Raw genomic sequence first — 72,089 nt, 5'->3', positions numbered from 1 at the left:
CCCGCTTCGTCTCGTATAGTTTCATTGACTTCCGACAGGTGGCAGCGCTGTACGGAGCTGTTAAAATGGCGTCTGTAACGGATGTGCGTTGCAAACAACGGGCAGTGATCGAGTTTCTTTTGGCGGAAAACCAGGGCATCTCAGATATTCGTAGGCGCTTGCAGAATGTCTACAGTGATCTGGCAGTGGACAAAAGCACGGTGAGTCTTTGGGCAAAGCGTGTGTCATCATCGCCGCAAGGTCAAGCAAGACTGTCTGATCTCCTGCGTGCGGGCCGGCCGTGCACAGCTGTGACTCCTGCAATGGCGGAGCGTGCGAACACACTCGTTCGAGATGATTGACGGCTCACCATCAAACAACTCAGTGCTCAACTTGACATCTCTGTTGGTAGTGCTGTCACAATTGTTCACCAGTTGGGATATTCAAAGGTTTGTTCCCGCTGGGTCCCTCGTTGTCTAACCGAACACCATAAAGAGCAAAGGAGAACCATCTGTGCGGAATTGCTTGCTCGTCATGTGGCTGAGGGTGACAATTTCTTGTCAAAGATTGTTACAGGCGATGAAACATGGGTTCATCACTTCGAACCTGAAACAAAACGGCAATGAACGGAGTGGCGCCACACCGACTCCCCTACCAAGAAAAAGTTTAAAGCCATACCCTCAGCCGGTAAAGTCATGGTTACAGTCTTCTGGGACGCTGAAGGGGTTATTCTGTTCGATGTCCTTCCCCATGGTCAAACGATCAACTCTGAAGTGTATTGTGCTACTCTTCAGAAATTGAAGAAACGACTTCAGCGTGTTCGTAGGCACAAAAATCTGAACGAACTTCTCCTTCTTCATGACAACGCAAGACCTCACACAAGTCTTCGCACCCGACAGGAGCTCACAAAACGTCAGTGGACTGTTCTTCCTCATGCACCCTACAGCCCCGATCTCGCACCGTCGGATTTCCATATGTTTGGCCCAATGAAGGACGCAATCCGTGGGAGGCACTACGCGGATGATGAAGAAGTTATTGATGCAGTACGACGTTGGCTCCGACATCGACCAGTGGCATGGTACCGTGCAGGCATACAGGCCCTCATTTCAAGGTGGCGTAAGGCCGTAGCATTGAATGGAGATTACGTTGAAAAATAGTGTTGTGTAGCTAAAAGATTGGGGAATAACCTGGTGTATTTCAATGCTGAATAAAACAACCCCTGTTTCAGAAAAAAAATGTGTTGCGTTACTTATTGAACTGCCCTCGTACATCTACTATAACTGTGTCAACAAGTGTATGCTACCAAACGAGAACAAATCGTTGGAAATAAGCTCCCCATAAAATACACTGCGCAGCCTCCTTCCCGTCAAGTTTTACTGATTCTTAATAGCAACCGATTCCTTTTTAAGGCGATGAGACACGTGTAACGGATGGATAACTGAGAGGACACACTTCAAACGAATGTTGGTCTCGTTATCTCAAACGAAAAGGGCCTCTTTCCTTAACGAATATTAGCTAAATATCTTCAATTTTAAGTGGAAAACTGGAGCTGTGAACGGATAACATTTCGTAAGACTTATTTCGCTTATTCAGTTCATAAGTAACACATTTCCTCACAATGGCTAGACGCAACATAGTTTAGACTAATATTTAAATTCAGTTCATCTTGCAACGGTACATCCTCGTCTAGCATTATTTCTCGCGCAAACAAAGCTGACACTCGCAGTAGTTGTCGATACCACTATTATTTCTCGAATTTTGGACATGTCAGTATTATCTTAGTTGCTTTTCAGAAAACTTACATATAATTTTATACACAGGAAACTTCAAAGCAAAAACTTATCAAAATGACTTACTTTATGAAATGTATTAATTTTGATGTTAGCCGCCCAGGATGGCCTAGCGGTTCTAGGCACTACAGTCTGGAACCGCACGACCGCTACGGTCGCAGGTTCGAATCCTGCCTCGCACATGGATGTTTGACCGGTCCTTAGGTTAGTTAGGTTTAAGTAGTTCTACGTTCTAGGGGACTGATGACCTTAGAAGTTAAGTCCCATAGTGCTCAGAGCCATTTAAATCATTTGAGTCTTGATGCTATGATTGAAAAGAACTATACTCCGTTCATCATAAGAATAAACCTGATACAACAAACACAAATACGACGATTGGTCAGAAGCCGTAGCACAGGTACACTGGTGTTATTACGCTCTTGGAAGTAGGTCCTACTTATGTATCAGATATATTGTTACTAAGATACGTTAAATGACACTTCAAGATTACGCTTGGGTTATGTACTTTTTTAAAAAGAAATCGTGTACAGTCACGCCTATGCACTGTTGTGCTCTGATTGTCACGCTGTTAATACGCGGTATGAAAATGGCTGTGACTGCTTCCTGTTCTGTTGTGAAACACACGTGTTGGACATGGTTAGAAAGCTCCATCAAATAGATTGTTCTTAATGTTTGTCATAAATTTACAGAGATAACTGGCTTTGAAGTTTTTCGAGGGACTCTGTTAGATACAGTTGCAACACAAGCGCAAGGTAATGTACAGCGGAATTGCTTCTTGCATTTTTGCAGCACGTAGTTCGGTTGTTCAAGTCTCGCTTGACCCAGTTTTTCTTCTCATTCAATTTTAATTGCCTATATCTCGTAATTGTAAAATTCATAAGCAGTTTTTAAGAATTATGCTGATATTCTTGTTTTTAGTTACATATTGCACGTGAAATTCCCGTTTTCATTTCAAATTCATCAGTTATCGATATTTAATGAAATCCTGTTAACAGAGGTTGCTTAAATTAAGAAAACTTAACAATTTAATTTTTAAGGTAAAAATGAAAAACTAAATACTTTTTGTTTGGACTACGTCCACTGTTTATACCACAGATGTGTCGTAGATACGAGAAAAGCAATCATTTTCACAACATCGAGCACACTATACAAATGCTGCATTTTTACATTGGCACTGTACCATTACAATACGAACCCAACAGTACTGATTTGGAGCCAAGTTAGGGATTTAGCCCGAGAAACAAAAAGACAGTTATACTGCCAGACGTACTGGTTCTAACGCACGCAGCTTTTTCGTGTCACTGCCGAACGCTGGCCGGATGTAGAATGACACGTCATAAAAGAGGAGGAGAAAATGCGGCGCCTGGGTGGCTCCGTGCATTCTGTAGTTGATCAACGCGCTATCAACGTAGCAAATGACAGTTCCAGTACTGAAATGTATTTCTCGCATTCGGATAAGGAAGGAGCTAAGAGATTACCTGACGTCTGACTGTAATTAATACTTTCAGTGGCTACAGTATTCAACAGTTCGGTGATATCCCTGCAGTATACTTCTGCATCGTCCATGGCGCGCTCCTATGTCGAAGATTGCTGCGGAAACACTGTCTCCACGAACGCGTACACCATAATTACTATACCACGCAGATATTTGGGGTTGTGCTCGTCTGGTATGAGACGTTCGCGGCGGGAGTCCATTGGGGGCCGAACCGCACAATAATCCGAGGTTCGGTTTGGGGCGGCGGTGGGGCGGGTGGACTGCTGTGGTCTGTTGTGGGGTTGTGAACCACTGAGGGCTACAGCGGGACGAAGCCGCTCCGTCGTCTCTAGGTGCCCGGTTTAAATACGCAATACAATGTTTCGGTCAGAAAAATCACCCTGTGCTTAAGTTAGGAATTTTCATCACTCTTGTTTGTGATTCTAATACACTACTGGCCATTAAAATTGCTACACCACGAAGATGACGTGCTACAGACGAGAAATTCAACCGACAGGAAGTAGATGCTGTTATATGGAAATGATTAGCTTTCCAGAGCATTCACACAAGGTTGGCGCCGTTGGCGACACCTACAACGTGCTGACATGAGGAAAGTTTCCAACCCATTTCTCATATACAAACAGCAGTTGACCGGCGTTGCCTGGTGAAACGTTGTTGTAATGCCTCGTGTAAGGAGGAGAAACGCGTACCATCACGTTTCCGACTTTGGTCGGATTGTAGCCTATCGCGATTGCGGGTCATCGTATCGCGACATTGCTGCTCGCGTTGGTCGAGATCCAATGACTGTTAGCAGAATATGGCCTCGTATCGATAGCAGTCAAGATGAAAGGCGTCTTATCCGCATGGCTGTAACGGATCGTGCAGCCAAGTATCGATCCCCGAATCAACAAATGGGGACGTTTGCAAGACAACAACCATCTGCACGAACAGTTCGACGACGTTTGCAGCAGGATGGACTATGAACTCGGAGACCATGGCGGCGGTTATCCTTGACGCTGCTTCACAGACAGGAGCGCTTGCGATTGTGTACTCAACGATGAACCTGGGTGCACGAATGGCAAAACGTCATTTTTTCGGATGAATAAAGGTTCTGTTTACAGCATCATGATGGTCGCATCCGTGTTTGGCGACATCGCAGTGAACACACATTGGAAGCGTGTATTCGTCATCGCCATACTGGCGTATTACCCGGCGCGATGGTGTGGGGTGCCATTGGTTACTCGTCTCAGTCACCTCTTGTTCGCATTGACGGCACTTTGAACACTGGACGTTACATTTCAGATGTCATACGACCGCATGTTGCAGGTCATGTACGGGCCTTTCTGGATATAGGAAGTGTTCGACTGCTGCCCTGGCCAACACATTCTCCAGAGCTCTCACCAATTGAAAACATCTGGTCAATGGAGGCCGAGCAACTGGCTCGTCACAATACGTCAGTCACTACCCTTGATGAAATGTGGTGTCGTGATGAAGCTGCATGGGCAGCTATACCTGCACACGCCATCCAAGTTCTGTTTGACTCAATGCCCAGGCGTATCAAGGCCGTTATTACGGCCAGAGGTGGTTGTTCTTGGTACTGATTTCTCATGATCTATGCACCCAAATTGCGTGAAAATGTAATCACATGTCATTTCTAGTGTAATATATGTGTCCAATGAATACCCGTTTATCATCTGCATTTCTTCTTGGTGTAGCAATTTTAATGGCCAGTAGTGTACGATGTCAAGTAGGAACCAGAGCATTTTATGCTTTCCGTCTGGTCACCTAAGAAGCGCGCATTACTGCTGTAGTTTCTCCCAATTTTATTTCATTCTCTTTAAGAATTTTAATGAGATTCGAAGCTATATTGTTTCTCCGCTAGTCTTTTTTTACGTCTGAACTGCACCTGATCACATAATTGTGGCTGTCCAGTGCTGTTGTACAACTTAAATGCGCCTGTAAAGCTGTTGTCCCGCGCATTATCGCTCTATCTATGTGCGTGCATCCTTATGATAGTACTTGACTGTACCGGTCACAACTTCGCTTCCGCTCCATGTGAAACGGTATCCAATGAGATTGAGGTAAACTCCGAAGAATACATGGCGTAATGTTTACATCAGGTTCATTCTTATGATGAACAGAGTATAATTCTGAGTGTACAGTTAACATTATTTTTTTCGGAAACATTTGAAATTACGAACTATTGGCAAACTTAAAATTTCTTTTATTAATTACGCAATACTGTACTTGTTATTACGTTTATTCCTGGATTAATTTATGAAATAACAATCGAAATTTATAATGTAACAGAAACTAGTAGAAATTCATTTGTTAAGAGGAACTGTAAATCCTTTGGAATATGGTTATTTCCGCAGAATGTGGGAGTCGTAAGCATGCCTGTAAATCGATCGGACGTTTTCATGTATTTTGTGTGAGCAACGTAATTTCAGCTTTGATAATATGAAAAATCTAAAGACTGTATGACATACTAAAATGTGAGGAAATGTTCTAACGTAAAAACAAAATTCTGCAATAAAAATCTTCAAACTTATTTAGGTCAATCCAACCGCGAGGACCTAAAAAGTGACATTTTCAGCTTCAAGAATCAGACCGCTAGACAAGAAGAACTGGAGCCAACTCTACATGACGAGCTAAGTAAATTAGAAAGTTTATTGTAATCTTCGCTCCTCTCAAATCTTCATAAAAGACTAATGCTGACAATAGATGGAATTAGGAAGGAGGGGGGGAGACTACACACTTCCTTATCGAAGTCTTCCATTGCTATATTGCTGTTTTAGAATGAAGTCTCGCGCAATAACTATTACTGTACCCTTACTTTTCAGATAATTTTTCAGATAATACACTGATGTGAAAAGCTCAAGGGCGAAGCAGATAAAGTAATATAACATACTTGCAGCTATGTCGAAATGAACGAAAATGCGGCATATTGTTGTAAGATGTCTCTCAGTCGTGCACAGAATGCTGGACGTCACAAGGGGACAGGTGAGCGTGACTATAACGTGAAGCGGGGCTGGTACAGCACGACACAGGGAAGCTGAGTAGCTGAAGGAATGAGAAAAAGACAGCGTGTGACAGTCAAACAGCAGTTACGGTGCTCTGAGGTGGGGTTCTTCATTGCAATAGCAACCGCATGCATCTCGATGATGACGCCACGCGGGAAAAACCGTAGCAAAATTGGAAGAAGGACGAAGTGTGACAAGTAAAGCCCAGGAGAATGGTATTGCTCACATTTTAGTTTGACGTTTAGAACGAGCATTCCGAACCACAGGCAAGGGAAGGAAGTGGCCGATCAAATTCAACTACAGCTTCACGAACGTAGATGATCGCTGTGTTGTGCCGCAGTAAAGAAGGATCCATGTCAAAGAGCGGTGCAAATGGAACCTCTTTAAATAGGCCTGCAAGGCATGCAGTCTCACGCTGCAAAGTGGCACGGCGCCCGAAGATCAACGTTCTGGTACCGTTTGGCATTTTGGGAAGAGCATAGGATCTGGACCAAGGTGAGGAGTAGGTTGCGTGCTCTTATCGCATAAGAGCAGGTTCCGGCTCAGTAGTTCCCTTATATGACATGTGGTAGGAGCACATAATGTATCCAGGAACATACAGGGGTTAGGCAAAATAATGTGAATACCTGTACGTACTTGCGGCATTCGTCTTTGGTACCAAATATCTCAAATAGTTCCTGACCGATTTACTTCAAATAAAACACGACTCCCTAGTAAACTTTCAGATGGGTATGGCATCCACATTTTAAACATACGTATATGGTATATAAATGTGTATATACAACATAAAGCGGAAAATGTGTTTCCACAGGTCTGTAATTCAAAAAGAGTCACGATGATCGGTCCATTGGCAAAAGATCCCGAAATCGTCCCCCATTCGGGTCTCTAAGAGGAGACTGCCAAGGGGGAGGTGACCATGCAAAAAGGACTGAGTAACTAACGAAAGGATAACATTCTATGAGCGAGGCCATAACTGTCAGAAGTTCGAACATGGTAAGGAACTTAGAAATCCCGGAAATGGGGGTGCAAAGCGTCAATAATACTGGAAGACCAAGAACGATGTGCTCAGATTAAAAAAAAAAAAGTCTAACACAGCAATGTAGTCTTTCACCCCTACTGGTCAATGTGTACATAGAAGATGCAATGTTCGAAATAAAAGAAAGATTCAGGAGTGGAATTAAAATTCAAGGTTAAAGGATACCAATGATAAGATTCGCTGATGATATTACCATCCTCAGTGAAAGCGAAGAAGAATTACATGATTTGCTGAATGGCATGACGACTTTAATGAGAACAGAAAATGATTGAAAGTAAATCTAAGAAAGACGAAGTAATGAGAAGTAGCAGAAATGAGTACAGCCAGAAATCTAACACAAGGATTGATGGTTACGAAGTAGAAGAAATTAAGGAACACTACTACCCACACAGAAAAAAAAGAAAAAAAAAAGGAGGAGATCAAAAGCAGACTAGCATTGGCGAAAAGGGCATTCCTGGTCAAGTCTGCTAGAATGATATATAGGAGTTAATTTGGGGAAGAAATTTGTGTGAATCTACGTTTGGAGCCCAGCATTGTATGGTAGTGAAACATGGATGCTGGGAAATCGGAACAGAAGGGATCGAAGCAATGTGGTGCTACAGACGAATGTTAATAATTACGTGGACTGGTAAGGTAAGATACGAAAAGGTTGTGTGCAGAATCGGTGAAGAAAGCAATATGTGGAAAATGTTGACAGGAAGAAAAGACAGGATGAATAGGACATCTGTTAAGACATCGGAGAACAACCGTCATGGTTCTAGATGGCGCTGTAGAGATAGAAACTCTAGAGGACGCCAGAGATTCGAATACGTCCAGCAAAGAACTGCGGAAGTAAATTGCTAGTGCTACTCTGAGAGGAAGAGATTGTCACAGAAGAGAAATTCGTGGAGGGCCTCGTAAAACCAATTAGTTGACTGATGGCTCTACCCTGGGTATGTGGAGAGAATCGCAGAGATATCCACAAAATCTGTGTGCTCTGTCGTCTGATCGGCGAATGCAGTAACTCCTGTCACTCAGCATCAATACTCATAGCTGAATAGTGTAGTACAAACACTTGGTACTTTAAGGCAAAGATCCGTTTTGCTTCGCTTCCTGGTGTGAGTAGCTTTCTCTAAAACATTATAGGTAGCCGGAATACGTCCTTTAAATAATTTTCTTCAGAACCTCAGAGAACTAAATCACATTCCTGGTTTTAAAAGACACGTGTTGATCTATCTTCTAAATCAACAATGTCTTCTACATCTACATCTACATCCATACTCCGCAAGCCACCTGACGGTGTGTGGCGGAGGGTACCTTGAGTACCTCTATCGGTTCTCCCTTCTATTCCAGTCTCGTATTGTTCGTGGAAAAAAAGATTGTCGGTATGCCTCTGTGTGGGCTCTAATTTCTCTGATTTTATCCTCATGGTCTCTTCACGAGATATACGTAGGAGGGAGCAGTATACTGCTTGAGTCCTCGATGAAGGTATGTTCCCGAAACTTCAACAAAATCCCGTACGAGCTACTCAGCGACTCTCTTGCAGAGCCTTCCACTGGAGTCTATCTATCGTCTCCGTAACGCTTTCGCGATTACTAAATGATCCTGTAACGAAGCGCGGTGCTCTCCGCTGGATCTTCTCTATCTCTTCTATGAATCCTATCTGGTACGGATCCCATACCTGTGAGCAGTATTCAAGCAGTGAGCGAACAAGCGTGCTGTAACCTACTTCCTTTGTTTTAGGACTGCATTTCCTTAGGATTCTTCCAATGAATCTCAGTATGGCATCTGCTTTACCGACGATTAATTTTATATGCTCATTCCATTTTAAATAAAGCCTACTCCTACATAATTTATGGAATTAACTGCTTCCTATTGCTGACCTGCTATATTGTAGCTAAATGATACAGGATCTTTCTTTCTATGTATTCGCAGCACTTTACACTTGTCTACATTGAGATTCAATTGTCATTCCCTACACCATGCGTCAATTCGTTGCAGATCCTCCTGCATTTCAGTACACTTTTCCATTGTTACAACCTCTCGGTACGCTACAGCATCATTTGCAAAAATCCTCAGTGAACTTCCGATGTTATTCACAAGGTCATTTATATATACCGTGAATAGCAACAATCCTACGTCACTCCCTTCAGGCACACCTGAAATCACTCTTACTTCGAAGACTTCTCTACATTGAGAATGATATGCTGCGTTCTGTTATCTAGGAACTCTTCAATCCAATCGCACAGTTGGTTTGATAGTCCATATGCTCTTACTTTGTTCATTAAACGACTATGGGGAACTGTATCAAACTCCTTCCGGAAGTCAAGAAACACGGTCTTCTGCTGTTTTGCACCCACCTTCTATCACTTAGTATTATCTTCGGCCTCCGTTTCACATTAAGTTTCTGCCTATTTTAGAATGTTCGTACGGGCATTCGATGTAAATTTCTTACTCTTATAAGCTCCTGCGTAATAATATCACAGTTCCTATTATTACATTAGCACGTCATACTGTCTTGCCAATTTCATTGTTTGTAATGCTTTCATTAGCAGTAGTAACTGTTGTTGTAATATCTCTATTACTAATAATACGTAGCTAAAACTACTATTACAAGTCGTCTAAGCTATTTGCAAGCCATCCTTTAATCTCTCTTATTACCATTACTGTTTTTAGCTGCAGTATTGTGATTATTATCATTACTTAATTAATTATAGTTCAGGAAAACGACTGGATGAATAATAAATTAAAACTGCAAAACAAAAATAAATTAAAAATAAAAGGAAGACCGATATCATAGCGTCTCTTTAAAATAAAATCATTTCGAAGCTTATATTTGCGATCAGTGTGTACTATCAGTCATGAACTTCAGCAGTGAGACATGAACTTTTAATGCAAATACCCGTTGAACTGTCTACTTTCGAAAATCTGTGAGCGTTTTATAAGTATATATGTAACTCTTCGAAACTAAAATGATATTTATTGCTGTAGTTACAAACTTAACATGAGTTATCGATGAACTATACCCCAAAACATTATCGAGCACGTTTAACAGCTCTTCTACTTATACACTATTATGAACTTGTATATACGGTCACTATCCGCTTCCAAAGACCGTGGTTGATGTCTCGTAAGTGAAGTACCACGAAAAAATACGCCTCATTGATTAGTGTCCTGACGATAAAATTACTATATCTCGACTATACGGTCCAAGCAGTGAGAGTAACAAATACTGTTCACCCATAATTATGTACTCTTTCCCACGTATTTAAGTAATCTAAACAACCTAACGCAATCTACTTTCCATAATGAAATCTCCAACAATAATGCTACAATTTTATAATGGGGTTATGTCCTCATCTGACAGATTATAACAAAAATCTATAGTGGTTCTGCAGAGGGTCAAACAGGCAGTTTCACATATCTTTGGTGAATTGCCTAATAACGTAAAAGTCGAACCGACAGCGAAGGATATTTTGGAAGTAAAATTGAAATCATATTCTCTCTTCTAATACTTCTGCGCTATAGAGAAATTCTCCCTTAAAAGCAGTAAATAGAAAACGAATATGTGTACATTTGTTATTAAACGGTAGGAAATTACATCGTTCACAATGTCGTACACCAAAACGTACACATTTATTAAAATTAAGCCAATGTGGTATGTAGTAATGTGTCATTGGTAAGCATGTACAGACAAGCAAGTCATTTACACGTATAGGTAACAACCCGTTCTATATCATTTTCACGGAAATCGTAGCAATGGCTGGGGCTGATTTTAACTGGCAAATCAGCTAACAGTGAAACTCACTCATTCTCAGCAAAGAGCGCGCTCGCGGTCCTGTGACGTGAGCGCCCTTGTAAGAGACGTTACAGTTTATCGCACACCTCCATTACACATAAACTCGTGCCCTGGAAATCTGTATCGAGATATAGGCTCTTATCGCTAGGAACATAAAAACAGCATGTGACCGTAAATGACATTAGAGTCGTCCTTTGACAGTAAATCGCGACGTAAGATGACATTTACAAAATATAGTAGGTGACTGAAAGCCAACAGTGTGAAGTAAAACATGTACTCGCTGTATTCCACTGTAAATACTCTTGATAAGGCTTCTCTCTCTATACCTCGTGTGAATCGTTGCATCGATTAACAAAACTGTTGTTTGATGTTGTGAAAAACATCTGCATTCGAAAATTTCCTTGTGAAAGCGTGTATTTTCCACAGATGTAATCGACAAACACTCGATTTGAGAAGTATAGTCAAAATTGCAGGTGTATGTAAGGTGAAAAGCTGAAATTTCGCATCACTTATGCAATTGATGCACGTTGAATGTAGGTGATTAAGTCTTTTTTTATGTAATCAGTTCAAGAAACGATTTTTTGTTTTGACTTTTGGCACAGAAAATTTGTTTAATAGAAACACTCAATTTTCACCAAACGGCAGTAACAATGGAGCTGGAAATTGTACCTATCTTTACACTAAGAGTAACGAAGATCCAAATTCGCAGTACGTGACTCGAAGTAAGAAAATTTTTATTTACTAAGAAAAAGTTTCGATGTGATATCCAAGGTCTACCACTTGTTGCCACAGAGAGAAAAACTATAGTCGACTGTGGCCATCTCCATATGCTGTGACTCAGTAAGTAATAGCTGATCTACTGCGATACATAGTTCGATTTCACCATAGTCCGTAATTTTAAGGTATTTCGCTAGGATCTAACAGACATCTGATCGGTTTTCTTGAAACCATTTGAGTATTTTATTATTATTAAGAGGCATGTTTTATAGTACTGACAATTCGTTTAGTTTCGTTTATCTGCATTTTGTTGTAGTTTTGTAATCCAAGTGTGCTATTTTTCAGAATATTGCTCTACTGTAGAATATTTATGGATTGTTGAAAACATTTATGTCTGTTAAATAGGGATGTATACGAATCTAGTGCGGTCTAACGCACGGCTTCCCGAGCGGGAAGGCGTGCCGGTCCCAGCACGAATACGCCCGGCGGATTAGTGTCGATGTCCGGTGTGCCGGCCAGTCTGTGGATGGCTCTTAAGGCAGTTTTCCATCTGCCTCATCAAACGCGGGCTGGTTCCCCTTATTCCGCCACAATTACACTATGTCGGTGATTGCTGCACAAACACTGTCTCCACGTATGCCTACACCATGATTATTCTACCACGCAACCATTGGGGGCCAAACCGCACAACAACCCTGGGTTTGGTGTGGGACGGCGGTGGGGTGAGTGGACTGTTGTTGCCTGTTGTGGGGTTGAGTACCACTGAGGTTATGGCGGAGACGAAGCCCTATTTTTAAATTTTGCTGCATTATATTTTGCATTAAATCTGTTTTAATGGTAGTATATGTGGCATATGTACATAATGTGTAATAGCTATGTCGAAAACCCATACATGATCCTTCGACTCTTCCGATACTTTGTATGATAAAGTCACTGTATCATATGTTACGCCGTCTGTTATGAGCACATTCCTAGATTTGATACAGTCCTTTGTTTCTCGTCTTAAGTAAACAGTAAGCAGGCAGTACACCTACTTGCAAAAGTGTAAGAATGAGAGCAAGTTTCGCATAAAACTTAAACGGTAGAAAGAAAGAACAGGTGAGGCGCAGTATACAAAGTGCATTGACATACACAAGTATTAAGTGATGTCCGAATGAACTACCGGAAATGAGCATATGGGGCAGAGGATAGTCACAATAGCATTGACCAGTAAGTGTAACGAGTTAAAGTTCAAAGATGTGGAGGTCAATATGCCAACGAAAAATTGTGTCTTCCCCTGACACATAATACGTATAACAACAAAATGATGATATTCAGCGATGCTGGACGCAGCTTATCTGGCTAAAGGGGAGAACACATTATACACCGAGGAACATAGTCTAGCATGTTCGGTTTGGTGGCCACGTGGTACACTGTGTGTGTGTGTGTGTGTGTGTGTGTGTGTGTGTGTGTGTGTGTGTATGAGGGAGGCGGGGGGTAAGGGGGAGGTAGGGACACACTGTTGCAGGAGCTTACTGACCTCTATTCTTTAGCCGGCCATAGGGGCCGAGCGGTTCTAGGGGCTTCAGTCTGGAACCACGTGGCTGCTACGGTCACAGGTTCGAATCCAGCCTCGGGCATGGATGTATGTGATGTCCCTAGGTTACTTAGGTTTAAGTAGTTCTATGTTCTAGGGGACTGATGACCTCAGATGTTAAGTCCCATAGTGCTCATAGCCGTTTGAACCTCTCTTATTTGAACACGGCAAACACACCGGTCAGTTTTATTGTCACATTGTACTCCAGCACCTATATGCGTTCTTCTCTGAGAGCATTCGTCCGTGGTCTCATTTTTATGAATGACGATGCGTGATCCCATCTAACAGTGCTGTTGGAAGCTCTTTGAACTTGTGGATATTTGGCGATTGGACTGGTCTACCTGTTTTCCAAGTTAAAATCCATCTTGCACGAGTGGGAAGCGTTGGGAAGACGTATTGAAGGACGTCCACGCTGATCAGCAACCCTGTAGCAGTTTATAACCGCGCTGGTGGAGGACTGGAACACCGCACCACAGGAAGTCCTCACTAACCTGGCGGTCAGGATGGACGCACGTTGTAGAGCATACATTGCCGTCTGTGGTGATACCATACTCTATTAAAAACTGTATCCTACCTTTCGTAATGTTAAAGAAACCATCATTGTTCGCGGTGACTTCAGCGTAATTAGTGCTTTTGAATAAGACAGTAATTTAGAATATTACCTCTCCTCAGCACCTGTAGTCGTTTACAACGAAATAATAAGCAACCAGTTACATAAATTAAATTTCTTTACCGGTTTCGATCACTTAGTGGCCTTCTTCAGATAGCTCTCCAGGAAAAGACACAACAAATAAGTAATCAGATAACAATATTAAAATTAGGGACGAAAAGTTTAAAAATTTATAAATTTAAAGATAAAAAAATATTACATGCTTTTACGTATCGCATCATTTGCGAGCGGCAACAGAGATATACACAGATGTAATAAAATAAAAGGTCTTAGACGCTTACATGTGCTACGTAGTGTCTGTACAAAATTAGTATAAAGAAGCGAAACAATTTCAGACATCATTCCAGAACAGGAGCTAATCAGCTAATGACATGCATATCTTGAAGTTGGTCTCAGAGTGGGAGTAAAGTTCGGTAAAATAAAAAAAAGAAACAAAGATCTACAGTTGTCATAAGGCATAAACAAAATTGTAAGTGAATATAAACAGCGTAATAAGCAACATAAAATCCTAGTGATAAATCAAATAAGTTAATATCGACGAAAAGTGGCGCTGTGGATGGGACATTTGAGATTTAGTCTCCATACAACTGTAGCGAGGTCAGTAGCATGCTTATAGGTAAGTGGAGACGTTATTATCTGACATTGGTTGATATTAAGCAACCTTAGAGGGAAAGAAGCGTGGGCACAGTCGAATATATGCAGGTCGCAAGTACGCTTCGTGAAAGAATTTTATCTACAGCCTTTACCAGCAGTTGTATGGTACTGCAAGTTTTAGAACACGTCGGTGAATTCGCGTAGGGACGTCAATAGTGTGGCAGCAGGAAGTATGCTCGAGAGAACAGCGCTCGACATGCATCAAGGTTCGAGAAGCAATAACTGGAGTATACGCAGAAACAATTTTTAGTCAGTAGTCGAATCTAAGAGTCAAAATTTAACTATAGGAGAAAGGGAACGTACCGTTGTATACTTTTGAAGCAGCGGAATAGCTGGTTCAGAAATGTATACAAAAACAAATACGCTTCTTGGAGTTAATATAACTAGCGACATTGACATAAGATATTTGAAATAACCCCTCTTGACACTTAGTGAATTAAAGTGCTTATTAGCCGTACACATTACATCTAACTAGAGTAAATCATATGTAATTTTATGAATAGATGGTCTGTAGGTCCTTGTTTACATATCTTTTCACCTGTCGGTTGTAGATTGCATCGTACCCGCGGTAATAAATGGTTAACAGGGTCGTACAATCACAATCTCGTATGTAATTGAGTTACTTAGGTATAGATAGTTAATTACATTAATCTTCATACGTAAAATTGTCGTTAGTCACGGTACAGTATCTACTACAGCTACTTGTTTATAGTTATATTCAGTAAGATGCAGTCAGTAGGTCTCGACCTGTATCCTAGATTGATAATTCTCAAGTCCGCCCCCGTAACTGAGTGGACACCGCGCCGGCTTGTCATTCCCGGGAGCCCGGGTTTGATTCCCGGCTTGGTGTTTGTGTCGTCTTCATCATCACCATTTCATCCTCATCGAAGCGCAAGTCACCGAAGTGGCGTCACCTCAAAAGACTTGCCCCAGGCGATCAGGTCTACCCGCCGGAAGGCCCTTGCCACACGAAAAAAAAAACAACCTCAGAATTGCTATATGCAGATAGTAAATAATTATTTATTTATAACCAGTAAATTTTTAGTGTTTGTTGCATTTAGTTGCTGTTAGTCAGGTACACACTGTCACATTTAGACAGACGCTAACAGCTACATTTAGTCCCCATCTTTTATTATTGGTATATTTGTTACAGGTAGTTCGTTTTTTATCTTTATTAACTAGATTTTTGGTGAGATGATCACCTGTAGCTACAACTATAAATAAGGATATCCAGTTCTAAGCAGTTAACCACTTACATTGCCACATAGTTAACCGTTCGTTATTGCAGGCACCTAACCACCTACAGCCCACTGCTGGTGATTTAGTTTATTACAGATGCTTACCTCTGTGTAAACATTGATCTTTGAAGGTCAGGTAGTCATTTCGCTCATTTCATACGCCTTACGTGAATGTCGCTAGTTATATTAACTTAAAGAAGGGTATTTAGGATGTTGTATACATTACTGAAGTTGTTATTCCGCTGTATCAATAGTATAGAACGAAGCCCACGTTTCCAGTCTTTTGTAGTTAATTCTGAGTCTTAGTTTTAGCTACTGACTAGGAATTGTTTCTCCATGTACTCCAGTTACTGCTTCTCGCGGGTTGATGCATTTCGCGAGCTGCTTGCGCTGGTGTATTTCCTGCTGCCACACTATTGACATCCCTACACCAATTCACTGACATGTTATAAAACTTACACTACCATACAATCGGTATTAAAGCCACTACATAAAATTCATTCACGAAACGTACTTGTGACCTGTACATATTCGGGTACTAGCTGTTTCATTATTATGTAATAGTGCCCACGCTTCTTACCCTCTACAGTCACTTTCCGATGCTCAGTATTGGCTAATAATTGAGACTACTCTCTCCACTTACTAGAGTCACAAGTGTCAGCCCCATGATGCGCTTCGCTCTTTGTTTATGGTGACAGGTTACCTACAAGGGCGTTACTAAGTTCGCTACAGCTCTATGGAGATTAGTTCCCAAATTTCCCATCCATAGCTCCACTCTTCGTCTATATTAACTTATTTTATTTATCATTACGTTTTTATGTTACTTACTAAGCTGCTTATATTCATTTACAATTTTGTTTATGCCTTGTCACGACTGTAGTTACAATCCTTTATTTTTTAGCGTACTTTCAGTCCTACTCTGAGACCAACTTCGAGATATGCATGTAATTGGCTGCACTTGTTGTTTCACTTCTTTATACTAACTTTTTACAGACACTATGAACCACATGTAAGGATGTAAGAGCTGTTACATCTTTGTTGACATTCACAAATAATGTAGATACCATTTTTTACTTTAAATTTATAAACTTTTTAAAATTTTCGTCCCTACTTTTAACATTATGGAAATGAAGTAACATGCTTCTAGACAGAGCGTAGGGTAACGATGCGGGGCCGGCCGGTGTGGCCAAGCGGTTCTAGGCGCTACAGTCTGGAACCGGGCGACCACTACGGTCGCAGGTTCGAATCCTGCCTCGGTCATGGATGTGTGTGATGTCCTTAGGTTAGTTAGATTTAAGTATTTCTAAGTTCTAGGGGACTGATGACCTCAGATGTTAAGTCCCATAGTGCTCAGAACCATCTGAACCATTTTTTTATAACGATGCGGGAGGCTAAGCACTGCCGTACTAAGCAAGGTGGTTTGCCGTTGCCTTTCTCCAACTGTAATGGGGATGAATGATGATGATGATGAAGACGACACAACACCGCCCAGTCATCTCGGGGCAGGTGAAAATCCCTAACCCTGCCTGGAATCGAATCCGGGACCCCGTGCTCGAGAAGCGAGAATGCCACCGCGATACCACGAGCTACGGACTAACATTCTTACCTAACTGCTACTTATTTGTGGTGTATTTTCCTGTATGTCCTTCTGAAGAACCCGCAAAGAAATTAAATTTATTTTATACAACAGGTTACTTATTATTCCGCTACAAAAGGATAAGGGCTTTTCATGTCATTGCCTATTTCTTTTGCATGCTTTCAGTACTAAACTGGAGTAGTTCTCCCTATATATGGTCCAAGTTTCATTCAGCTGTGTTACTTAGCAGAGAAACAGCAAGAGAAATTTTCTTTCGCCCCTATGTTTTGCACACCGGAATATTTCCTTACCTCATATTTTGAGTATTTTGCTTTTGTGTCACCTACAACTGTCATGTTGCAGTAGGTTATCATTTTGTAATAATATTCATCAATTTCCATGGCTACAATTAGTTCCCATTATCTCCCGTGAAATTAAGACATGTCATTTTTTCTGATACTATTTGCGGCACAATATACAGAAATCTGTGAGGTAAGAAAAAATGAATGCAAAGCTAAAATTTTATAAAGTAATGTCTGCCCTTGTTAATGTGTGTGGAAGATAATCTAGGAGATAAACTGAGGAACACAAAGGACTAATAAAGTGGGTTGGCGTGAAATTCTTAAGGAAAGGTAAAGGACGCACCCTTAGAGATGGAATATAAAATGGCATTATACACTGCGTTAATGTGAAGACAATGCAACTATACATAACCTGGAAACCAAATGACAAAAGAATGGTTGAAGCTAGAATAGTTAAACAAGTAATCAATCACAAATCAATAGGTAAGATAGGTGTAGGAGCGAGAACCAGATGAAATCACTTAAGATGGAACAGGCTGTAAGCCTAGTCAGTTAAATATAGACGATGGAGAAAAGAAAAAGATTTGTGGAGTATTCCCTCCGTACTTGAAGGAACATAGACATATCAAAAATTTAAGTACACAGCATCAATGAGCCGTGCTGCGCCTCCGTTGGTGCTGTTTGTAAGTTTCCACCCTCTGTTGCTGGCCAGAGGGTATCTTTTAGTTGGCATGGTTGCGGTTGTTTCGCTACTTCTCGTGTTGACTGGCGCCACTCGGTTTCGCTAGCATTGCCTGTCCGCTAGTGGCAGCAGCGGTTGTTATCGATATGTAGTAACTGTTGACCTATCTTTTGGGCTACGTCGTATTTCCGGGCCGTGTGAGTGTGCCAGTTCGGTTGGGGACTCAGGTCCGCGCAGTGACTTAACACGCCAGGACTGCTGGTGGCACACATGGATTGCCTGATGGAAGGGCTGTGATCACAAGGGTGCACGACCTCGTCGTGAACCGGATCCAGCAAGCCTTAAGACAGGTGCATTTCAATTCAAGTAGAGAAATCTCCATCATGGTCATATCTCGCGATTCTCGAATGACTTTGCTCGTAGTGTCGCCGAGGCGAAGAGCAGCGAGTGGAGTGCTATCTACTGTGGTGGTGGTGGTTCCTTCCTCGTTCCAGGTGCTCTAAACGCAGTATTCTGGGGACGTAGTGGAGACCGCCTGTTCCGTCTTTTGCGTATTGTTCCATCGTTGCATTTGGTTTATCGGACGTCAGTTAGCTTCAGCAATATTGTCATTAGTCATTCGTTAGACTGCCGCTAGTGTGATTTACCATCTTGTAAAGTGAATGCAACAGCCTATCTCATCGCTCGCGAAACGGTTTGTTGCTGGACCTGCTCAGAGGTCGATTCCTGGAGAACCGTCAATGGCCTCTTGTGTTACAAAGTTTACCATGACCTTTTGTCACCCCTTTGGTGATCAGTTGCTTGTTTTCTAATTAATCTTTTGCTATTGTATTTGCTGTTTTACAGCAGGTTTCCAATTATTTTATATTGTCTCCATTCTTAGTGTGTAAGGCTTTCAGCCGTGATTGTGGTCACTCGCCTAAAAATTCTAATTTTCTATTTGTATTTACGCAGAAAGCCTTTAAAATCTTATTTACTGCCATTCCTGGCGTCTGATGCCTTCTGCTGTGTTTGTCGCTACTCGCCTTTAATATTTCATTACCTGTAATTTGTAAGTTGCAGCGAGTTTTAAACAATTCTTAATTTATTGCCATTCATGGCGTGTAAGGCCTTCTGCCCAGACCACAACATTATCTGTTGTATCTGTACTTAATGGCGATTTGGTAAATTGTAGATGGCTGAAAACACTATTATTTGCACAGTTGTTTATTCCTTCATTAATAACGTGTGGTATTTTATTTATTGTTGAGTCTGCTATTACTAGTTTAAAAGAAATTGTGTTTATCTTTAAAAGGCAACCAATAGTAACTGATTACGGCCCCGTCCACAATCGTAACCGAATCCTGCCTTCCCTTGACTACCAGGTTTCAATCAATATTCCATAGTAAGATTTTGTAATTTGTTGTGAAGCGGCGTTTGGTTTTCTGCACTTACTCAGACACATTAAGACTAAAGACGTACTTAAATAAACAGTGTTTAGAACTGTGTAAATATTGTTTTTCCAAAGAAATGTGATTTTCTGATTTATATTTCTATACGGGAAACACAAGTATAATGAAATACACAAATAAGGTAAGAAAGAATGAACTTTAAATTACATTATACTCAACGATGAAAAGTATAATATTGTACAGGCCAGAGAGTACAAAAATGTGTACAGGCATAGACTAAAATGTTATTAGGCAAAATAAGTGGTGAATTTTAGGTTCAGGCAAAACGAGTGAAGAAGGATGGAGAGGGGAGAAAGGAGTCCGTGAAACGTGGGTGGGACAACTGTTGTACTATTGATCACAAACGTATTGTCTTATCTTGAGGAAAATATTTACTAGTAATTGCTGCTTTATTAAGCATGAATACCTCTCTCGATTTGGTCATTAAGGATTCTGAGTTTTATATAAACTGGTAACCAGAATTTCACGCAACGCTAGTTTTCTGCCTCTGTTGTCTCTGTGGAAAACATCACATTTAATACGAGTTTAATAAGAATGGCTCTCAACGAGAGCAGTGGAATATTTTCCGTTTTCCATACACCAGTTCTTTTCATGTTCATTTAGTCTAGTTTCTATAGCGCTACCTGACTGACCTGAGTATAAATGGAGACAGGAATTGCAGAAAATCCTCTAAATCTCTTTCCATTCTAAAGATTGCTGGAGGGTTCCTGAGAAGTCTTGCCCACAAATAGCATGGAAAGGGTGGGGGTTAGAGAGAGCGGGGGATGAATGTGTTGTCAGCGAAAATTGGTGCTATACTGACATGCTGTTGTCCTCTTTTTCTTCTTTTTGCTAGGTATTTAATCAATTACGATACGACTATAGCCATTACTTTAGCGATTTCCTTAAATATTTTGGATCCAGTTTCAATATCTGGTTTCGTTTGTAGCATGGATATCAGGCGGTGCACGTATTTGTGTATTATAAGTGATGTTCTTCATATAGCAGATAAAGACGAGTAATTAACACAAAATTCTGGGTATTAATAAACACAATTCACAGAATCCTATCTTAATCCCTAATGGTCGAACACAGATCCATTACTCATCCTCGATAAAATAACAGCAAACAATTAATATTGTTCTCAACACTGTTGTAAATAGTAACGACTGTTCCAAAACCACATCTCATTGTCTCCTTCCTCCCACCTTTCATCTACCTCCCTTTTCTCCAGTTCACGAATTCACCAGTTATTTTGTACATATAGCATAGCAGCTGTTCCTGTACTCGCATGTGTACCGTTCTGGCATGTATAACGGACGATCAAAATGTTTCTGTTCGAGATCGTTGCTGCAGCGAGAATCCAATGACGGTTTATAAACACCGACATACAGGTAAGGCATTAGTATCGCGTTCGTTTCTTTCTGACGTGTGTTGGTTAAATGCGGAAATGTGTACTACGGTGACCTTATTACCAAATGCATCCAAACGGGACCAACGTGTTGCTGTTCTTTTCTTGCCTGCTGAAGAACAAACACTGGTAAACATACATCGGAGAATGAAGAACGTGTATGGAGCAGGACGTCTATCGCAAATCACCGATGTGGAATGTTGGGCCTAGGGATTCTGCCGCTTCATGATGCCGCGCGTGCCCTTGTTGCAAGTGTAACGCAGATGTTACGTCAGCTAGAGTGGGAGGCACTCAAGCATCTGCCCTAAATCCTCATCTCTCCCCAGGTGATTATCACCCTCCAGTCCCTTTGAAAAGGCCCTGAGGGCTTGACAATTCCTGTCGGGCGAAGATGTGCAACAGGCAGTTACCTACTTCTTGACACAGCAGAACACTGCGTTTTACCAAACGGGTATCTTCAACTTTGTGCGTCGGTGGGGTGGTTGCCTCAATACTCAAGGCGATTTCCCCTGATGTGGCATAGCGATTCGAACTGTACGGCCTTCGAACGGAAACTTTTTAAGTTTTATACTTTCAATCCTTGATTATAATGTAATACAAGATTTAATTGTTCGAAGCTTCTATGAGTGTTTCACTATGCTTTCGTTTTTCGTATAGATATATAGTCGTAAAAGGTCGTATCTATACAGTTATACTGTCGTTGATATTGTGTGGACTATCAGTTTATCCTTAATTTGTCTAAAACTGGCCTAGAAATCCGAAAGTCAGGTCACAACGAGCTGTAAAATATTGTTGTGCAATGTGAATAGTGTCTATTTCAGTTTTTTTATACAAGATTTCTAACTATGTGAGTTAATGTGTCATGGAACAACTCAATATATAAGTCACAAAAAGCCAATTTAAGTAATAGAATTAAATAATAAAAATATATATCATTTAATTATATATAATGTATGTAAATCAGTAAAACATTACAGTTAAATGCTCTAAATGGTCTAAACTATTGAGCGGAATTACTGTACTTTATTGGAGATAAGCATCTAATAAGAGGTCAATGTCCGTAAAATGTCTGGATGAACTGCTGAAAAGCAAATGAATCAACGTGGCGGGGCAGGTGTACTCCTGTGATATCCTAGCCGCTGGTCACATGGAGAGCAGGCGCGTCGTCACAGGCACGTGCTGAGAGTGATAGCGGGGTCTCTCCAGCAAATGGAGGCTGGATTATCTTATCTACGCTTCCGCATGACAATTTGTAACGTTACTCCTAGCGGACACCACCATGTAAATAGGCTGGCAGGAGCGGCGCTCGGCGTCTTTGTTGGGGAACGATTGTGTTGGATTCCCCTGCAGACAGCTGAACCAGCCGTCGTTCGTAATAGAACGCTGATATAGGTCTGAAGTATGTCGAAGGCACGGAAGTTCGTCATCACAAGACTCTTCAAAGGAGATCCGAGAGTCAGCGACTTCAAGCTCGACAGCGAAGACATCCCGGCCCTGCAGGATGGCCAGATACTGTGCGAAGCGGAATACATCAGCGTCGACCCCTACCAGAGGGCTTACACCGAGGGCCACGGAGTTGGACGCACCATGATTGGATCACAGGTACTCATCAGCATTCCAGCCTCACTTGCCACCAGAGCTAGCACCGACACTTTATTCTTACTTTCAAAGTTACTTACATTAATTTCCACTTACCACGTGCGTCTATTTCGAAGCTCTGCTGCTTAAAAATTTGTCCATGAAATACAAGGAGTGGTCCTGATCTTAAATTTCCTTTCCTACTTGGCACATATTATATTATTGGACAAATGATCAAAAATTTTTGTTACTGTTTGCTCAAATCATTTCTAAGCCACTTACAGCTTTAATAATGTGCAGTAAAGAACATTCTTTCCTCTAGCGTTGCAGGTATTGATATCACTGTTCTTCTCAAATTATGATGGGTTATTTATGACGTATAGCAAACGTGTGTATTGCGATGGACAGTTTGATTGCCTAACTCTTTGAAGTGATACCTACGGGTGATCACCATATAAACTCCTTAATGCTCGCATTTGTTCAATCAGTAGTTTCTTTCTGTGTGGTGAGTTGCCCCAGAAAATTATTTCATGGGACATTGAGCGGAAACATGGAAAACTCATCAGGTGATTACTTCGATTATTTCCAAGGTTAACAATTACATGAAGAGCGTAATTGGCTGAACTTATTTGTTTGAGAAGCTAGATAATATTCTTTTTCAAGTTCAAGTTTTCGTTGGTATGAACTCCCAAAAATTTGGAGCATTATACTCAATTCTGGGATTAAAATTTAAAGTGAAAGTATACCACTGATGCGATGAGATTCCTATCCTCATTGAAACTGAAAAAGAATTACATGATCTGTTGAATAGAATGAGCAGACTAATGAGTACAGAACATGGACTGAGAGTAAATCGAATAAAGACGAAAGTAATGAGAAGTGGTAGAAATGAGATCAGAGAGACACTTAAGAACATGATTGATGGTCATGAAGTAGATGAAGTTAAGCAAATCATGAAGCAGATCAATTTAAGTAATTCTAGGCCCTAGGCAAATTAATCAACTGTTACGGACCAAGGAGCACACAAAGGGCACATTAGAAGTGGCAAGAAGGGCATTCTTGGCGAAGAGATGTCTAGTAGTATCAAACAAAGACTTTCATTTGAGGAAGAACTTTCTGAGAATGTACGTTTTAAGGACAGCATTGTACGGTTCTGAAACATGGACTGTCGGAAAACAGACGAGAATTGAAGCAAAAAAAAAGAAAAGTTCAAATGTGTGTGAAATCTTATGGGACTTTAACTGCTAAGGTCATCAGTCCCTAAGCTTACACACTACTTAACCTAAATTATTCTAAGGATAAACACACACACCCATGTCCGAGGGAGGACTCGAACCTCCGCCGGGACCAGCCGCACAGTCCATGCTGCAGCGCCTCAGACCGCTCGGCTAATCCCGCGCGGCGAGAATCGAAGCAATTGAGCTGTTGAGGTACATAGTAATTTCGAAAATCAGATGGGCTGATGAGATTAAGAATGAAAAGGTTCTCTGCAGAATAAAGGAGGAAAGAAATATATGGGAAACACTGAGAGGAAGAAAGGACAAGATAGTAGGACATCCGTTAAGACATCACGGAATAACTTCCGTTGTACTACAGACAGTTGTCGAGGTTAAAAACTGTCGACGTAGACAGAGACTGGGCTACTTCCAGCAAATAACTGTGGCTGTAGGATGCAAATCCTACTCTTAGATAAAGAGGTTGGCGCTGGAGAGGACTTTGTGGTGAGCCGCGTCGAACCCCTCAGAAAACTAATAACCTGTTCACTTGCTACATCAGTATTGTTGGCAAGATATCATTCAAATCTGTACCGTGGGTTTCTATCTAATGGGATTTATTATAACGCTAGTATCATCTCCAAAAAGTACGTATTCTGCTTTTTGAATGTTAAATAGAAGATCTTTCACATGTATAGGGAACAGTTTGGCCGAGCGGTTCTAGGTGCTACAGTTTGGAACCGCGCGACCGCTACGAAGGCAGGTTCGAATCCTGTTTGGGCATGGATGTGTGTGATGTCCTTAGGTTAGTTAGGTTTAAGTAGTTCTAAGTTCTAGGTGACTGATGACCTCAGCAGTTAAGTCCCGTAGTGCTCAGAGCCATCTGAACCATTTTGAAGGAACAGTTATGGACCCAACATTGAATCTTGTGAGACCCCCTTTGTGATACCTACCCTTCCAGAATTGTTAGAATTATTCAGCACATCGTTTTGGATTGTGTTTGCCTGATTGAAACCATCTGTGTGGAATGCGACCAGTTCTACAAATTTTGTGTTGCTAGAGTATAACATGATGTATACAATAAAACGCCTTGGGAAAATAACAAAAAGGCAACTGGTGATATTTTGTTACTGAATACTTGTATTATTTGGTGACTGTATGTATACATAACATTTTCAGTCGAGCCATCCTTCTGGAATCCAAAATCTGATACGGCAAGCAAATCTTTTGAAGTATACATAACTTTTCAAATATTTTGGAACTGTGTAGCAACTGCATATTTTTATCAGTTCGGAAAAATTTCTTCTGTCAGAGATTCATTACATATGCAAAGAGCAAGTAAGGTTATTTGTAGGGACAGCTAATAGTCAAATTTGATTTATTGGGAGAATTCTAGATACGTATAGTTCATCTATAAAGGAGATAACATGAGGAACACTTCTGGCACAAATTCTCGAGAATTCTGCTTGAGAATTTGGAATTCCCAACAGGTCTGATCTAAGGAAGAGATCGAAGCCATTCACAGTAGTGCTACTAGGTTTGTTACCGGTATGTTCGAACACCACAAGAATGTTTCGGAAAGGCCTAGTGCACTCCATCGGCAATCCCTGGAGAGAAGAAGACGTTATTTTAGCAAAACAATATTGATAAAGTGTGACGAATTGCGAAAGACAGCAGAGCGATACTACTGCGATCAAAATTAATTTCAGGTAAGGGTAGTTAAGACAAGCGAAGAGAAATCTGGGTTGTGTGGAAGCATATATGCAGTCATTGTTTCTTCGCTTAATTTGGCAGTTGAATAGGAAAATACGTGAGCAGCGGTCGCCGAAGTTGGACTCGGCCAGTCAGCGAAAGGTTGGTTCCGGTGAGTATGTATAAAATTTAGATGTAGACGTAATTTCAAAAACTTTATAAAAATCAGCAGCCTAGAACAAATAGGCTTTCCTATTCCAATAATGTGTAGTGAAGTAGCTAAGGGCAACAATTTCCACACAACAACGATAAACTTAAGTTTGTTGCAATAATGATAACACGCCACACATACCGTAACCGAAGACCTTACTGATACCTGTAGAGTTGTTAATATTAAGCAACAGCAAATACCAAAGCTCTTTCACAGAAACTTGTGTCGATATTATGGTGGAAATTCTGTATGGAAGCACATTGCTTATAGGATGACAAATGTTTCAGTTGAGAGATTAGTGTTTCCCAGTCATAAAAAAATATTTCTGCTAACCGTGAGATCATCTGGTATGAATAATTATGTGTGCATGCTAAAATTACGAAATTTGAATATTTATTTTACAAGCAGTGGCCATAATCATAAATAATTAGAAAAGATACAATATTAGGTACACCCCCTTTCTGTGAGAAATGTTTTAAAACAATATCCTCTTTTTTTGATGACTTCTCAGTTAAACATGGCATGCTGTTATTAACGATTTTAAAGCTATCATCGTTCTAAAAAAAACCAACAAAAGAGAATGTGTCCGTATATGAAGAACTGTGGCAGAAGTTTATCACTGTTTATGTAATCTGTACAACCATCACACATTTGCAATGGTAGACAGCAGTACTTACTCATAAAACTGGAACAGGAGCATGTTTTCCTAACCATAAGGAAATCCACGTGTGGATGTATTGTACGAAAAGTCGGACGTCTGTCTCAAAGACGAAATATTCGTGCTTTTCAAGTTACCCAATTTCTCCTCAGGACTTAAGTTTCTAGCATTCACACTGTCAATATTCGCAAATAAAATTCTTGATATATGTCAGGCTATCGTAGGATATACACTGGAGAGTACACTGAGACTGGAACACAGGCTGATGCACACGAAATGGAAGGAAAACTTAGTTTATTCTAATTAAATAATCGAAAAAATACTGTCAGCAGTATTTAATCAGGAAAGAGGTCATCTTCCAGTCTTTATGGTATAAGAACCAGAGGTAGGAAGAAAGGAATCGGAAATGTTCTACAACACACTTCAGGAACAGGTGGATAAATAAAACAGCCGTGTCTAGTTTGTAATAAGGAGAGATTTAAATGCTACATTTGTTAATATACCAATACCAAACGTAGCTGAAGCGTTTGGGGATCGTTATGAGAACGAAATCGGAAGAGAGCTCAGAAAATTTGGAAATTTAAATCATCTGAAAGTAAAGAACACCTTTTCTGGAGAAAGGACATTAATAAGTTCACCTGGAATCCAAGAGGATTGAGATCGCCAGTAGACTCTGTCACTCTAAACCAAAAATTGTCACCTCTTATTACCAACACACATACACAGCAGATGAGTTAGGTCCTCACACCATTTTATTGTTGTTTCAAGAACCAATGTGTTGACAAAACAGAGCAATGTGCGATATATACAGGCATTATGTGTAGGGGCTTCTAGCATATTCCTAGATTACCAAATAGGATTGGAAAGAAGTACGTCTCTTTGCTTCAAATGATTCCAATTTGACTTTCTCGAAATATTTTGTTACGCTTCTATAAGGTCTCTACTATCCTGTTACGAGCCTAGAAGAGTATCTCGAATCCAGTGAGTGTCTCTTATGCATACGTCATATTGTTTCCGAACGGTGGAACAATACTCTACAATTGATCGCAGTAGTGACTTGAACGTAACTCTCTTTATTCACACAGTGAACTTTTCCAGGAAACTTCCTACCAATCTGTCTTCCGTTCGCCTTTCCTAATACCTGCAAATTTCCTACGTCGCCTTATTGTTACATATAAATACTTATACGATGTGGTAGAGATGGTCACCAACTATCTTGTAATATAACAGCTTTTGTCATTTCCCATTGTCCTTCATTTACCATGTCTGAAGAAGCTATAATTCATTACAACAAAATGATTTTTTTCTGTAGACAATAGCGTGATCAGCGAACAACATTATAGTCCTCCTGATCCCATCCGACAAAAAGTTTATGTACCGTGAGGGTATTAGAGATCCTTTTACACTTCTTTAATTCACATCCGATGTGAACGTTCTTGGAGCCTTTGATGACCATTATAAATATTTACAAGATACAAATATTTACAAGAACATCCACATCACTGTGTAAAAGTGTTTCCTTAGAGCATGTTAGCCCACACATTATCCTTATTCACCATAACATATAAATTACTGGCGCGCCTAATTTTCGACCACATCCTAGTGGTGAATGATAAAAACCCCAGTCCAGCAGCGTGGCTTTAGAAAAATCGGAGTTGCTGCTAATAAGTGCTAACACTCATTACATCGGTTGCATCTGGATTTCAGAGAGGCTTCAAATCGTACACAGCGTTAGTTGATCGGACGGCGGCTTTACGATACAGTATGCAGAGAAATGTTGATGCTCAACTCTGGTGATGTAATTCCACGTCAGAAGCTAGCATGTTTCCTCAAAAATAAATAAATTAATTAATTAAAAAAATTAAAAATAAAATAAAATAAGAAATGCAGTCTGATCGAAGATTTTCAATTTTTCTGAATAGGAAAGCTGAAAACCTTGAACAATTGTCCCCTTCAAGGGTCAGTCTTGGATCGTATTTTGTTTAATTTGAAGTTTCAAAATACCCAACTTCCTAATCGAAGAAATTCCAGTATGCAGATGACCTGGCATTAATTTATCGGCACAGAGATCATTAAGCATTATGAACGTACGGTCTAAAGCGCGTAACCATACTGAACGGTGACTTCAAAAGAAACCAAAGTGAAGCAGTTGTAACGGCTTTCCTTTTCCATAATAAAGAGGTACACAGGAAGGTACATATTTTAGTTCACAGGGCAGAAGTTCTCTTATAACTACGCCCCTAATACTACTTCAGCCTCGATTGGACACTGTGATTTAAGAAGCATTGCACGAACCTGTTGAAGGATCTTGGCTCAAGGGTAAACCTACTATAAAAATGGGAGCCAAACAGCTGGGAAAGCATGGAGATACGCTCCGCAGTGCTGTAGCGTGACTTTTGTGCTGAGCCGCTGAACATGGTACAGCTCACATACAACTAGCGCAAATGCAACTGAGGACATGGGGACAATTTACTGGCATTGTCGGATCTACCCCCACTCAGTGCTTGCGCCTCTTATCAAATACTACCCCTCAAGATCTGAGAATAAAAGCTGACAAAGTGCAAATTCTTATGAGGATGGAGTCACATAGGGTTTCTTTTCTAAGTGCGCTTTCCAAATCAACTAACCATACACCTGAAGGAAAACAAGCCACTGTAACGAGCTGTTCTTCTGGAAGGTTGGACGGACGGTTCTCTGCTGGAGAGGGCCAGGGTGTACACAATGAAAGTAGCCTGTCTGTTGCTAAAACCCCTTATTAACACTCATATATGACCCAATCATAAAATCAGCTGCAGTTATAAAATTATTTGTTTGTAAAAAGTGAAGCACTGCCCGGTTGCAGGACATATGTGGCATCTTCAGGTGCACCTTAAAATGTGAGTCCACAAAGGATAAGGCTAAAATAAGTTAAAATACTTTTGTGAGTTTTTGTGACGCCTTTATCTGCCTTTCTCTCTATTTCATGTACAATTGTACAATTTCGGCCTTAGGCCATTTCAATTCTCTAAAATGGAAGCATTATAGACTGGATGCATTAATGACCCTTTTGATTTTGACATAGGAAAAAATCATATCTGTTGATATATTAGGCGCATTATAACTTACTCTACGGATAATTCTTTAGTAGCATGTTATGCCATGCCCGTCCTTGCTCCTAAGACTGCATGTAATGGTCATAAAGTAAGTTAGAAAGGTGTTTCGGTACTTTAGAAGCACATTACTTTGGAGTAGTAGTAGCTTACTTCACAAATTTCTGTTAAATAAATATAATCTTCCTAGTGTTAAGTACGTTACAACATCGACCTTAGATACACCGAACCGCCAAAGAAACTCGTCTCGTACTTTTAGATAATGTGCATCCATTGTTATTTCTGCTATTACAGATCATTGACTGGGGCTGTTACTGATTCAGTAGCCAGCAAGCGACACGGTCTTGGAATAGCTTCTATGCTTAATATCTCTTCCAGTCTGGCCATCATTAAGGCATGCGTATTTAAATACAGAGACATGTAAACAGGCAGCATACGGCGCTGCGATCGGCAGCGCCTAAATAAGACGACAAGTGTCTGGCGCAATTGTTAATCTGTTACTGCTACTAGAATGGAAGGTCATCAAGATTTAAGTGACTTTGAACACAGTGTTATAGGCGGCGCACGGGTGGTGGGACACAGCGTCTCCGAGGTATCGATGAAGCGGAGGTTTTCCCGTATGACCATTTCACAAGTGTACCATGAGTATCAGGAATCCGGTGAAGCATCAAATCTTTGACATCGCTGCGGCCGGAAAAATATCCTGCAAGAACGGGACCAACGACGCCTGAAGAGAATCGTTCAACATGACAGAAGTGCAATCCTTCCGCAAATTCCTGCAGATGCCAATGCTGGGCCGTCAAGAAGTGTTGTTGTGTCAACCATTCAACGAAACATCGGCTTTGGAAGCCGGAGGCCCACTCGTGTTTCCTTCATGACTGCAAGACACAAAGCCTCGCCTGGACCCATCAACGCCAGCAACGAACTGTTGAGGACTGGAATCAAGTTGCCTGGTCGGACGAGTCTCGTTTGAAATTGTATTGTGTGGATGGACGTGCACGGGTACGGAGACATCCTGCATGTCAGTAGGTGTCTATTCAAGCTGAGGGAGGTTCTGTAATCGTGTGGGACGTGTGCAGTTGGAGTGATATGGGACCCCTCATAGGTCTAGATACGAGTCTGATAGGTAACACGTACGTAAGCATCGTGTCTGATCAACTGGATCCATTCATGTCCATTGTGCATTCCAACAGACTTCGGAAATTCCAGCACGACAATGCGACACCTCGCATGTGCGTAATTGCTACAGTGCGCTTCCAGGAACACTCTTCTGAGTTTAAATACTTCCGCTGGCCACTAAAATCTCCAGGCAAGAACATTATTGAGCATATCTGCGATGCCTTACGACGTGCTGTTCAGAAGAAATCTCTACCCCCTCGTACTGTCACGGACAACCCTGTGGGATTCTTGGTGTCAATTCCTTCCTGCACTACTTCAGACAGTAGTCGAGTCCATGCCGCTTCGTGTTGCGTTGCGGCACTTCCGCGTGCTCGCGAGGGCCCTACACGATATTAAACCAGGTGTAGCAATACTTAATCTAACTTTAACTATCTTACGCTATGGACAACATACACACACTCATGCCCGAGGGAGGTCTGGAAACTCCGATGGGGACAAAAGAAGCATCCGTGAAGTAAGTTATAATGTGCCTAATTTATCTATAGATATGAATTGTTCCTATGTAAAAATCTGAAGTGTCACTAATGTATTCAATGTATAATGCTTCCGTCTCAAATACTTGAAAATGGCCAACGCCGAAATTGTATACTCGTACATGAAATAAAGAGAACTGCAGCCGAAGCCATCACGAACTCGTTCAAAATATGTTTTTATCTATTTTATACTTATTTATGCATACTTTGTGGACTCATATTTCAACACGCAGCTGAAGATGCGACACATGTCCTGAAACCGTGTAGTACTTCCCTTTTCAGAAATAAATTTTGTTACAACTTTCGCGGACTTAATCGTTGACGGTGAACAGTTTTGGATGTCCCTTGAAGAGAAGTTGAGGTAGTATCACATATTAGTTTTGAGTCGTCTCATACTAACGTATGAGTTCCAGTAAGTAGCACTCAGCCAAGGACCACAGGGAATGATTGGAAGTTTTTTTTATAATTTGGCTGCGTTTATGCCTAGCCGCAAATCAATAACTAGTGGCATTCACCTAAAATCCTCAACTGAAGAAAAGGAAAGTTTCAGTTAAATGCAGCCAGGAATTTACGTAAAGAGAATTTATCAGAAACGTGGTTCAAATGGCTCTGAGCACTAGGTGACTTAACTTCTGAGGTCATTAGTCGCCTAGTACTTAGAACTAATGAAACCTAACTAACCTAAGGACATCACTCACATCCACACCCGAGGCAGGATTCTAACCGGCTCGGCTCCAGACTGTAGCGCCCAGAACCGCACGGCCACTCCGGCCGGCTATCAGAAAGACTGGATGTGTGTCTGACAGTAATAAATTTGTGAGCTGCCAATACAGAATGTTAGTATGCCAACGCTGGAACTTAAATAAACCCAGGCAGTAACTCGCGCACTCCCAAACGTTGCAACAATTCCAAGTCCCACTCCCTTTAAATTTAAGTTAAAGGTCGTCTGTTGCGAACCGCCAAAATTACAGGTTCCAAAAACCACTCGCCAAGGTTGCTGGTGAAATTTAAAAGTTCTGAACCGTTCCCTAACGAAGATCCTACAAAATTCAGAGTTCTAAAATATTTCTAAGCGTTTGCCAGCGGCACACACATAAATTTTATATGTCCACGTTTAGACACTTGAAGAAATTTCAACACTTTCACGAAGCGACAATCATTACGTGCATACAAAATTCACCACAGTGACTGCTTCCTAATACTACAGAATTAGACTATTCCTCTCCAACTGCAGCGAAAACTAGGCTGTCTCCGCCAAGATGGCTGCCGTGTACTTACGTCCTCGCACTGTTACATGAGTCAAAACATATACTTTTGGAATTTGGAAAGTTGTGGTAACTTCCTATGGGGCCAAAGTGCTGAGGTCATCAGTTCATAGGCTTACACGCTACTTAACCTAACGTAAACTAGCTTAACTAAGGACAACACACTCACCAATGCTAGGGGGAGGACTCGCACCTCCGACGAGGGTAGCCATGCGAACCGTGGCAAGGCGCCGCAGACCGCGCGGCTATTATGCGCTGGTAAAACATATACCTACTTTATTTCTTTCAATACATATTATAAAAACTATAGATTTATCGCTGTAGAAATGTATCACATATTAATTTGCCTTAAAATTTTCTCAGCTTTTCATTGCTCCCTTCAGTCTTACGTTACATTCCGTGGTTTTCTCGTAAATTTTAATTATACCACGGAAAACGCTATTTGTTCTTATATTGTCGTTTACATACTAACATTTAATAATAATTATACTCATACTTCCTTACCTATGTTTATTTCACATACTGCTGATACTTTCAGCACATTAATTACTCCCAGTGCTTCCCGATGCGGAATAGACATCCTGGCCTGTATTCCAAAACTGGTAATGTTTATACCATTCTCTTTTGGTTCTCTGTTCGTGGACACATCATTTATAAAAAATCGGGAAAGTGTTTGCCAGGTTATTAATTTTAAAGTTAATTACCATTCAGAAAATATTTAACATAAAATAAATTAGAAATTGTACATTGTACCGATGGCGCGTATAAACCCTCGCACTCGTTTTTCTTTTCCTTTATTATTATTTTCATACCTGATGGAGGTAGACTGGCAGCGGTAAACTACGCCGCTCTTCGGCCACAGATAGGACAAACGATGTATAAGGAGACATCGAAAGCAAACATGGTCGATAAACAACAGTAGACATACAAAATAAAAATACATGGAGCCATTCACGGGCTCAGTATCCGAATAAAAAACGTTCAGAACGTGGACACGAACAGAGATGACAGAAATGACACATGCGAACGATGGAGCACAAACGATGAATCACTGGAACACGAACACGGTGGGCACACACCAACACTGGTGATGATCTCCGGCGCGCGAATGTTCACTGTTCATGTACGAGTCTGGGGACCTGCCAAAGGGGAAAATTTGGGGGAAAAGGGAGATGGGGAGGGTGTAGATGCCAGTGGCAGAGGAGCGGGGAGGGGGAGGAAAGAAGGTAGTGGGTAAGGGAAGACCAAGGGGATAGGAGGGAGAGAGGAAGAGTGGAGGGAGAGAAAGGAAAGAGGGTACCCTTGGGAAAAACACAGGGAGTGGAAGTGGGGGATCAAAGTTGGTAGGAGGGAGAGACGGAGGGGATGAGGGCATCATCAGGGAGTGGGAGTTGGAGGAAGCCACCTTGGGCAAGTGTATGGAGAGTGGAGAGATGGAGAGCAGGTGGGATGGCAAAATACAGGCACGGCAATGGACAGGGGTGTGAAAGGATGGGAGAGACAATCGGTTGAGGGGGATCAAGTTTGCAGGAGGTGTAGAGGATCCATATCCATTCGAGGAAAAGGAAGGGATGCAGGAATGGAATTAGGTCATACAGGAGCAGTGTGGGGGACGGGAGGTGGATGCAATAGGCGAGGCAGAGTGCATGGCGTTCCAGGATTTGAAGTGATTTGTAAAAGGTAAGGGGGGCAGAGATCCTGGCAGAATGGGCGTAGCAGAGGATAGGCCAGAAGAGGGATTTATAGGTGTGGTGGATGGTGGAGGGGTCCAGACCCCATGTGTGGCCAGTAAGGAGCTTGAGGAGACGGAGTCAGGAGCATGCCTTGGTTTGAATTGTCCAGAGATCGGAGGTCCAGCACAGGCGACGAGCAAGGGTGACGCCAAGGCAATTGAGGTAGTTGAGGACAGCCATACATGGTGATGTAGAAGTCGAGAAGATGGAAGGAGGGGGTGGTTTTGCCTACAATGATCGCCTGGGTCTTTGAAGGATTGAACTTGAGCAACCACTGGTTACACCAAGTGGTGAACCAGTCAAGATGGGATTGGAGAAGGTGTTGAGAGCGTTGTAGGGTGGGGGCGAGGGCAAGGAAGGTAGTGTCATCGGCGTACTGGAGAAGGTGGACATGGGGTGAAGGCAGTGGCATATCCATCATATATAGAAGGTAGAGAAGAGGGGAGAGGACAGAACCTTGGGGCACACAGGCGGAGGGGTAGAAGGTGTAGGAATCCGTGTTATGGATGGTGACATAGGAAGGACGTTGGGAAAGAAAGGACCCAATCAGTTGGTAGGAAAGGCGAAGGTTTGGAGCCTGAAGAGGAGACCGGAAAGCCATACACAGTCGTAAGGACGTTCAAGGTCGAGGGAGAGGAAGACGGCGGAGCGACGGGAGTTGAGTTGTTCAGAGAGGAGATGAGAGAGGTAAAGGAGAAGGTCATCGGCAGAGAAGGACGGTCGAAAGCCAAACTGGGTATCGGGAAGGAGGCGGTGCTGGTCGAGATGCTGGTGGCTGCGTCAGGTAAGGCTGGATTCCAGGACCTTGCTGAAGACTGAGGTAAGGCTGATGCGACGGTAGGAGGAGGCAGCGGATGGCTATTTATCGGGTTTGAGGAACACCAGGATCTGGGAGGTTTTCCACAGGTTGGGGTAGAAGCTGCTGGACAAGACCCCATGATATAGCCTGTCTAGGGTGGAGATGAAGGAGGCGGGAGCTTCGAGGAGGTGGCGATAGGTAATACGGTCATGACCGTACATTTCGTGCAGAGTGTAATGATGATATCCTGAGTAGTGATGGGGGCATTGAGCTCGTTGTGTCTGATGTTGTCCAAGAACTAGAATCCAGGAGCGAGTGGAGGGGCAGAGGTGTCATTTCGATAGCAGACATCAGGGAAGAGGGAGTAATCGAACTGGGGATCGTCAGGGAGGGCAAAGAAAACCTGACCAGTACTTAGACGAGTTGATAGGTATGGTATCATTAAGATGGGTGCATGTCTGTCGCCAGTCCCGGCGTTTTTTAGCCGCAAGCAAGTTTCGGATGTGTCGTTGTAGTTTCCGGTGGCGTTGTAGTGTGTCCCAGTCATGCATTAGAAGGAAGGCATGGTAGACGGCGGAATTGAAGCAGGAGGAGGACGGCCTGTGGGGGTAAAGTGGGACGGTGCGGGTAGATGGCGACGGTAGGGACTTTGGCCTCCACAGCCTCAGACAAGGTCTGCTGGAGAAAGGAGGTGGCTTGGGTAACATCATCAGAGTGGTGGTAGGCGAAGAGGTGGCTATCGGCCTGGGTAGAGAGGGTATCCTGGTAGGCATTCCAGTCGACAAAGGAATAATCGTGGACATATTTCAGGGGAGGGTCGATGCAAGGATCGGGATGGGGCGACGACCGTCTGAAACGGTGCGGAGGACAGGGAGATGGTCACTGCCAACTCGCCCTCGTCTTAATGTTCTGCTTTTATTGGTGGTATTGCGTGTCTAGTATCCTAATGGATTCACTTTTTATTGTGATATCTTATATTCATTATTTTAGCTGCTCCCTTTGGCCTCTCATGACGTCCCTTTCTTTCATTCTTTGACCCCAACAGCCAGCGTGCACGGGAAATTCCGAGCACCCTGAACGTCTGCTGCTCAACAGGATATCTCATACTTACACAACGACTCAGTAGCTGAGGCTCCAAGAGCGCCAACATCTAGCGGTGGAGCTTCAAACCTGGTGCCGCTCTGGGCCCCATGTGGCCCGTTTTCAATTCTCTTTTAATATCGAACGCACACTGGTACAGCTACACCTGTCATTCAAGCAACATCAGCCCCAGAGTACACAGTTGCGTCGGATCTCAAAATTTATGCATCGTCCGAACAAGCAAAGAGCTTACATCGCACTTTCGTGCTTGGGGCTGGCGTGACCGCACCGTGGTCGACGTGGCGAACGCAGACAAAGACTTCCTGCCGCCGATGCTGGTGCCGGACCTCGGCGGTCTGCCGCTGTCGCTGTCGCTGGGGGTGCTGGGAATGCCGGGAGCCACCGCCTACTTCGGACTGCTCCACATCTGCGACCCCAAACCGGGGGAGGTGGTGGTCGTCAGCGGCGCGGCGGGTGCCGTGGGCTCCATAGCGGGACAGATAGCACGCATCAAGGGCTGCAGGGTCATCGGCATAGCAGGGTCTGACGTTAAAGTAACCACATTCAACACAGGTGTCCACTCCACCCCCACCTTTTTTCACGGTATAACTGTATATGTATGTGGGTCAATTATATATTTTTGTTTTATAATTACTTTTTATGATTTTGGTTGGGGTGGCTAGCATGAGACCTTTAATTAACTTATTGCGCGATAACACTCGTACGGACATCGGCTGCCCCGAATTACGTACGATACAATATTTTTTAAACACAAGGTGCGACTCACCGCCTTCCAATAAATAGTTTGCGTGAGCGCTGCTATTTAGAAAAGAAAATATGCCTATTGTTACGCAAACTGTAATTATTAATATGGGTCTCAGGGGCTACTGGTTATTTATGTACCAAATGTCACAAAGATTAACTGAGATATTGCGGACCTTATTAGTGTAATGATTTTCAATATTTCTTGTTCATTATTTGCAAGGCAAAACTGGAGAGAATCTCATCTGCCGTTAGGCGGCTAAAATGAAACATACTGAAATGATTCAGTGCTGTGGATTTTAGTAAATGAAATTTATTACTACACTATTTAACTTTGAAATTAATGAAAGATCAAAACTGAGAAGTCTCTCGCATTTACATTTAATATTATGACATGAAATTTTAATTGTATAATGCAGTCAGCGTAATGGCCGACTAAATCCTGCTAGCGGAGATGAGCTCCCTGCACTACGAAGTTCTGTAAAAAGTTGGTTAATGAGAATTAATGGTTGCGATCATGCGAGGTGACAACTACGTCAATAATACACACTTTACAATAACAATTATAAGTATATTTTACTAAATTATAACCAAACTTAGATTAAATATTATCCAACGCTACAATGGCGGCCTACTTCCAGACGAAACAAAAATAGGGGAGCCCGTTCAATCACAGCATTGTCTCTGATCTTCCTCGCCTATGTTACACAGAGATTATACCGAAAAACTGTATTTTGTTAATTACATCGATATTTGTGTTTTGATAATAATAACTTACGTTCTTTACTATTTGTTATACATAGTGCAGAGGTACTTAGTCATTAGATAATTAATGTTTCACACATCTCACAGCAAAAATTTCTTTTCCCTTTCTCCAACTGTCCATTTATGTGACGTACCGTCACACTTTCCTCTACCTTACTCTCTTACTATAGAAAATAATGACTGTAGTTTGAAAAGTGAACATTATAGGATAGGATTTACCATGACTGTTACTGACATCGAATGAAATTACAAGTTTACTGTTATCAGTCACTGTTTATCTATCTCCAAGACGCGTTTCAAAGATTTCAACCTCCATCATCAGGTGGATTTACATTTGTTAGTATGTAATACGCGTGTGTTGTGTTACGATTTTTGGAGAAACTTGAAAATTTGGAAATTTGTAGTAAGGAATATAGGACCAAACTGCTGGGGTCGCCGGTCTATAGGCTTACACAGTAATTAAGCTACCTGAACCTAACTTACGCTAAGTACAACACACACAACCATGCCCGAGGGACCACTCGAACCTCCGACGCGTGGAGCGGTGCGAACCGTGACAAAACGCTCTGCCGTGCAGCTACCCCGCGCGGCTGGAGAAACTTGTGCACTGTATAGAGGATAACCAAAACGCATTTCAGTACGTGTTTTTGGTTTCTTTCTTTTGCAAAAACCCAATGATACATACATCATAAAAATAAAATAAGTAAAACAGAATTCACCCAGTGGTCAGAGGTTCCTTTCAACGTCGTAACATATCGCACTTATACTGTCATATTTTGTAAACAAAGATGCAGTCTATAAACTATTAGGTGCAAGGATCATATAGCAAAGGAGAAACATTATACAAAATACAAAGAATATTCATCATAACATTATTACGGAGTAAGTCTTATAGGATTCGGGAGATCTTTGATTTGAGGTGTTAAATAAATACTTCAGGAGCCGGACGGAGTGGCCGTGCGGTTCTAGGCGCTACAGTCTGGAACCGCGAGACCGCTACGGCCGCAGGTTCGAAACCTGCCTCGGGCATGGATGAGTGTGATGTCCTTAGGTTAGTTAGGTTTAAGTAGTTAAAAGTTCTAGGGCACTGATGACCTCAGAAGTTGAGTCCCATAGTGCTCAGAGCCATTTGAACCAAATACTTAAGGTGGTATTCAACGCACGTATTCAACACCTCAAAACGAAGATCTGCACAATCCTTTAAAACTTATTCCATAATGGCGTTGTTATGATGTTTATTCTTTGTATTTTGTGATAATGTTTTTCTTTTGCTATATATCCTTGCACCTAACAGTTTCCAGACGCCATTCTTGTTTACAAAATAATATAGATGTGATGTGTAGCCATAATGAAAGGAACCTGTGTCCACCGGAGGTATTCTACTTTACTTGTTTTAGTTTTTCTGAGTTATAAACCATTGATTTTTTTGTAAAGAGAAAAACACCAAAAACATGTACTGAAATATCGTTTTATTTCTCCACTATACAGTGCCACAAGTTTCTCCAAAAATCGTAACACAACACACACACATATGTCATACTAGCAAATGCAAATCCACCTGATGATGGAGCTTTAAACATTTGAAACGGGTCGTGGAGTTAAATAAACAGTGACTGGTAATAGTTAACTTGATCTTTCATGCAATGACTATTGTGATATGAGAGAAGTGCAGAGATAAAGAGGGTGTAGGGCATACTTCTTAAATCTAGGATGTTTGGAAATTGTCGCCAGAGTGTTGTATGGTGTTCTGTTTCCTTTCCATGGCAACCACAGGGAACATTTATAGAGAGATATTTTGCCTGTTGTAACTTTGTCTATTTTCTTCCCTACCGTTGCTGCATTCATTGCTAAGTTTATTTAAAATCACCGGCTCCCCTATCACAAACTGCGAATCATTTCCCATCGTTTCCACATTTATGTCTACGTCAGTATTTCGCAATCCGTCTGAAGGTGTGTGGTGGAGGGTAGGTCTTGTGCAACTAACTTATCTCCTTTTCCTTGCTCCACTCGCGAATGACGCTTGAGAGAAATTACTGTCGGTAAGCCCCTGTACTGGCTCTAAGTTCTCGAATTTTCTCATCGTGGTCATTTCGCGGGATACGTGTGGGACGGAGTAATATACTGTGCGACTCTTCCCGGAAAGTACTCTCTCAAAATTCCAATAGCAAACCTCTCCCTGGTGCACAACGCGTATCTTGCAACAGCTGCCGCTGGAGTTCGTTGAGCACCTCTGTAATGCTCCCACGCCGACCAAATGAGCCCGTGACGAAAAGAACCGCTCTTCGTTGGTCCTTCTCTACCTCTGTCTTCATTCCTACCTGATAAGGGTCTCAGATTGAGGAACAAAACTCATGAGTCGTTCGAAGGAACCCCTACTGAGCCACTTCTTTCATTGATGATCTACAGTTCATTCGTATTCCTACTATGAATCTCAGTCTGTAATCGTCTTTTCCTGCTATTTATCGTATGAGGTCATTTCACTTAACGTCGCTCTCAATAGTTACTCCTATTAACTGGAACAAGTCGTCTCGTACCTTTAGATAATTTGCATCCATTGTTACACTACCAGACATTAAAATTGCTACACCAGGAAGAAATGCAGATGATAAACGGGTATTCATTGGACAAATATACAGTATTACGCTAGAACAGACATGTGATTATATTTTCACGCAGTTTAGGTGCATTGATCCTGAGAAATCAGTACCCAAAACGCCTGCTGTGGTGGCCGAGCGGTTCTCGGTGCTACCATCTGGAACCGCGCGACCGCTACAGTCGCAGGTTCGAATCCTGCCTCGATCATTGGTGTGTGTGTTGTCCTTAGGTTACTTAGGTTTAAGTAGTTCTAAGTTCCAGGGGACTGATGACATCAGAAGTCAAGTCCCATAGTGCTCAGAACCATTTGAACCAAGTACCGAGAACAAACACCTCTGGGCGTGTTAAACGGCATTGATACGTCTGGGCATTAAGTCAAACAGAGCTTGCATGGCGTGTACAGGTACAGCTGCCCATGCAGTTTCAACACGATACCACAGTTCATCAAGAATTCTGACTGGCGTATTGTGACGAGCCAGTTGCTCGGCCACCATTCAAATTGGTTCAAATGGCTCTGAGCACTATGGGACTCAACTGCTGAGGTCATTAGTCCCCTAGAACTTAGAACTAGTTAAACCTAACTAACCTAAGGACATCACAAACATCCATGCCCGAGGCAGGATTCGAACCTGCGACCGTAGCGGTCTTGCAGTGCTCTGCCACCATTGACCAGACGTTTTCAATTGATGAGAGATCTGGAGAATTTGCTGGCCTTTCTGTATCCAGAAAGGCCCGTACAGGACCTGCAACATAAGGTCGTCCATTGTTGTTGTTGTTGTTGTTGTTGTTGTGGTCTTCAGTCCTGAGACTGGTTTGATGCAGCTCTCCATGCTACTCTATCCTGTGCAAGCTGCTTCATCTCCCAGTAACTACCGCAACCTACATCCTTCTGAATCTGCTTAGCGTATTCATCTCTTGGTCTCCCTCTACGATTTTTACCCTCCACGTTGCCCTCCAACACTAAATTGGTGATCCATTGATGCCTCAGAACATGTCCTACCAACCGATCCCTTCTTCTAGTCAAGTTGTGCCACAAAATTCTCTTCTTCCCAATCCTATTCAATACCTCCCCATTAGTTATGTGATCTACCCATCTAATCTTCAGCATTCTTCTGTAGCACCACATTTCTAAAGCTTCTATTCTCTTGTTGTCCAAACTATTTATCGTCCATACATGGCTACACTCCATACAAATGCTTTTAGAAACGACTTCCTCACCTTTACATCTATACTTGATGTTAACAAATTTCTCTTCTTCAGATACGCTTTCCTTGCCATTCCATTATCCTGCTGAAGTGTAGGGTTTCGCAGGGATCGAATGAAGGGTAGAGCCACGGGTCGTAACACATCTGCAATGTAACGTCCACTGTTCAAAGTGCCGTCAATGCGCTCACGAAGTGACCGAGACGTGTAACTAATCGCACCCCGTACCATCACGCCGGGTGATACGCCATATGGCGATGACGAATACACGCTTCTAGTGTGTGTTCACCGTGATGTCACCAAACACGGATGCGACCATCATGATGCTGTAAACAGAACCTGGATTCATCCGAAAAAATGACGTTTTGCCATTCGTGCACCCAGGTTCGTCGTTGAGTACACCATCACAGGCGCTCCTGTCTGTGATGCAGCGTCAAGGGTAACCGCAGCCATGGTCTCCGAGCTGATATTCCGTGCTGCTGCAAACGTCGTCGAACTGTTCGTGCAGATGGTTGTTGTCTTGCAAACGTCCCCATCTGTTGACTCAGGGATCGAAACGTGGCTGTACGATCCGTTAGAGCCATGAGGATAAGATGCCTGTCATCTCGACTGCTAGTGATACGAGGCCGTTGGGATCCAGAACAGCGTTCCGTGTTACCCTCCTGAAATCACCGATTCCATATTCTGCTAACAGTCATTGGATCTCGACCAACGCTAGCAGCAATGTCGTGATACGATAAACCGCAATCGCGATAGGCTACAATCCGACCTTTATCAAAGTCGGAAACGTGATGGTACGCATTTCTCCTCCTTACACGAGGCATCACAACAACGTTTCACCAGGCAACGCCGGTCAACTGCTGTTTGTGTATGAGAAATTGATTGGAAACTTTCTTCATATTAGCACGTTGTAGGTGTCGCCACCGGCGCCAACCTTATATGAATGCTCTGAAAAGCTAATCATTTGCATATCACAGCATTTTCTTTCTGTCGGCTAAATTTCACGTCTGTAGCACGTCATCTTCGTGGTGTAGCAATTTTAATGGCCTGTAGTGTATTTGTGGTATTATAGTTCATTGGTTGGGACTGTTACTGATTCGGTAGCCAGCATGTGACATGAAGACCATCTTGGAGCAGCTTCTGTGATTAATATCTCTTCCAGTCTGTCCATCATTAAGACATCTAAAATTTCATAAGCCGACGTATGTTTGGCTTCAGAGTAGGTATCTGCGCCCCACAACGCTAGAACAGAACTTCGATCTTGTCTAAAGCCAATTTTTTTTTCAGGAAGTCACATTGACTCCGATGAAAGAAGGTCCTTGACGGATGGCACTATAAATCACAAACGTATAGCTATGGAAAGATTCTGGTGGGACGTTTTATTACCTAGTCAAAAGCCGAACTATCTGTAGTTACGCAATACACGAAACAACCAATTTTGAACAATCATAGGGAGGACCTTGAGATCACGGAGAAGAGGGACACTGGTAAATTGGAAATGGTCCTATACCATGCTACGAAAAGCCAGTTCTGTAACGTGAATTATTCAGTAAGAAAGTAAAGTTACGGTTGCAAACGGAACCCAGTCTTTAGAAAGATTAGAATACCGTCATAACCTGTGTCCCTCTGGAAAAAGCGTACGACAGAGCAAATTCGTATAGCACGTCCGAAATACGGACGAAAATAGAGGTAAAGTGTAGGCTAAGGATTGAAATAAATTTCTGCAAAAAAAAAAAAAAAAAAAAAAAAAAATGGTTCAAATGGCTCTGAGCACTTTGGGACTTAACATCTGTGGTCATCAGTCCCCTAGAACGTAGAACTACTTAAACCTAACTAACCTAAGGACATCACACACATCCATGCCAGAGGCAGGATTCGAACCTGCGACCGTAGCAGTCGCGCGGTTTCGGACTGAGAGCCTAGAACCGCTAGACCACAGCGGCCGGCTAAATTTCTGCAGTACAGAATGTGTGCAGAGGTCAAGAAGAAAGAATAAGAATCTAAAAGCAAGAACGAAGTGATTGGATTAAAGAAATAGTGTAAGAAAGAAGTGAACGGATGTTCATGCCTGGGAAATAAGGGGTAGCCGCCCCCCACCGCCATCCCACTCTCAAGGAAAGGAAAAATGCAATACTCGTAGACGTTTTTATTTTAAAAAGATGATTGAGAAACCTATATTATGGACGTGTTTAACAGGGTCGGAACTGGACCTTTTTAATATCTACTTGCGTGTCGCCATTCGTCTAATAATTGGCTCTGAGCACTATGGGACTCAACATCTTAGGTCATAAGTCCCCTAGACATCACACACACCCATGCCCGAGGCAGGATTCGAACCTGCGACCGTAGCAGTCCCGCGGTTCCGGACGCCATTCGTCTTCTCCAGGTCTTACCACCTTCTTACCTCCCCCCTTCCTCCCTGCTCCCGCTCCCTACAAATTATCGCTTTATCGCATAGGCGTTCTTACAGGGATGTAGTCTTTCGCCCTGCTGTTCACTCTTATACATCGAAGGAGCAATGAAAGATTAAAGTGTGGCATTGAAATTCAAAATAAAAGGATACCACTGATAACACTCCCCGATGAGTCTCCTCAGTGAAAGTGAAGAAGAATTACATGACCTGTTGATTGGAATGAACAACGTAATGTGTAAAGAGTATAAACTCTAAGAAAACCGAAGAAAGATGAAGGAAAGTGGATTAAACGGAATGAGATTAGCGACGAACCTAACATCAAAACTGAAGAGCAAGGAATAGAGCTATCATGGGACGAGAATAATGTAACACGGACGAAACAAGGAAGAGATAAATGACTCAAATGGCTCTGAGCACTATGGGACATAACAGCTATGGTCATCAGTCCCCCAGAACTTAGAACTACTTAAACCTAACTAACCTAAGGACAGCACACAACGCCCAGTCATCACGAGGCAGAGAAAATCCCTGACCCCGCCGGGAATCGAACCCGGGAACCCGGGCGTGGGAAGCGAGAACGCTACCGCACGACCACGAGCTGCGGACAAGGAAGAGATAAAAAGAAGACTAGCAAATGCTAAAGGGGCATTCACGGCCAAAGGAAGGGTACTAGTACCAAACGCAGGATGTAGTTAGAGACAAAAATTTCTGTGAAATGTACGTCTGGAGCACAGCATTGCGTCGTAGTGAATCATTGACTGTGGAGAACTGGAACAGCGGACAACCGACGCGTTTCAGGTCTGATGTCATGGACACATGAGTCCTATTCTTTATATAGCTTTATTATTTGTAAAACACTCAGTTTGACACTGTATGGTATGCAGATTCCAGACACATAAGCTGCAACCAATAACCATGATTTGGTGAAAACACAAATTCTCTTAGTGTGCTCGCTCTACGCCATCTTCGTCTACGTACGGCGGCAAACAGACATTCGTTATTCCCTCACTCAGTATGCAAATATAGTAGGGAATGAAATATATAACGTAAGTACTACGTAGTATTTACCATGTACGATACAGTAAATTATGGAGTATGTATGCAGATGTAGAAAATAGTTCCTTTACGTTTTGAACCGTGTGTTTCACATACCTTTCAAAACTGCCGTTATCAATAAGTAAACTGTAAAACAACGTCATCCGCCCCAGAGCTACTCTGTATCTGGGCGAAGTGGGATTTAACGAGAGGCCACATCCTTCATGTAATGTCTGGTTCAGATGGTTCAAATAGCTCTGAGCACTATGGGACTTAACTTCTAGGGTCATCAGTCACCTAGAACTTAGAACTACTTAAATCTAACTAACCTAAGGACATCACACACATCCATGCCCGAGGCAGGATGCGAACCTGCGACCGTAGCGGTCGCGCGGTTCCAGACTGTAGCGCCTTTAAACGCCTTGCCACCCCGGCCGGCTGTAATTTCTTCATAGTCGTACTGTTGTACTATAATTTGAGCGTTGTCAACGTAGAGCTACACTTAGCAGTGTGGATAGTGTGGCACATCTGACACGGGCCTGCTCCCCAGGCGAAACCACTTCTCATGACAAGGGTGCAAGTTTTCACGAAGAATCCCGACATGTACCCAAACGGTTTTATTGGTTTCATTTGTGCTGATAGTACACTGAAAGCATACTACCGGAGTAAAACACAACATTACTCAATAAAACATGTCATTTGAACTGTCGCGTAAACAAGGTCTGAGACGGTTAGTACCAGCTACTGTTATTGGGAATCTCTAACACGTCTCAAAGCTAGTGTACGAAATCTCCAAACTGGAATATTATTGCAGACACACAACTACTTACTCCAACAATAATTCGCAACTAAATTGTGAGAAACGAATTAAGTATGGCAGAAAAAGTTAAGAGAATGGTGCTGTGGCAATTAGAACAATAAATCAGAGTATTAAATCTGCCGTGTGGACTTTACCATCAGTAAAAAGTGTAGCAAAGTAACAGTCACCTCTCTGGAGTAAGCTTGACTTAAGGATACTTCGAACTGGACGTCACTCAGTTTTAAGTCAATTCTGTCGCTGTTGCCTGTCTGGCCACTGAAATTTTTGCCTTCCCCTGTTGTCACACTGTCCGCATTCTATGCTTTAGTGTGTCATGGACTGTGCGGCTGGATACTGTCTGCAAAATGCGTTTTGAAAAGAGTTTGGTACTAAAGATGTAATAAATTAAAACGTCATGCCCGATACTGAAAGTTTGCTGCATGAACAGCGAAACAGTGGTGAGGGAAAAACTTTTATGTATTCATCATTTTGTGGGAAATATGAGCAAGAAAAAGTATCGTTGGATATGGCTAAGTGGTCTGATTGTCAAATACTAGAAGAATGTAATCTGGATAATTTGTGCACTCTGAGTTCCAAATGCACCCAATTCCCACAATTGTACTACTGAGAACAGTTAATAAATGCAATTTAGAGCAGATGGCTCCTATTTTACAGTTAGAATTACTTTGAGGGGAGCACATCATTCAGTTAATGATTCCAGATACTTAGACAGCAAGGTCACGAGGTGGATTTCTCCAATTGACCTGTTGTTAATAATTCTCTGGGGTTTTATCAGTTGCTTGAATAAAATGGAAGGTTTGGTTTGTACTGTTTGTTCAATGCAAGAAAAATCTCTTCGTGTACTTTTGCCATAGGCGTTACATTTCATCTCCATCACAATAACAGTGAAATGAAACTTTCTTCTATATAACACAAATAACCAACAATTGTCCACAGCCGATAATCTCCGATTTACTAACGATGGCGGTTCGCGCAGGTCGATCACGGACAGGGACTGCATTGTTGCCAGTTCCAAATACGGTTGCAGTAAGGGCATACTCGTGTCTTGCGCTTGATATGAAAAACGTGTATGAAGTAAATTAAGTTTCTCGCTTGCGTGTGAAAAATGTGTCGCTTATCACCACCATTACTGACGACAACTTGCCATAAATGGAATAAAAATTCACTAAATAATTCGCTACGAACACGTTTAAGGTTCGCTTTGGCTAAGACATTCAGAACAGAGCACTCAGAACACTACTGAACGCTCATTGCCTGTTGGAGAATGCGTGACTCAGATGCACAGAGCAAGCCGAAACTCGACGCTATCATTCGTGACTCCAACTATAGTTCCAAGCTGCAGACATGCAAGCACCGTTCCTCCCTCACGCATCGTTACGTAGTAGTACATGCTGATTCGTCAATGCACCCAAAACTACAGATACACATGTTCTGAAGATACTCTTCCGAGAAGTGTGAAAACATAAACGCTGACATTATTTTTTTTCCTAAAACGTAGAAACTTTTGGATTATCTCAAAATACGTTTTGTGTTAAGACGTACATTTATTCTTTGTATTCAGATCCGTCTTAAATCAGGTGTTAAGTGCCTAAATGACTATTCTTCTCAGATGTATTGCATTTAAGTTATCTGATCATATAAAAAATACATAAACTTGAAATAAGAATGGACATGAAAAAACGAAAATTATGTAGAAATTACGGGATGCCCTGCAAAAGACGAAGGACACGTAAGTTTACAGAAAACGATACTAGAGAATTCGCTTTAAAAATCAGGCATCGGTATGTTTAATACCGGTGGCAGAGCATCAGCCTAGTATCGTTGTACACGGACTAAAGACGTGTACTCAGCTTCTAAATTTAATACTTGTCTAATTGTGTTACTTTAATATAAAGTTGTACCTTTTAATGAATAGATTATGACAGTATTTTAAACTATTTGTAATCGGTATATTCGTCACGAGAGAATCTGCATCTCTATTGATGTTTCAAATAGTTCCCATTTATTGTTCAGCCTCACTTGCACATTTTTTAAAATTACGTGATATGTTTCGATGACGGTGAACCATCTCCAGTTGTAAGAAGTTCAATCAGTAGCTGGTTTTGTCTAGCCCATCGGAGTCTTGTGTGTCATACCACAGTACTGACACAGCAGTCTGTTGCATATTTTGTTTTAATTAAAAGAGACGTTTCGATCACTCTGAATTATCTTCAGATCTTGTCTTTCAGACAACATGGGTTGTTCAGGCGGAGCTTGTCTAGTGAGTAAGACAAAACGAGTTGTTGAGGCAACTACTTATATATGAAGATGATCAAGAGTGATCGAAACATGTCATTTAAGAAAAACATGTTAAACTGAGACTCAACAACAAATGAGAGTTATTTGAAAACAATTTATTTGTTGTCCCTTCAAGGTGCAATTGAAGCAGAAACAGCCCTTGGTCACTATTTGTAACCAATTTACCTGGTTTCAACAATGCTAGGACTGTCCTCTTCAGAATATACGACAAAGAATGGTCTATATTCTATAACATGGTCACAGAATAATGACAAAACGTATGATAGGGTATCAGTTCGGAATCATCCTAAAAGACTGACAGTACTTATGTGTCATTTATAAAATCATACAGGGTTATTACAAATGATTGAAGCGATTTCACAGCTCTACAATAACTTTATTATTTGAGATATTTTCACAATGCTTTGCACACACATACAAAAACTCAAAAAGTTTTTTTAGGCATTCACAAATGTTCGATATGTGCCCTTTTAGTGAATCGGCAGACATCAAGCCGATAATCAAGTTCCTCCCACACTCGGCGCAGCATGTCCCCATCAATGAGTTCGAAAGCATCGTTGATGCGAGCTCGCAGTTCTGGCACGTTTCTTCGTAGAGGAGGTTTAAACACTGAATCTTTCACGTAACCCCACAGAAAGAAATCGCATGGGGTTAAGTCAGGAGAGCGTGGAGGCCATGACATGGATTGCTGATCATGATCTCCACCACGACCGATCCATCGGTTTTCCAATCTCCTGTTTAAGAAATACCGAACATCATGATGGAAGTGCGGTGGAGCACCATTCTGTTGAAAGATGAAGTCGGCGCTGTCGGTCTCCAGTTGTGGTATGAGCCAATTTTCCAGCATGTCCAGATACACGTGTCCTGTAACGTTTTTTTCGCAGAAGAAAAAGGGGCCGTAAGCTTTAAACCGTGAGATTGCACAAAACACGTTAACTTTTGGTAAGTTGCGAATTTGCTGCACGAATGCGTGAGGATTCTCTACCGCCCAGATTCGCACATTGTGTCTGTTCACTTCACCATTAAGAAAAAATGTTGCTTCATCACTGAAAACAAGCTTCGCACTGAAAGCATCCTCTTCCATGAGCTGTTGCAACCGCGCCGAAAATTCAAAGCATTTGATTTTGTCATCGGGTGTCAGGGCTTGTAGCAATTGTAAACGGTAAGGCTTGTACTTTAGCCTTTTCCGTAAGATTTTCCAAACCGTCGGCTGTGGTACGATTAGCTCCCTGCTTGCTTTATTCGTCGACTTCCGTGGGCTACGCGTGAAACTTGCCCGCACGCGTTCAACCGTTTCTTCGCTCATTGCAGGCTGACCCGTTGATTTCCCCTTACAGAGGCATCCAGAAGCTTTAAACTGCGCATACCATCGCCGAATGGAGCTAGCAGTTGGTGGATCTTTGTTGAACTTCGTCCTGAAGTGTCGTTGCACCGTTATGACTGACTGATGTGAGTGCATTTCAAGCACGACATACGCTTTCTCGGCTCCTGTCGCCATTTTGTCTCACTGCGCTCTCGAGCGCTCTGGCAGCAGAAACCTGAAGTGCGGCTTCAGCCGAACCAAACTTTATGAGTTTTTCTACGTATCTGTAGTGTGTCGTGACCATATGTCAATGAATGGAGCTACAGTGAATTTATGAAATCGCTTCAATCATTTGTAATAGCCCTGTAAATATTTCAAAAAGGCATTAGTCATATTTAAGATAAAGGAAACTGTGATGGGGAGCCACTAAGGGCACTCGTTACTTGCTTGGTGCAGGTTGCAAAACGGAGTCATGATTCTCTGACCATGTTATGGAATATAGACCATTCTTTGTTTTAAATTCTGAAGAAGACACTCCTAGCAGTGTTGAAACCAGGTTCATTTGTAGAAAAATAATGACCGAGGGCTGTTTCTCTTTCAATTGTAACTATTTACGGTCTCTGACGTGCAGCCATGTACAAAATTTCGTTTTTTCCCTTCAAGGTGTTAGGTAACCAACATGCTACCGATATTTGCCCTTTACTAATGCAGATTTTTTCTCTGTGGACAGGTTAAGTGGGTGAAGAACGAGCTAGGGTTCGACCAAGCCTTCAACTACAACACTGTGAACTTGGACAAGGCGCTGAAGGAGGCTGCCCCAGATGGTGTCGACGTCTACTTCAACAACGTGGGAGGGGAGCAAAGCAGTGCGGTAATCGCCAACATGAGGCACCGCGGCCGCATCGCTGCCTGCGGCTGCATCTCCGTCTACAATGGGAGCCAGGTAGCCGTGGCGCCTGTCATACAGATGCACGTCGTGTCCAGGGAGCTCAGGATGGAGGGCTTCGTGGTGGCCCGCTGGTCCGGCCGCTGGGACGAGGCGTTCAGAGAGCTGGGCCCGTGGATCAGGGAGGGCAGGCTCAAGTACAGGGAGACCGTCACCGATGGCTTCGTCAACACGCCGCAGGCCTTCATCGGCATGCTCAGGGGCGAGAACCTGGGCAAAGCCGTCGTCAAAGTTTAATAATTTGAAAACCCACTTCTGGACTGAGAGAAACAGCTCGAAGGCTATCAAAAATTAACTACACTTTCCATTCTCTAATGTATAATGGAGATCTAAAAGGTTCTGTTTGAACGCCCTACAGTCCACAGTCAATATGCCAATCAGGAAAATCGCCGTGAGCATTGGGGCAATACATCTCACTGACGTACCAGGTTTAAGATATCAGCATGGTGAAACACTGTGTGTGCGTGTGAAGAAGTCCGTAACAGCTGCACATCATCGTTCGACATTTACTGTCGATCCTTCAACGCCATATTTAAGGGCAGGTGCTCGAGTATCTCCCATGTGAGTTGGCAACCTCGACCAGCACAGAGCTTGGTCCACAATGGTGGTTTTTCTCCCCTACACCCATTCTTCGTTCTCCAATGAATGGCTACAGATGTTTTCACTTTTGGTAGTCAAGAAAAAAATTAACAGCACATTCATTGTATTTGGACGCATTTTGTAATAAAGTTATGTTTCCACCTTTACTGGACGCACTTAGGAAAGAAACTAACGCCACAAAAACCCCTTTCCTACATGTCGATGCTTATACGCCTGCATTGAAATCGCGTTACGTTGTGTATTCGCTGCAGCAACGCCTTCAAACGGAAAATTTTTGATCGTCTCTTATATTTACAAGTGAATAGTAGTTCGGTATGTCCGTTATGTTTCTACCTGCTCTCCTTCCTTTTCAGTGCACTCGGTGCAACACTCTACAAACTTGCCTATTCATGCCGAGAAGAAGGTTCACCATTAATAGCAAAGCCATCTTTGCATCGGTTCCTTACCTACACGTATAAACAAAATCAACGACTTTCCAAAGCACTGTTGAGCACCCCAATTGGAAGTGGGAGAGAGCGTCCTAGGTTTTGGGTTTCAAGAGAGGGTGTTCCAGCGGATAAAAACCCACTTTCCTGATGGTTTCAATGGTGTGGCTATCGTTGTGCAATAGCAACACATTTGTCGACAACATCTCTCGTCGTTTTCTGCGAATTTCTGGCACCCTCTTGTTGTTCAACAATTTACTGTAAGACTCTTTCTTGTGATTGTTTCCTTTGTCAGGTACTCTTCCGGTACAGGTAATTTGCTTCCAAAAATGGTTAACATAACATTTCCCGTCGATGGTGATCAACCAGGTCAACAATGAGTCGCAATCCCCGTTCCATTGTTCGTGTTGGTGTTGCAGATCTCAAACACTTATGACTTCGAGCTATTCAGTGAGCATTCTCGATCATATTGCGCAGAAACTCTTTGGTAGCCGCGTTCATCATGAATGATTTGATACGGGGAACCATGACTTATGTCGAAAGAAGAAGCTACCTTAACAATAGTAACTCGCTCACCCGCTGAGACCACCTAGTGAACTTGCCGAATCTTTTGGATTGTGCTGGACACTGATGGGGTTCAGGCTCCAACTTCACACTCGGCCGGTCGTTTTAAAACATGTCTATTCACAAATAAACTCTTTTATGTGGCACGTCCTGTCCCCATATTGAGCTGGAAGTGTGGTGAATTGCAGCCCCTTTCACCTCCTCCAACCAATGGAATCTAATCACCACTCGTTGTTCCTCCTTAAAACAAACTACTGCCAAAGTGGACACTTTACGTTCTCTTCGACAGAATATAACCGAAGTGATTGGGATCGAATGGCGCGCGGAAGACTATAATGGTATGAACAGCAAACGTGAATGTGCGGAAGGCAATCTGAGAAATTTAAAGGTGCATCATTATGATTACACTGTAGAGAACTTCTGACTCTCTATTATATAAAACTGTTCACAAATGTTTTGTTCCCATTTGCACGGGACGTCTTTGGAGATGAATCGCTGTATGGACCATGATTCTGCAATTAGTAGTTGGAGCGAGCACTACATCCAAAGAGAGAGAATCGTAGGAGTAACGAGAAACAACAGCTGCCAACCGAGGAAATGTTGCACTCGTTGATTAAGAAGGTTACTGGTCACAACGGAGATTACCTTCAAACAATCTAACGACACGACTTACACGTAGTTGTGTTTGGACCACTCTAATAAATTCATAATGAAGTTTTTTTGTGATTTGAGTTTTGCTATTTATTAGTAAAATAACTTGATTTTTAGTTTTTTTAAGAATAAATTCTTGTCTTGGAGACAGGAAATAACTAGAAAGTAATTTACTGTAAACAACACCTATGTCCTCCCTTCTCTCCTTTTTATTTCTTCTCGTTCTTCACTTTTATTCATAGATTTTCAGTTTTGAATCTATGAATGTCTTTATGCGAAAGTTAGTTTTTGCGTCCTCGTAAAGATAAGTTATTTAGATTGTATTAACAGGAGATGTAGTTCAAATTACTCATTAAATACGTGCATAAGTGCGTTTTTAAGTGTACGATTGCAGTTATTACTTTACGTTACGTATTAGCCCAGTAAACCTGTAAGGATCATGAGGTCAGCTTGTAGTAGTGTATCTTTCACATTTTGGCACAATGACGTAGAGAATCCCGCTTAGTTGTTCAGTTTTCCTTTAAAATAATTTAATTTGATCGTGTCCATTTACTGCTAAGTTCGTATTTTCTTAAAGTAGCATAAATCGTAGTTTGTTTGATTTACAACATTTCTCACATGTGGGTTGTTTACGTAGTGTTGCGTACAATGAAGTTACATTCGGTTGTGATTAAGACAGCTCAACGGATACTACAGTTGAGTGAGTGCTAAGATCTTGTTGTAAGTGGTAGTACATAACTTTTTACATTATGTCATACATGTGAAGCACTAGCCTGTAGGCCTACTTTTTGTGCTCGTAACTAACGAAATTTCGTTTAAAGTGTGTTTAATTATTTAATTCTACTTTTAAGGATGTAATCTGTGCTACAATACGTGATAAGTGTGGATGTTGCCGTAGGATAGTCAAAGGGGGGAATGGTAGGTGTAGACTGTGGGTTGGAATTTCACTGGGGTGACTGCAGGGGGAACTGAATGCTGAGCTGAACGGTCTCCCATGAAACTGCAAGCTTTGCAGAAAATGCAAGAGAATCGCTGAGAAGGAGGCAAAAATTTGTTCCCTTGAGGATGAACTAGGTCACACGAAGTTTGAACTAAACAGGCTGAAGGGGGAAAAAGATCTTGGAACTGTGTAACGGTAACAAACAATGGGTGAAAGGGAAGCAGCTCTTCAACTTTATGCACATTTAGCCTAACAGTTTACAGTAAATCTGACGTATTACCTGAGGCAGAAGTGGAAGAGTCTCTTCCAGCTTCAGGTCGCAGTAGGCTGCAGCAGACTTCTAGGAAAGAAACTCAATGTTAGCTGGTAGCGAAAGGGAAGTGAGGCAAAGAGTCTTGCTGCTAGGTAGTAGTCATGGGAGGGGTGTAGACCAGTTGGTACAGGACAAATCAGGGACTGGGTACCAAGTCACTGTGAAGCCAGGTGACAGAGGACGTAAGTAATTCGTGTAAAGGTTTTGGTAAGGAGGATCAGGTTCTTGTAGTTGGTGGAGCAGGCAACAGCCTGGCCAAGAACAGTAATTGCTGCTTTAGAGGTGACCTGGGTGAAACAGGCGCAGCAACTACAAACACAAATGTGAGTTTTGGGGAGGTTCTGCAGCGTCATGACCAGCCTTGGGTAAACACTGCTGTGAGCTGTGTGAACACTGAGTTAATCAGGCTGCTGCTGTCTGAAACGAAATCTCACGTAAGTGCATCGTCTGTTGTTAAAATTGGAAGATGGGGATATACTTGATATGGCCTACACCTGAATAGGAGAGGGAGAGATAGGTTGGCCAGGCTTCTTGCAGATAATGTATGGGGAGATCACCATCACTCATAGCAAGATCCCTGTGGTTGTTGGTGTCAGAGGGGCATCCTTTTCAGGTTACAATCAGCATTGAGTACCCTGTTTTGGAAGAAGTGAAAATAACAGGAGAGCCCCACAAAATATTTCATAATGTATCTAAAATAGAGGTTAGCGTATTTCATTAGATTATTAGAGGATTGAGTAATGAGGTAGAAGTGAATATTGTCTGTTTGAAAATTTAAAGAGCTCTGAAAATATGGACATCCTTTGCCAGTCTGACCACCATATAACCAAGGTATTAAATAAGTTATATGTGAAAGACCACACTATTGCAGCTTACTTATGAAGAAATAACACAGGAGAAGGAGGAGTTGTTATATAGGTTAAGATAGAACCTAAGTTGACAACCATTGAGACAAGTAGATTTTGTAATGATCAGGACACAGAGATGTGTGCATGTGAATTAATGCTGAAATATAGTTAACTTTTAATTATATATGTATATAGATCACCACTGGGTTGTTTTGAACTATTTATGACGAACATAGATTCCTTATTGTGCTATTTGTCAGACAGCAGCAAGCAGTTATAGTCTGTGATGAGATCAGTGTAGATTTTTTATAGGATTCTTTCAGGAAAAATGTTCTGGAAACATTATTTTTATTTTATAATTTGGTCTCAGTCATTAACTTTCCAACACAGGTGGATGAAGACAGTAGGAATCTAATTGACAATGTTATCTTTGATGAAGCATAAAGTGAGAAAATAACTGTTTCCCCAGTAACAAATGCTCTCTCTGATCATGATGCACAGTTAGGTAAATAACATATCGCCTACAGTATGGATATCCCTCAGTGGAAATTAGTTAGAATGATTAATAACACCAGGACAAATGCTTTTAAGAATAGTTAACAGGAGATGATATGAGATATAACTTATAATGAACCAAATGCTAACAAAAAATGTAATCTTTTGCATGGTTAATTCATATCATTATTTGAAAGTAGATTTCCTGTTAAGCTAGTCAGAAAGTTCATTTAACAGTAAGGTAAAAAACCTGGATCACAAGGGGGCTTAAAGTATATTGTGAAAGGAAAAGGTAAATGTATATTTTGGCAAGAACAAGCAGGGGTTCTGAAATAGTTGAACACTACAAAAAATATTCGAAGTTACTAACAAATTTTATTAAAAAGCAAAGAACATGTACATAATGTCAGAAATAAGTACTTTCGACAACAGACTTAGGGCAATATGAAATGTAGTGGAGCGAGAGATCGCAGAGCCAGCCACACAGCAACAAAACAGTACCATTGAACGGAATGGAAGGGCTGTAATTATTGGTGGGTCACACGTACCAAATGCAGTTAATAATCATATCTTAAACATATTAGGAAGTATAGGTACAAACAGTTCAAGAACAAGCTCACAGCAATATATGGTAACTGTGTATTCACCACCAACTTCTCCTTTCGAAATTAAGAAAATTATACATTCTCTCAAAAATACAAGTTCATCTGGTTTCTATGCTGTTTCCAATAGAGCACTGAAAATTTGTTCATATGTAATAAGCCCAATCTTACTTGAAATATGTAAAGCACCACTGACACAAGGCATGTTTCCAGAGAGACTGAAATATGCCGTTGTTAAACCCCTGTTTAAGAAACGTCGTAAAGGGATTTCAATAAATACTGATCTGTTTCGCTACTGACATCATTTCCCAAAATTTTTGAGACGGTGATGTATTCAAGAATAGTATCTCACCTTAGCAACAATAGTATCCTTAGCAAATTATAATTTGGGTTTCATAACTGTTGCTCTATTGAGGAAGCCATCTACACGTTCACTCACCGGATTTTACATTTATTAAATAATAGAACAGCACTGGTTGGTATTTTCGGCGATCTTTCTAAGGCATTTGACTCTGTGAATATTCCTAGATAAATTAACATTTCATTGGATTGATGGTATAGCGAACCAATGGATAATATTATGTCTGATCAAAACAATGCAGAAAGTTGTACTTAGTAATTCAAGCAGTATACTCCAGGAATATAATTCTGAATGGGGAGAAATTATATATGGGGCTCCCCAAGGTTCAATCGTGGGCTCACTACTATTCCTCATATATGTGAACGATATTACATCCAGCCCTTAACTCACGAGGTGATTTTTCTGTTATGTATCCTGTGATGTGCGTCTCTGTGCCTCCCATGTTGAAATTGTGGTTTAAAGAGTAAATCAATGGAAATTTTAATCTAAGTTACACGAAATTTATTTGTACTATTATTTAAAGTCTCCTTTTTGATTTTATTGCACTACATAAAGACGGCAGTAAATTACTTTTTATGACACAAAATCTCGCACTTCGCGCGTTTTGCTTAAATTGGTAATCATACAGGATATGTTATACAACTGAATGTAGGTTTATGTAATATTATAGTTTCTATCCACATAAGACTAAATTTCAGAGTTTCACATGCACATAGTAATTGCAATAGATAGGTACAAAAAGAAAGTGTGCAGAACAGACATTGAATAATGGAATATACATTTTTCTTTATTAACAATCAGAATACTTTTGATCTAACACTTTCAGTATATTATTGAAACATTGAAGAAATGTGTATTTTGAAAATTTTGCTGTATACTGAAGAAACTGTTGTTTCTTTACACACACTTTTCTTGAAGCACTCAAGACAAATAAGAATCTTGCACATTTTGCACAGGAACGGAGTTATTCTTCTCTTCTTTGGATCACAAAGCTTACAATTCTTCTTCTTGTCAAGACGGTCGTTTGCTGCATCCACTCATACAGCTCCCGTACTAACTCCCAGTACTCTACCAATGTAAGCCCTCAGTTCACGTGAAAGCTGTATGTTTTCAATTCTTCTTTCCGTGTGAGGAGTAACAAGATGCTTTGCACGTTTCTTCATAAAGTTCAGCCGGTTTGCAAGCTCACTATCTTCGTAGATGTTGTGCAATACACATGCATTGACAAAACTAATGTCTACAATTCTCTATAATATTGCCATGGGCCATCGACGAGTTCTCCTTCCTGAACTGTAGATGGAACACATTTCATAAGGGATGTCTACACCGCCTTTAGTTTCATTGTAACACTGAATAAGTTGTGGCTTCTGTTTTTCCTCATTTGTGTCTGGCGCATGATGCACACTGATCAGCAGCACAACAGCTCTATTTTTCTTTGAAACATGCGAAAGTCGTGTAATGCTTTTTGTGAACCCTTATTGACTGGAGCCTATAGGAAGTCTTCTGTTGGGTTGAAATTCCTTCGGTATTTCCTTTTTGGTTTTCTTAAAGGTACTAACTAGCGTCAACCACTTTTTTCCATCAATAGGGCAAGTTCCACACAAGTATACCAATTATCAGTCGTCACATTTCTATTCGTTCTTTTGATTGGTGTAAGAAGTCGGGTGCATGCTTAGGTGGGGAGTGAATAGTTTTTATCCTCTGCTGTGAGAGTCCTTCATCAGAATTCTCGCCTGTGTAGATACAACCATTTAGAAAATTATGTGTTTTGGAATCAACTAGCCTCTGAACTTTTATTCCATATCTATAAGGTTTCTTATACATGTAGACCTTGAATCTATAGTTCCCTCTGAAGGGCACTAACATTTCGTCGATTGTAGCACACTAAACTATAGTGTAAGAAGTCTGTCAATTTTCTACAAATTTTTCAAAAATATCAGTATTGCTGCTGCTGGTTCAACTGCTGTTCGTTCAGTTCTGTCCTGATGGTCATCAATACGAAGGTAGTAATGGAGTATGTCGAATCCGTTTCGGCTCTTGACACAACGAAAAATGTCGTTTCCTGTTCCGTCTGTGGCCCAAATAGCAGAAATGTCTTCATGGTTACATTTAAATACAGATGTATAGATGAGAAGGCCAATGATTGCTTTCAGTTCAGTCATTTCCACATCTGCCATATCTGCAGTATTTGCACTTTTCCACTTAACTCGTTGACGTTCAGGTTTCATGTTTGTGAATAGTAATATTGTCTCCAATATAAGCCCTATATTTTTTCAGTCTCCACTTGATGCCCTAGAGCTCTAGTAGCAGGACGAAGACTACGAAGCTGCAAGACAAAATTGTGCTACAATATTCTTGAAAGGATCCCCTGACTACATGAAACCATCCTTGCTGTAGTATTATTTTTTCTGTGTAACTTACACCGTTTCCTCTAAGTCAGAAGAAACAGAAAGATTCCCATCACTATGCTCCTGAAGTCCTTCCTCTGAGATATATTCTTGTTGACCAGCAGAGTTGTGGTCAATGGCGATTGCAAAATCATCGTCTACGTCTTCATCTATATCACTCAGTCTTCCTCTATCCACTGAATAACAATTTTGTTGGATTTAGTATCTTTAAAATTGATACGTTTCTGCTAACACGTTTTGTAATGCACTGCAAAATACCTCTACGTAGATCACGAAGCGCGGTCTAGAAAACCCCAACGCGTGTCAGCAAATAAACAAAGAAGGCGACAATGCAACCGGTAGTAAAACATTGTTGGGCTCCCGGTTTAAGGAGGGTAGGGAAGGCAGAGCAGCGTTCCGTTAAAACTAACCTTGAAGAGCGAGTTCTAAAATTCTCGCTCGGTCTGAGAGATCACGCCTCGTGCGTTAAGAGCTAATATACAACAAGCCGAATTAGTTCTTTTTTCCGATGAAACTGGTATTGTAATCAGTCTAAGCATACATACAGAAACAGAAGAAACGCTAAAACAAAGTTCTTAAAAGTATCATTGACTGGTTTTCTGCGAATGGTTCCATCCTCACTTTCAAAAAGACCCAAGATATTCAGTTCTCCTCATCTGAAGATACTACACGAGTGATAAGTATAAATCATGGTAGGAAAATAGTAAATAAGGTGGAAACTTCAAAATTCTTGAGGGTTCACATCTTTAAGAACTTAAACAGAAGAAAAAATCACATTTAGAACTCTTAAGAAAAACTTATCTCAGCTACATTTACACTTAGAATCATTGCAAATCTTGGGGAGACACAAATCATTAAGTTGATATGTTTTGCGTATTTTCATTCAGTAATGTCATATGGAATAATGCTCTGGGGTATCTCACCTTTGAAATAGAAAAATCTTCATTACGCAAAAGTATGCTGTGAGACTAATATGTTGTACATGCCCGTGATCGCCTTGTAGCCATCTGTTTAAGGAGTTGGGCATTCTGACTACGCTTCACACTACATTTATTCCCTCATGAATTGTGTTGTAAATGATCCACTACAGTTCAAGAGGAACAGTGAGACACATAATTACATCACATGAAGGGAAAAGTGACATTCATAACTCCACATTAAGGTTGTCTCTAGCACAACTGGGGATGCACAACGCCGAGAAAGTTTCTCCTTGACAACTTCTTCTATTCCGTAGAAGAATATCTATTATTGTAATGCCTTTAAGGTGGTGGGTAGGAATTGCTAACTTACATCCGTATATTCTTTTCTTCTTTTTGTATATATATATATATATTCAGAATGCAAGAGTACACAAAAATTAACCTGAAATGTGAACGTAGTGATTTTGAGCGATTTTGATTTTATGTTCCGAGATCACTTACCTTCGTTTTGACGTACGTGCGGCGGTTGAAAAGAGAAACCGTATTACGATCTGCTCCGTTTTAACAATTTCGGAATATGTGGCCTGTTAAAATGCTGATCTGCTACATATCTGGCACTAAATTAAAAAATAAGAAGTGGGTAACTCTTATTACCTGACAAGTGGTTCTTGCGCATGTTGTACGGAAATGTAGAGATTTAAATCGGAGACCATGTCAGGAATGGGTTTGAAGAGTGTTTGTGTAATAAATGTATTTGTTAATGTGTAGAGTGCAGGTGACAAATTTAGGCGATTTAGTTAGATAGTAACATGTTACATGGATCATTTTGCTAGATAAATCGTAACGATGTAGAACGAGTCATCATACAGTAGGTGGACCAGATAAGATACCTGTGACATTCTACAGACATTACGGGAAAGAATATGCACCCCTTTTAGCAGTAGTATACAGTCTGCTACTAGAATGACGAAGAGGAACCGAGCTCTTGAAAAGAAAGCTCAGGTAATTTCAGTTTCTAAGAGCGGTCGTCGAAATTACGTGTATAGTTATAGGTCGATATCGACAGCGTTAATGTGTTGTAATATTACGTAACTTGTCCTGAGTTCAAGCATTATGAAAGTTTTGGAGCACTAAAACTTTCTTTATAAAAAATATAGATTCTGTAGGCAGAAATTTACAAATAAAGCTTGCTCCATTCGTTCTGAAGCCCAGAGCGCCGTGGAAAAACGCACACCCACGTTGGTGCCGTGTTGCATAAACCTTGCAGGGTATTGAGTACAGCACCACACCTTCGCTTAGTGAACGAACTATGAACTTGAAACTTACTGGCAGAAACTGTGTGCCGGACCGAGACTCGAACTCGGGATCTTTGCCTTTTGCGGGCAAGTGCTCTACCGACTGAGCTACCCAAGCACGACTCACGCCCCGTCCTCACAGCTTTACTTCTGCCAGTAACTTGTCTGCTACCTTCCAAACTTTACAGAAGCTCTCCTGCGAACCTATCCTTTCTTTCAGGAGTGCTAGTTCTGCAAGGTTCGCAGGAGAGCTTCTGTAAAGTTTGGAAGGTAGGAGACAGGGTACTGGCAGAAGTAAAGCTGTGAGGAGGGGGCGTGAGTAGTGCTTGGGTAGCTCAGTCGGTAGAGCACTTGCCCGCGAAAGGCAAAGGTCCAGAGTTCGAGTCTCGGTCCGGCACACAGTTTTAATCTGACAGGAAGTTTCATATCAGCGCACACTCCGCTGCAGAGTGAAAATCTCATTCTGGAAACTATGAACTTACCTGGTATTAGACAAGATATGCGATTGTTTTCAAGACTTTCTGAGAGACAGAACTCAATACGTTACTTTTAACACGAAGAAGGGTAACAGAATTATTCCCGTAGTGCGTTACAAGCCTATTACTATTTACGATCTATGGACGATTCTAAATGAATGGGACGAAAAGAAAATATTCCTGAGTTAACAGTAACTACTTTATTTCAGAAATAATCACATAGAGGGAAGGGCGAGAGTTTGGACTGGTATTAATGAAACAATGGGAAGTTGCCACTGTTGTTCATCGCTGGCTGTAGTATTCAAAATACTGACATCCGCGACAAAAACTGAGGTATTTTATCGTAGAACACGCATGAATATCCTCAACAATCGTTCTTCAAAGACGTTGTCTTTGGTAAAATGACACCATACCGTCATAACATTGTTAGATGACAAAGGAATTGGGTGAAACAGAATGTATATACAAGAAGAAAACCACTTGGCGGCCATCCATCGGGGATGAAGTTGTGGAAGACATTGGTACGATTTACCGAAGAAGCGCTAGATAACACCGAGTGGCATGCCAGCAGAGAAGCGAATGTGTCACAATCAACAGTGTGCCGTGTGTTGTGCAAACGTCCTCTAACAATGCCACCACAGAAGTCCATTTAGTTAGAGCATATAATAATTTAATAGTGATGAAAAATAAATATTTGTATTTGTCATTACTATCTGATTTATAAATGCAGAAGAAAAAATTTTGGACACAGTACCGTAGAATAACGGTTCCGTTAATAGTTATTGTATGAGTTAGAAAACTGTTGTAATATTCTTTTGATTGTTTGGAGCATTTGTGGCTCATGGCCTCGTCGAAATATTTTTTGGCGTATGATTCCTTAGGAGGCTCAGGTTTGTAGCGTATGAGTGAAGATATTAATTTGCAGATGAATATAAATAGTAGTATAGTGTCAATTCCAACATTTTCAACAATTAACTTAACGTTTTATTTTTATAGGAATTCGCTAAAAAGAATATTTCAGTTAACAATATCATTAATCTCTTTAGTCACATTATTAGATCAAACACAATCAGCAACTTTACGACCATTGAGTGTTCTGTTCCATAGTTAAAGCAACCTTGGTTACTCTAAGTCTAAACCAACACTTTTTCGCTTCATCTTACATGAAAATGAATCCAAGCCTAACGTAGGTGAATAATGGTCAAAGATTAAGTTGTATGAAACTAAACAAAGATACCAAATTTATTTGGTCATAGAACCAACGATACATTTTACAGTATTAACATAAAGAGCTTTTCTGTTACTTCTGAAATTTTGTTACAGTTTTTTATGGATAATGAAGTGCTATGACCAACTATTGTAAAGCTTAAATACGTACCAGTTACAATCGAAAGAAACAAATGTAATTTCGTGCGATAATTAACGTTCTTAAATGCCAATGCCAAAGAGAATGAAATTACTAATGAATTTTCACAATTATCAAATAAGTCCCAAAGGGTTTCTTTTTGAACATCGCATTAACAGTTTTCGAAAAGTCGTTGTTGAAAAATAGATGGAATCGTAGATTTCTTTATTGAGAATGTGTACCGCAATTTGCTATTGAACAGAGGTCCTTACGCTACACATTTGTTGCAGTTTTCAGTTGAATGCTCACAGAATTCAAGTGCTGCAGTACTGAATCCAGACTATAGGCCAAAACAGAGCCAATTGTGCATTGATTTTAAAGCACAGATCGAGGTGAATGGTTTCGCAGACCGACAGACGTGTACTAAAGAAGCCACATTTCACTTAAGTCTCATAGTGAACAAGCATTGTTTTAGAATATGGGATACACGAAACCCAAATGCCTGTCCGGAACATGAACAGATTCTCCACGAATTAATGTTTTCAGCGCTGTAACCAAACGCAGAGTCTTCTGTCGTTTCTACTTTCGCAGAATGTACTGTTACAGGCGTAAGCTAACTCGACATGCTTGCCTCAGTTGACAAAAGAGGTTGAAATATGGCGTCTTGTATCGCAACTATGTAAGTTGGACGCTAGCGAACAGACAACTTGGTTGTAACATACAGATGTGTGCTATGATCCAGTAGCTGACTGCAAGAATTTACGGCTGTGTCCGAAAGGCATCAGCATCTTGTTGTTGTTGTGGTCTTCAGTCTTGAGACTGGCTTGATGCAGCTCCCATGCTACTCTATCCTGTGCAAGCTTCTTCACCTCCCAGTACCTACTGCAACCTACATCCTTCTGAATCTGCTTAGTGTATTCATCTCTTCGTCTCCCCCTACGATTTTTACCCTCCACGCTGCCCTCCAATACTAAATTGGTGATCCCTTGATGCCTCAGAACATGTCCTACCAACCGATCCCTTCTTCTGGTCAAGTTGTGCCACAAACTTTTCTTCTCCCCAATCCTATTCTATACTTCCTCATACTTCAGCATCTTAAGGACTATAAATTTCTTAATGGTCAAAATAATATATTCTGCAAAGAAAACTGTATCTTCTGCGAATATTACATTTTCTATTAATTATTGTTGTTTTAATATGTTTGGTTATTAGTGTGAATGCATAGCAATAAATGAATATTATCACGTGTGTTAACTGTGTATACGTTAGCACGAGAATTGTGACTTTAGAGTCAGAGTGAATCATATTCCCCGGGGAAATTTTTAAACTGAAACCAACCAGTTTATGATACTGGAAAAACAAGAAACATCTTACGATAATTCAGTTGTTTAAAGAGGGATCCATTTTAATATTTGTCTATTTTCTAAATTTGATTACCTAATTGATTGTCCTCGGAAACTATTACCTTGTGGTTAGTCAAATGTGAAAGAGGTGGGATTAGATGGTTTGATTCTGATATCAAATTGGCTAAACTGTTCATCAGCCAATCGAAGGACAGTACGTTCGCACGTACTTTGTGAACTAAGAGAATTGCTTTGTAAAGTCTAAGATAGTTTGGAGCTCAGCATTTTTCATGTTCGGACGCGTCTAGTAGGAGCCCTGAATAGATGCAAGTAGATGTAGAAATTTTGCGGAATTACGAGTTAATCGGCCGTGGAGTGCCGCAAACTGATCGCGAACCAGTGAGAAAGACGAGCACACTAAATTCCGATTTTCACATGTAAACTGTAACTTTCGAACTAATTAAAATCGGCGTGGAGTATTGTGCAAATCGGAACCGAGAATTGAGCTTTCAAACCGATCTTGTTGCGGAGTATTTAAGCGTGCTTTTTCTCTTCTTTCGTTTCACCCTCTTTGGGGTACGCTGGATCAATCATTTCTTTGTGCGTTGTTCCTTTCTTAGGGCCCAGTATTTCTTCATTCTTTCTGATCTTCTTCTCCTCTCTTCTTCCGAGATGAAGGATTTGGACTTTTGTGTGGATTTGTCTTGGAACCTTATGTTTTCATCTTTAGTAATTAATTTAGCAGTTCGATCAATAAGTGAACTTTCTGAAATATTTAATTCCACTAGGTCTTTCTCAGTTTCTTTAAACAAGTTGGGCTTCGTTTTTCGGTTACGGAAGAAGTCAAAGATTTGTTTAGTTAATCTGTTGGAATTCATTCTGAGAAGATGACCATAAAAATTTATTCTCCTTTTTCGCATAGAATCTGAAAGTTTTTCAATTTTCTTGTAGAGAGTTTCATTTTTGATGTATATAATCTTATTGTCTTGAAATTTTGGCCCAATGATTTTTCTTAAAATTTTTCTTTCCTTTACCTCAAGTTTCTCCATTTGGCCTTTGAAATTCATGTTAAGTGTTTCTGCTGCATACAGTGCTTCTGGCTTAATCACTGTCTTGTAATGTGTAATTTTGGACCCCCATGAAAGGGATTTTTTGTTGTATGTATTTTTTGTTAGTTGGAAGGCCAATTCAAGTTTATTTTTTCTGGATTCCATTGCTTTGCTTTCCCCAGCATTCCAAGTAATCCATTCTCCGAGATATTTGAATTCTTTTACTATTTCAATCTTCTGTTCTTGAACTTTGAGGTATTTACATGAGTGCTTGATATTTGTCAATATCTTAGTTTTTTCAGAGGAGATGTGAAGACCAATTTTAGCTGCTTGTTTCTTTAGTTCAAGGATTTGCTCCCGTGCTTCTTCCATTGTTTCAGCAAACAGGGCCATATCATCTGCAAAAGCAATGCAATTTACTTTAAGGTTCTTCTTTTTGCAACCCAGTCTTATACCACTCTTAATATTTGTGTTCCATTCCCTGACTACTTTCTCAAGCGCACAATTAAACAGCAACGGTGAGAGCCCATCGCCCTGTCGCACTCCCGTTTTTATTTCAAAGGGATCTGATAGTTCGCCCATAAATTTAACTTTCGAAAATGTATTTGTAAGGGTCGCTTTTATAATATTAGTTGTTTTCTTATCCAAACCCATTTCTTCCAGAACTGATAACAGAGATTCTCTATCAATCGAATCATATGCTTTTTTGAAATCAATGAAGGAGATAACGTATGTCTTTGCCCTTGATTTTTGGTATGCCATAATGTTTTTGAGGTTTAGTATTTGTTCCGAACATGATCTACCCTTTCTAAAACCTCCCTGGTATTCCCCGATTTTCGGATCCAATTGCGGCTCTGCCCTGTTCAAAAGGACTTTAGAAAGAATCTTGTACGTTATATCCAGCAGTGATATTCCTCTGTAATTGTTGGGGTCTGTCTTCAAACCTTTCTTGTGGATAGGGTGGATGAGAGCTGTTCTCCATTCTGCGGGGATCTCTTCTTCTTTCCAGATTTGATCGAAAACACACTTTAGCGATGTAACTGCATTTTTGTCAGTCTTTTTCCATAGTTCGGCCACTATTTGATTTTCTCCAGACGCCTTGTTGTTTTTAAGTTCTGAAATGACCTTCTGTAGTTCTTCAGTCGTCGGTGGTTCTGAATCCGGCTTCTCACGGTTGTTTGGAATGGATTCAAATTTTTCAAGGATGGGTTCACAATTCATGAGTTTCTCAAAGTAGCCTGCTAGTATTTTGCAGTTTTCCGTGTTGTTGTGAGCGATGGTCCCATTTACATCTCGAAATTGGAGGGTGGGTGCTTTGTATCTTGATAACCTTTGTTTGAAAGTTCTGTAAAAGCTCCTTGTGTTGTTTTTTGCAAATTCTTCATCAATTTGGAGGAGAGTTTTATTTTACTGTGTCTTCTTAATACTTTTTATATCTTTATCTACCAGTTTTCTAACTGTAATGAAATTCAGTCTACTTTCTTCTGTTTTCCGTGATTGCCAATTTTGCCATGCCTGTTTCCTTGTTTCAATGAGGGCATCACATCCCAGCGACCACCAGGCATGTTTTTTACTTTTTTTGTTAGGTGCTATCCGTTCAGCTGTAGTAATGAGGTTTTCCTTGATATCCCCCCAGCTTTGTGTCTGAATGGTTTCTGTTGCTTTTGTGAATTCATCTGATTTTAATATCTTTTCTGTGCTATACTTCCGACCCTTAATTTGTTTCATGCTGCGTTTCCTGTTTGGGATGACTTTGAACTTAATTTTAGAAAGGTAATGGTCTGAATCCAAGTTTGCACCCCTGAGTACCCTAACGTTCATGATTTCTTTGCTAGAAATCTTCTTGATTGCCACATGATCAAGTTGAAATTCCCCAAGGCTAGGATTTGGGGATACCCATGTCTTTTGCCTTCGCGGTAGTTTCTTGAAAGCTGTGGATTTAAGAATTAAATTGTGTGCTTGGCAAAGTTCTATTAGTCTCACACCATTTCTGTTTGTTCTCTTGTGTGCAGGATAGTTTCCAACTATTTTCTTATATCTTTTTTCTTTACCAATCTGCGCATTAAAATCTCCAAGAAGAATGATGATGTTTTTATCTGGAATTTTCTGAATAATGTCATCTAGATGATTCCAAAAGGCCTCCACTTTTTCTTTGTTTTTCCTGTTATCCTCGTTTATAGGGGCATGTGCATTGATAATTGTGTAGATTTTGTTTGTGCTTGTGAATGTAAGACTTGAGATTCTTTCTGATTGGGAATCAAAGCCAACTATTGAGTTCAAGATTTGTTTGTTGATTATAAAGGCTGTCCCAAGATGTGGTACATTTTTCATTACTCTCGGTCCCACTTTCCCTTTGTATATCCTAAAACCTTCGGAATCGAAGGTATCTGTATCCATGTATCGTGTTTCTTGAATGGCTGTTATGAGTATGTTGTGGTTCTTTAGCGTATCTGTTAGATGTTTTAGTTTTCCGGTTTTCAACAATGAGTTTGCATTGAAAGTTGCTAGGTATGTTGATTGCCTATACTGAAATTTGCATGAGATTCCAAGACACTCCGACTTGTCTTTGTGCAATGTTGCAGACTCCCCAGAATCCGAATGTCTGCTGACGTACTGGCGTACGGTGGATCGTCCACCTGGGGTAAAATAGTTTACATCACTCACTTCCATGATTGATGAAAGTTATTTTGGGTGTGGCCCAAAGGCCACAAAATGTACAACCAAGATTGTGAGTCCTGGAGGTAGTTCTTCCGCTCTCTCTGCCGTTGGGAATCTGAACTTCCTCTTCCGCCTTTGAGACCGTTGACCAGGTTTCACCTAGTAACCCTAGGCAGGGGCCCTTACAGGGTGCTACCATCCGGAGCCAGATGGACCCAGGTTTTTTTTAACGAGGTGTTACTCCTCCCCCTCCTCCTTCCTCATCACTTGCGAAATGAGGCCCCGGACTTGGGACCGGCAGTGGTGGAGTTATTTAAGCGTGCATTCTGTCGGAGATAACCCTTTTCGTAATCTTTCCGATAAATGGTTTTGTTAAACACCATGAGCAGGCTACGTTGAGTGCCTGTGATTGCCTGTGTATGTGTCGAAATACCAATTTCAGATTATCAGGGGATTGGCGGTGTTTTGTGTACCAAACTAGTGAAAATACCGGCTGTTTATTGTTAAACATTCCCTATTTAACACGTTGTAACTTGGGTACCGTATGGGTACCAAATTTGGTACCATTAACCCTTTAACTGCACTGGACGTGTTAACGATCGCGGCTTTGTACCTATCCCTGTGTGCTCTGAACGTGTTTACGCGTAGGCACGTTCAGAGTACCAGGTGGAAGGACTGGTGGCGCGCGTAAACACGTTCAGATCACACAGGGATAGGTACAAAGGTACGCGCGTTAACACGTCCAGAGCAGTAAAAGGGCTAATGTCCAGAGAATGGAGTGTATGGTTTCCACGCATCACAGCGCCACCATCCTGTTCCAACTATGGCCACCACGTGCCATGTTCAGTCTTCGTGTTACATCGTCTCACACACCTCACCAGTCGCACGGCACTTGTTGACATGTCATTATTTTCCTTATAGGTGACGTGATCACACACAACCGCCGATTGTGGGGAACTTCACCTCCAGTCACTGTGCATGAAGTTCCTCGAATGGTGGAAGTGTCACTGTATGGTGTGGCTTCACGGCTATGTTTATTATTGGCCCATTCTTTTTTGAACAGGTTGGCGCTCAAGGACCAAAGACGTGCAGTGCGACTGGTCAACGTTACTCATATGCTTTGCCAGTACGTCTTATTCGCTCTGCTGGAAAGAGACGCATTGAACTCAACAGTTTTCATGCAAGATGGGCCCCCACCAAACGTTGCTCGTGAAGTTCACCTATTACTCTGAAACACATTTGGGAACGATCGAATTATGAGCCGACCGTTTCCAAATCATGGAACATTCACACATACGCTGATCTGAAGCGCAGCATACTACCAGAAGCAGCCAGAATACCAAGAACATGCTTCGTTCTGCTGTGCAGAATGCAATCCTGCGCTTTCAGACTCTTCTGGACAATGATGGGCGCCATATTGAGCCCCTTCTGCAGCAATAGTAGTTCCTGTGTATTATGGTGTGATGCACCGCAGCAGCACATTAAAAGTGTTTCAGTTGAATTGGTTCTATATTATTTCTCTTCCCCATGTCGCCGACATTAATGCTAACATGTTTGTCCTCGTACAGTAATTAGTTTCCATATTATAGGTGTTAAATAGGGTAAGTTTGATTATAAAGTTCCCGCTCAGAAACTACCTATCCTTTAATAGCTCAGTTAACCTGCAACTAAAATTTATACTCCGACCTGGCAATACAATTAGTGCCGCTACCTCTACTACAGCTTACCCAGTCGAGCATCGAGCAACACTGATTTGCTTCCTAATAGGGAAGAAGGAGAAATGACCGCAAGGAGAGTGGATAATTTCTGTAGAACTGACAGTTTTAAGCAAGTCGTTGCAAGGTACCCGACTTCGACGACAGAGCCCGCCACGCTGGCAAGACATCGTACACAGCCACATCAACGAACGTCTTATTACGTAATCTCTTAGACTTTCCCAGTAACTGATGTCATCCCGTTGACATCGGGTGTTCTGCCGATGGTCCGAGTCTTCCCGACACGATATTTCGACGATGTAATCCGACGTCTTCATCAGGTGTTTCCTGGGACAGGCTGCCTGGCTGACAGTGTCCCGTATTCATGGCTGGCTGGTGCCTGGAACTTCAGGAAGGTCGTGCTGGGTCGAATTATGTGCCGTTCAAGTTGTGCCATCCCCTCCCGCAGGTGGCATTACCTAGCAACAATGCGTTTTTTTCTTTTGGTGATGTGTGAAGGAGGACATGGTTTACGTACTCCCATTTCCGCAGGACATAACAGCAGCTAAGACACCGAATAATCGGAGTGGTAACTACTCTGTTTGACATTTGCCAAGGAACAGAAACAATTTTGGACAGGAATAATCACGTGCAATGATGAATTGCATGGTATACAGTACATGCGTAACAGAAGCAGAGTGATATATTTGTAGTGAAAAATGGTACAGATGTCAGTACATGGGAAAGCAGGGTAACAGACGTAAATAACGTTCATGTTTGACATAGGTCGGACTCCCAACATAATGGTCGACATCGGACTCTCAGTAAGGAATATGGCCTCTTCGGGCACTAATGTACATTTCGCTCCCGTTATTCATACTGGCCACCAAACCGTTGAAGAGTACTTGGGCGATAGCTTCCCACGCCTGTCATAAGGCGGGTTTCAGTAGTTTCACGATACGGGGCAGGGATGTTTGTTGACAAACATGTCTGCAAAGAACATGCGAGGCATGTCCACAAGAGTTTAGGTCTGGTGAATACGCAAGCTGTTCCATACGTTCAATATCTTCTCTTTACAATATGTCCGACACTTCATCGGTCCTGTGTCGACGAACATTGTCGTCCATAAACAGAAAGTAGGGACTTAACACAGGTTTAAATATACGGACAGCATCTAGAATAATATCCATACAATAACGCTGTACTATAACGGTACGTCGTTCAAAGATGTGCAGCGGTGTTCGGCCCTTATTCATAATGACTGGCCACACCATCACGCCTAGGCGAAGATATTCAATACTAGGCTATTGATGAGAAAATCACTGGAAACACGGAATAACAGTAATCGTATCTTGCGTCTTTCTCAAACACGAGTAGGTAAAGGAAAGACCAAAATACAGATAGTAAGCGGAATATTATTCCCAAAATATTCATTGTCTCCGTATGACAAGTGAAACCAGTGTCATTTCGGTGTGATGCATTGTGAATTACCCGATCGCTTCGTTTTGTTTCATTAATAAAGAGGATGATATCGACTGAACCCGAATCATAAGTCATTCACAGCCAATTTCAGAGGACTTCTAACATGCATTGCTTCCTAGTTGTGTATTTATGCCGACCGCTCCTAAAAAAAACACCATTTTTAACCGTCTGATGTACAGCCCTCTGTGAAATATTTGATGCTTTCAATGTACAGAACGCCTCTTTATTCCTCACAGAGAATTCACTATTTAAAAGTATAGAATGAGTGAAACATTGTTGCTATTGTGTAGCAAATGATAAATTGTCCCACAAATCACACAGCTGCGAAGGTTTCCCCACCCTTCTCGGACGAGCTATAGATCCAGTTAACGCTTTTGGAGCAAATACCTTCGGCTTCACTTTTTTACTATCTCCGGTAACTAGAGACAAGCTATTATTGATAATCGCAGAAGAATTCTTTAACGTATTACGACGTAATTAAAGATATTATTTTATTCAAACACTTATTAGGTTCCCACTGTTGCTTATAATATTTGACCGCAGTGATTTTAAAGAATTTTCGCAGATATACAAATGTTGCGGATAACTATGATTCTACAAAAGTCACAACTGTGACCTCCATCTATTTATTATACATATTAATTTATAGTATTCTCACTCATATGTAAAAACGACGCCTTTTGTCCAGTTCTTTCTGTTATTAATTTTTGCGACCTTTGTTCCGACTTTTTAGCCTGGAACCTAGTTAGCGAAACAAATAATTGGTTAATAGTTCTAACCAGCTATCCACTGTGAAGTCAAGAGAAATGTTATGATGTACATAATCACTTTCTTTTTTTTGTAGTGTGTATATTTGTAATTTGAGATATCTTTTAACATTTTATCACACTTTCTGCTGTCATGGTTAAGAGTTTTACTAGACAGAATATTATTAGCAATCAGGACGTTTCTTATACATGTCCTTTTTAAGGGACTATGGATATTCCCACTGGAAAAATCGCTTGTTAGTTGTAATCTACTCTTGACTGTAGGCTTCTAAACTTTTATTTCTGTTATGCTGTCGTGATAGACAACTGCCTTTATTTCAGTCCGTTAATTTTGTTTGTAACGAAACTCCATTGTGTATACAGTTTTCAAGGACAGTGTAAACTTATTTGATTGCTTCCGAATAAC

General features: G+C 41.3%; 1 protein-coding gene across 1 annotated transcript; it reads left to right on the top strand.

Annotated features, from left to right (window-relative positions):
- Positions 1-22,737: 22,737 nt before the first annotated feature.
- Positions 22,738-50,684, top strand: LOC126137256 (prostaglandin reductase 1-like). The gene is made up of 3 exons (XM_049915214.1): positions 22,738-22,938; positions 36,382-36,861; positions 50,232-50,684. Exons 1-3 carry the CDS (start codon positions 22,738-22,740, stop codon positions 50,682-50,684), a joined length of 1,134 nt encoding a protein of 377 aa, XP_049771171.1.
- Positions 50,685-72,089: the final 21,405 nt, after the last annotated feature.

This window comes from Schistocerca cancellata, chromosome 1, assembly GCF_023864275.1.
Source record: "Schistocerca cancellata isolate TAMUIC-IGC-003103 chromosome 1, iqSchCanc2.1, whole genome shotgun sequence".
Lineage (NCBI taxonomy): Eukaryota > Metazoa > Arthropoda > Insecta > Orthoptera > Acrididae > Schistocerca > Schistocerca cancellata.
This window is presented reverse-complemented; position numbering and strand designations above follow the sequence as displayed.

Excerpts from the sequence above, each read along its gene's own strand:
- LOC126137256 (XM_049915214.1), top strand. The coding sequence starts at position 22,738 with ATGTCGAAGGCACGGAAGTTCGTCATCACAAGACTCTTCAAAGGAGAT. Across the intron at positions 22,939-36,381 it reads GCACCATGATTGGATCACAG|CGGTGGAGCTTCAAACCTGG; the intron begins GTACTCATCAGC and ends GCCAACATCTAG. Across the intron at positions 36,862-50,231 it reads TAGCAGGGTCTGACGTTAAA|GTTAAGTGGGTGAAGAACGA; the intron begins GTAACCACATTC and ends CTCTGTGGACAG.